Source organism: Octopus bimaculoides, chromosome 14, assembly GCF_046866305.1.
Source record: "Octopus bimaculoides isolate indiv1 chromosome 14, ASM4686630v1, whole genome shotgun sequence".
NCBI lineage: Eukaryota > Metazoa > Mollusca > Cephalopoda > Octopoda > Octopodidae > Octopus > Octopus bimaculoides.
This window is the reverse complement of record NC_142941.1, coordinates 47,246,933-47,319,021: the sequence shown is the minus strand read 5'-3', so window position 1 is coordinate 47,319,021 and position 72,089 is coordinate 47,246,933. Positions and strand designations below refer to the sequence as shown.

The following is a 72,089-nucleotide window of genomic DNA, read 5'->3' as shown; positions in this document are numbered from 1 at the left end:
GCACGTTCTCGCGGTTCCAGGCATGTTACTGCGGCCCCAGGCACGTTCTTGTGGCGGCGTGCACGTTGTTGCCGTGCTGGGCATGTCCTTGGGGAGTCGAGCACGTACCGGCGGCGTTGGGCACGTTCTTGCGGAGCTGAACACGTACTTGCAAAGCTGGGCACGTTCTTGCGGCGTCGGGCATGTTCTTGCGGGGCCTGGCACTTTTTTTCGGCGCCGAGCAAGTACTTGCAGCGACCGACACGTTCTTCCGGCGCCAGGCACGTTCTTGCAGAGCTGGGCACTTTCTACCGGGCCGGGCACGTTCCTGCGGCGCTGGTCACGTTCTTGCGGCGCCAGGCACCTACTTACGGCCCCGGGCTCGTATTTACGCCACAAGCACGTACATACGGCTCCAGGTAGTCACTGCCCCGACCACGTTCTTGCTGCACCAGGCACGTTCTTGCGTCGCCAGGCACCTTCATGCAGCCCCAGGCACGTTCATGTGGGCCTAGGCACGTTGTTTCGGAGCCAGGCACGTTCTAGCGACGCCAGGCACGTTCTTGCGACGCCGGGAACGTTCTTGCGGCACCGGGCACGTACTTATTGCCCCGCACTAATTCTTGCAACCCGAGGCAAATACTTACGGCACCGGACACGTTCTTGCAGTCCCTGGCACTTTCTTGCCGTCCCAGCCACATTCTTGCGGAGCCAAGTACATTTTTGTGGCGCCGGACAGGTTCTTTCGAGCTCGCCATGTCCTTGCGTTGCCAGGAATGTTGCTGCGGTGCCGGGCTCGTTGCTGCGCCGCGGAGCACGTTCTTGCGGCGCCGGGCAGATTCTTGCGGCATCGGGCATCTTCTTGCGGTGCCGGGTACCGGCGCCGCAAGAACGTGCCCGGCTCGGAAGAACCTATCCTGCGCCAAAAGAACGTGCCTGGTGCCGAAATAACGGACCTGGGGCTGCAAGAACGTACCTGGCACCACAAGAACATGCATAGAGCCGCAAGAACGTGCCCGGGACCGCAAGAAGGTGCTTGGCGTCTAAAGAACCTGCCTGATGCCACAACAGCGTATCCGGAGGAGTAACTACGCGCCTTGGGCCGCTAGTACGTGCCCAGGGCCGTAAGTATGTGCTCGGGGCCGTGAGTACGTCCCTGTGGCCACAGGAATGAGCCCGGGCCAATAATTACGTGACCGTCACCGAAAGCACGCGCCGCATCCGCAAGAAAGTGTCCGGCAACGGAAAAACGTGTCGGGTGCAGCAAGAACGAGCTCCACCCCGCAAGAACTTCACTGGCGCGGCAACAACATGATCCCTGACGCAAGAACGTACCCGGCGCCGCAACAACGTATCTGGCGCCGCAACCACGTGTCTAGGGCCGCAATAACATGCCTGAAACCGCAAGAACGTGCCGGGGGACAAAAGAACGTACCTGGCAATAAGTTTGTCTCCGGCAACGCAAGAACGTGTCCGGCGCCTGAAGCATGTTCATGCCCGGAGTCGCCAGAACGAGCTCCCTCCGCAAGAACGTGCCCGGCACCGCAAGAATGTGCCTGGAGACGCAAGAAAGTACCTAGCGCCGAAAATTTCATGCTCCCCACCCGAAAATACTGCCCCGAGCACGTTCTTGCGTCGCCAGACACCTTTCAGCCCCAGGAACGTTCTTGTGGCCCTAGGCACGTTCTTGCAGCGCCAGGCACTTTCTAGCGACGCCATGCACGTTCTTGTGGCTGCAGGCACGTTCTTGCGGCCCCAGGTAATTTCTTGCAACGCTGGGCACATTCTTGCGGCGCCGGGAACGTACTTACGGCCCCGGGCTCGTACATACGGCCCGGGCTCGTACATACAGCCCCAGGAACTTACTTGCAGTTTCACGTCGCTACTGCCCCGAGCATGTTTTTGCGGCGCCAGACACCTTCATGCGGCCCCGGGCGCGCTCTTGTAGATCCAGGCACGTTCTTGCGTTTCCATGCATGTTATTGTGGCCGCAGACACGTTGTTGCGGAGCTGGGCACGCTCTTGCGGAGCCGAACACCTACTTGCGGAGCTGGGCACGCTCTTGCGGGACCTGGCACTTTCTTTCAACGCCGAGCAAGTACTTGCAGCTCCCGACAAGTTCGTACCCGGCGCGCTCCGCTAGAACGTGCCCGGCGCCACAAATACATGTCCGGGGCACAAGAACGTGTACGATTCCACAACAACTTGTGCAGTGCCGCCAGAACGTGCCCGGTGCCGCAAGATCGTGCCCGGTTCCGCAAGGACGTGCCCGGTTCCGCAACAACGAGCACACCTCCACAAGAACTCACCCGGCGCCGCAAGAACGTGCCTGGGGTCACAATAACATGCCTGGCACGCGAGAACGTGCCCGGGGCCAGAAGAACGTACCTGGCTCCACAAGGACGTGCCTGCCGCCGCCAGATCTTCCCTGGCGTCGCTAGTACGTTCATGGAGTTTAAAGAACGTGCCCGGAGTCGCAAGTACGTTCCTGGGGCCGTATGTACGTGTCTGTGGTTGTAAGTACGTGCCCTGGGCTGTAACTACAAGCCTGGGGCCGCAAGAACGTGCCCGGGGCAATAAGTTTGTCCCAGGCAACGCAAAAACGTGCCCGGGCACGTGCTTATTGCCCCGGGCTCGTTCTTGCGACCCCAGGCACGGACTTACGGCCCTGAACACATACGGCACCGGGCACGTACTTGCGGCCCTAGGCACGTAGTTACAACCCCGGGTACGTACTTACGGCCCCAGGAACATACATACATCCCCAGGCACGTTCTTGCGTCGCCAGTCATGTTCTATCAGACTAGCCACGTACTTTCGGCGTTGAACATGTTGCGGCGCCGAGAACGTTCTTGCGGCGTCGGGCAGGTTCTTGCGGCGTCGGGCAGGTTCTTGCGGTGCTGGCCAAGTTCTTGTGGGGCCGGTCATCTTCTTGCGGCGCCGGTACCCGGCACCGCAAGAACGTGCCCGGCTCGGAAGTACATGTCCTGCGCCAAAAGAACGTGCCTGGTGCCGAAATAACGGACCTGGGGCTGCAAGAACGTTCCTGGCACCACAAGAACATGCATAAAGCCGCAAGAACGTGCCCGGGACCGCAAGAAGGTGCTTGGCGTCTAAAGAACCTGCCTGATGCCACAACAGCGTATCCGGAGGAGTAACTACGCGCCTTGGGCCGCTAGTACGTGCCCAGGGCCGTAAGTATGTGCTCGGGGCCGTGAGTACGTCCCTGTGACCACAGGAATGAGCCCGGGGCAATAATTACGTGACCGGCACCGAAAGCACGTGCCGCTTTCGCTAGAACATGCTCGCATCCGCAAGAACGTGTCCGGCGACGGAAAAACGTGCCGAATGCAGCAAGAACGAGCTCCGCGCCGCAAGAACGTACCCGGCGCCGCAAGAACGTATCTGACGCTGCAACCACGTGTCTAGGGCCGCAATAACATGCCTGGCTCTACAAGGACGTGCCTCCGGCAACAATAACTTCCCTGGCGTCCAAAGAACGTGCCCGGAGCAGCAACTACTAGCCTGGAGTTGCAAGTACGTTCCTGACGCCGTATGAACGTGCCCGGGACGTAACTACGTGCCTGGGACCGCAAGTACGTGCTCGGGGCCTTAAGTATATGCCTAGGGCCGCAAGAACGTGCCCGGGGCAATAAGCATGTGCCCGACCACGTGTCGGGAGCGGCAAGTACTTGCTCGTCGCCGAAAGAAAGTGCCAGGCGCCGCAAGAGCGTGCCCAGCTCCGCAAGTAGGTGTTCGGCTCCGCAAGAGCGTCCCCAGCTCCGCAATAACATGCCTGGAAACGCAAGAACGTGCCTGGATCTACAAGAGCGCGCCTGGGGCCGCATGTAGGTGTCTGGCGCCGCAAAAACGTGCTCGGGGCAGTTGCGACGTGAAACTGCAAGTAAGTTCCTGGGGCCGTATGTACGAGCCCGGGCCGTAAGTACGTTCCCGGCGCCGCAAGAATGTGCCCAGCGTTGCAAGAAGTTACCTTGGGCCGCAAGAACGTGCCTGCAGCCACAAGAACGTGCATGGCGTCGCTAGAAAGTGCCTGGCGCTGCAAGAACGTGCCTAGGGCCACAAGAACGTTCCTGGGGCTGAAAGGTGCCTAGCGACGCAAGAACGTGTTCAGGGCAGTATTTTCGGGGGTGGTGGGGGGCATGTATTTGCGGCGTCGGACATTTTGTCGCGGTGCTGGGCACGTTCTTGCGGAGGGAGCACGTTCTTGCGACTCTGGGCACGAACGTGCTTCAGGCGCCGGACACGTTCTTGCGGCGACGGGCACGTTCTTGCGGCCCCAGGCACGTTCTTGCAGCCCCAGGAGCCTACTTGCGACTCCAGACACGTAGTTGCTGCTCCGGGCACGTTCTTTGGACGCCAGGTAAGTTCTTGCGGCCGTTGGCACGTCCTTGTGACGCCAGGTACGTTCTTCTGGCACCGGGCACGTTCTCGCGGTTCCAGGCATGTTACTGCGGCCCCAGGCACGTTCTTGTGGCGGCGTGCACGTTGTTGCCGTGCTGGGCATGTCCTTGGGGAGTCGAGCACGTACCGGCGGCGCTGGGCACGTTCTTGCGGCCCCGGACATTTAGTTGCGGATTCGAGCACGTACTCTCGTCGCCGGGCACGTTCTTGCGGCACCGGTACATTGCTGCGGTGTCGGGCACGTTCTTGCGACGCCGGGCACGAACGGAATAACGTGTTGGGCGCTGCAAATACTTGCTCGGCGCCGAAAGAAAGTGCCAGGCCCCGCAAAAACGTTTTCGGCTCCGAAAGAACGTGCCCGTTGCTGCAAGAACGTATCCGGCGCCAGAAGCACGTGCCCGGCCACGCAAGAACGTGCCCGGTTCCGCAAATACATGCCCGAGCACGTTGTTGCGTCGCCAGGCATTTTCTTGCAGCCCCAGACACTTTCTTGTGGCCCTAGGAACATTTATGCAGCTCCAGGCACGTTCTAGTGGCCTCAGGTAATTTCTTGCGGCCCTGGGTACGTTCTTGCGGAGCCGAGCACGTTTTTGCGGCGCCAGGCGCGCTCTTGTAGATCCAGGCACGTTCTTGCGTTTCCAGGCATGTTATTGCGGCCGCAGACACGTTGTTGCGGAGCTGGGCACGCTCTTGCGGGGCCTGGCACTTTCTTTCGACGCCGAGCAAGTACTTGCAGCTCCCGACACGTTCGTGCCCGGAGCGCTCCGCTAGAACGTACCCGGCGCCGCAAATACATGTCCGGGGCATAAGAACGTGTACGATTCCACAACAACTTGTGCAGTGCTGCCAGAACGTGCACGCCTCCGAAAAAACGTGCCCGGTTCCGCAACTAAGTGTCCGACGCCGCAAGATTGTGCCCGGCTCCGCAAGGATGTGCCCAGCACCGCAAGAACGTGCCCGGGGCCAGAAGAACGTACCTGGCTCCACAAGGACGTGCCTGCCGCCGCCAGATCTTCCCTGGCGTCGCTAGTACGTGCCTGGAGTCTAACGAACGTGCTCGGAGTCGCAAGTACGTTCCCGGGGCCGTATGTACGTGCCTGTGGTTGTAAGTACGTGCCCGGGGCAATAAGTTTGTCCCAGGCAACACTAGAACGTGGTCGGGCACATGCTTATTGCCCCGGACTCGTTCTTGCGACCCGAGGCACGTACTTACGGCCCTAGGCACGTAGTTACAACCCCGGGTACGTACTTACGGCCCCAGGCACGTTCTTGCGTCGCCAGTCATGTTCTATCAGACTAGCCACGTACTTTCGGCGTCGGACATGTTGCGGCGCGAGGCACGTTCTGGCGGCGCCGCGTAAGTACTTGTGGTGCCGAGCACGCTCTTGCGGCATCGGGCACGTTCCTGCTGCCCCAGGCACGTACTTGCGACCCCAGGCACATTCTTGCGGAGCCACGTACATTCTTGTGGCGCCGGGTACGTTGCTGCACCGCCGAGCACGTTCTTGCGATGCCGGTGACTGTGCCCGGCTTGGAAGAACCTGTCCTGCGCCAAAAGAACGTGCCTGGTGCCGAAATAACGGGCCTGGGGCCGCAAGAACGTGCCTGGCCCCACAAGAACGTGCATGGAGCCGCAAGAACGTGCCCGGGACCGCAAGAAGGTGCCTGGCTCTGCAAGTACATAGGCTCAAAACGTAAAAGACTTTTTTCATTTTTCTGACCGTCAAACTAATATACTTGCTTGTTCATACACCTGTCTTCGTATGTATGTATGTATGTAAGTATGTAGATAGATAGATAAAGAACAAATCCGGAACACAATGTTCGCCAAATTCCACTGAGCGAACATGTGGTCAGAAAATGTTTCTAATTTTTCCTTTCCACAAACTACATGACACGAATGAGGTTGGAAGAAAGATAAAAGAAAAATGGTTTATTAAAATGTTCAAACCTGTTCTGAACGGAAACAACAGCAATAATATAACAACCAGTTAATGATGTGGATAAATAAATATAAACAAGTTACAGAATATCGGTACGCTTGGCAAATCTTGATGCTTAAGAGTATGCGGATTGGTCAAAAAGGTATCCTAAAAATTCAAAGATGCCGTTGCCAGTACCGCCTGACTGGCCTTCGTAGGATTTTCGAGCGAGATCGTTGCCAGTGCCCCTGGACTGGCTTGTGTGGGTGGCACATAAATGACACCATTTCGAGCGTGGCCGTTGCCAGTATCGCCTGATTGGCCTTCATGCAGGTGACACGTAAAAGCACCTACTACACTCTCGCAGTGGTTGGCGTTAGGAAGGGCATCCAACTGTAGAAACTCTGCCAAATTTAGATTGGAGCCTGGTGTTGCCATCCGGTTTCACCAGTCCTCAGTCAAATCGTCCAACCCATGCTAGCATGGAAAGCGGACGTTAAACGATGATGATGATGATGATAGTAAAGTTGTCAAGAACACAGTTGAAATTTGATGAGTACACTATGTATGAAAATACTAATTTAACTTTATGAGAATTACAAAATAAAATTTTTTAATGTTAAAATACTGTAATAAAAAAACGTGAAAACCAGACCATGTTATAACTTTATTTAACTGGCATAGATAGAGTGAGAGTGAGAGGGGGTGTGAGAAGAGAGGGAGAGAGCGAGAGAGCGAGCTTGACTGTAGTAGCACTGATTTTGAATACATTTTAATATAGGAGTCAAAGACGAGGAAAACATTTGATGGTGTAGATTTAGCAATTAGTGCAATTAGAGTTTGATGAAAATTGCGCAATTCAATCAGAGAGTATTTGAATTAATCAATTCTTTGAAGAAAGTATTTAAGGTAGGCATTGAAATAATTTGGGTTTGAGGGAACATTTTGGTTTTAACAACGAAAGGATCACAATGTCGATCTACTTAAGTTTCAGCAGCAACTTCTGAGAAGCAAATATGTTGTCTCAGTGAAATTTAATGAGAGGAGGAAATGAGTGAGTGAGGAAAGGAAGTTGAGTGTTGTAGATGCAGAGAAGTGAAGGCAGTTAATGGATTCCTATTGATTTCTGATTGGAGCACAAGGCTGCAGAAAATATCAGAAGACAAAGTGGGATGTTATAGCGTCCCTATCATTTCTCAGACGAATTAGGAGCAGAAGTGAAATTGCTTTAATTGGGAATGGAAACCAGGTTGTTGGCTCACCTGCCAAAATAACACTTGTTTAGTATAATCAAACAGACCTATGGTTGAAAGTATTTCAAACGTGATCAATATTCAGTGTTCTTCACTTTTTTAAGACGGCAGGCTGTGATTCGAAGGTGATTTGGCAGCTATTTTTTGAAACAGATTTAACAAATCGAGCCGCCAATTACAAGATTAAATTACGTATACGCAGACAAGCAGGGATTCGATTGCCAATAGTTGTTGGAATGGTACAATTGTTCCAAGAGCTCCGAATTACACGGCCATCTCACAGCATTAATTTCCACAATACGGTTTCAGAAAGGATTTCCAAGGAATATGGATCACTTCTTCATTTCAATGAAGGCATTGAGCGTCACATACTGATGATATTGTGCTGGGTTATCAAAGGAGTAAGGTGTCAACCTCTCAGTTGAATAATACTTGTCTCTTTGCTGGGCTGTCCCAGGTGTAAAGTATAACAAAATCCCTTCCTGGTAGCAAAGGAAAGTGCTAAGAACAGAGAATAACTCGCAGAACTGAAAATTGATGACCTGCGTCTCAATCAAATCGTTCATCTTTACCTCGTTATAAAGAGACATCGAACGGTGTCAATACAATGAATATAATAAAATAACAACGATCAGAGAAGAGAATAGGCCATAAAACTTATGTCATGAGGAAAACAAATCAATTTTGTCAAGTATGAATTTGTAACAAACCTTCCAGTACATCCTTTAGTTGTGAAACAATTTGTATGTGTTACACTCACCTTATTACTTGGCACAAACGGATGCAGAAAGGTTAAGTGCACACATTTACCTAGATTTTTCTACCTGTTCGTTATGACTAACCAATCAATTTATTGAAACACATATAAACATAGAAAAGCAATCAGAAACACTGAGGTATTGATTTTCATTTAGCTTCGACGTTGATTTTTCATTCCCTGTATACATTTTCATAAAACACAGTCGTATACACACTGTATATATATGTATGTATAAATATATATATATATACACACACACACACATATATATATAAATATATAAATATATATATATATATATATATATATATACACACACACACACATATATATAAATATATATATATATATATATAAACGACACTGATGGAGATTGAAAAAAGGCTGCAACAATCCTATGTGAAGGAGAGAGCAGACAAAGAAGCCTGGGTTATAAAAAACATTAAGTCAAACCCAAAGGCCTTCTTTCATTACGCAAAAGAAACAGCCTCAGTACGCTGCAAGATTGGACCCCTCTTCAAAAAGGATGGCTCCCTCACAGACAGTCCAACTAGGATCAGTGAGGTACTGAATGAGCAATTCAAAAGTGTCTTCACCACTCCATTGGAGCACAGACAAGTGAACAAACCAGTGGACTTCTTTGCTACCTCCCCTATAACCAGTGAGGCAGTTACGATGGAATACATCAACATTAGCGAAGAAGATGTACTACTAGCTATACATGAAGTGGACACAAACTCAACTGCTGGCCCTGATGGTTTCCCAGCAATCCTCCTTAAATCGTGTAAGCATGCCCTGGCAAAACCCCTCCAGATCCTCTTCCAGAGCTTTCTCGCAAACGGAAGACTGCCAAGCAAGCTGAAGGAGGGAATAATATGCCCAATCCATAAAGGGGGAAGCAGAGCAGATGCCAAAAACTATAGGCCTATCTCTCTGACTTCACACATCAGCAAAGTCATGGAAAGGATAATCAGAGGAAAACTAATCGCATTCCTTGAAGAAAATAAATTGCTGAGTGATACCCAACATGGCTTTCGACCAGGTAGGAGCTGCCTGACCCAGCTCTTACAACATTACGACTGGGTGTTGAGGCAGTTACTCAACAACTCAAATGTGGACGTAATATACCTTGATTTTGCAAAAGCTTTTGACAAAGTGGATCATGGTGTGATATGCCACAAATTGCGTGATCTTGGCATAGCTGGAAAACTTGGAGAGTGGTTACATGACTTTCTGAAAGATAGAAGTCAGGCAGTAGTGGCTAATGGAGCCACCTCTATGAGAACGCAAATAATGAGCGGTGTTCCACAGGGCACTGTCTTTGGACCATTGCTTTTTATAATCGCTCTCTCGGATATGCCTTCAAGTGCCCGGATAGCCACTCTTGCAAGCTACGCAGACGATACAAAAGTCTCGCAGAAAATACAGAACTCCAGTGATGTTGCACACCTGCAGCAGGAATTGGACTCAGTTTACAGATGGGCTGAGGACAATAATATGCAGTTTAATGCTGAAAAATTCCAAGCCCTGCGCTACCAATGTCCAAAACTGAATATGAAACTTACAGAGTACACTGGTCCACAGGGAATTTCAATCCCAGAGCCTAAATCAGTGAGAGACCTGGGTATCGACATAAGTGATGATACCTCTGTCCAAGTGCACATTACCAGAATGGCAACAAAGTGCAGATGATTGGCTGGATGGATCCTGAGAACATTCAGAACCAGAGATAAGGAAACCATGATGATCCTCTGGAGGACATTCATCCTCAGCCGCCTGGATTACTGCTCACAGCTGTGGTCACCCACCAGTCTGAAATTAACAGCAGACCTTGAAGCAATCCAGAGGAGATTCACAAAGAAGATTGTCTCTTTGCAACTGCTCAGCTACTGGGAAAGGCTGAAACAGCTAAGACTCTACTCCCTGGAGAGAAAGTGGGAGAGGTATGCAGTAATATACATCTGGAAGATCCTGGAAGGAATTGTGCCAAATTTTGGCATTGAAAGCTACACCAATGCCAGAACGGGACGACACTGCATAGTGCCAAAGATCCCAGCAATGCCATCGCACTTCAGGACCAGTTACTGCAACAGCTTGGGATTCAGGGGCCCACAGCTTTTTAATATTCTCCCAAAGAGCCTGAGGAATCTGCACAAAGTAGATGTAGGAGTTTTTAAATCAAAGCTGGACCTCTTCCTATCGAGAGTCCCAGATGAACCTACCTCGCGGCAGGAGGTGCAAATGAGGGTTGCTAAATCAAACTCCATTCTTCACCAAGTGCCACATATTGTAAGAGGCTCCCTGTAATAACAGTGTAACAACACGGTGGTGCATCAGCATGGCCGCAGCTCTAAGCTGAAACTTAAAAAAAAAAATATATAAAACCTTAAAATGGTTTTGGTGCATTTACAGAGATTATCGAACTGTCTTACATAGGATCTTGTTTTTAGGAATTCCCAATAAGTTATAAATACCCAAATATACCCTTCAGCCTTCATCAGGTGTCTTGGGGAAATTTCGAATCTGGGTTCTCATTCTTAAAGTATTTTTCGATGTTGTTATTATTATTATTATTATTATTCAGGTCACTGCCTGGAATCGAACTCGGTCTGTCGAATATAAATAATGTACATAATTTCTCATCTCTTAAATATAAATCTGAAAAGGGCTTTTGTGCGTTCCCAGAGACTATAACCCTTAGGAGCACTAGTGTTGAAATAGATTTGCAATGAATGCAGAAGCAGACTGACATTTAGTCTTACAGTAGACATACAAATAAATTTGCATATAGATTTTAAAATAAAATAACTTGTAGATTTATCAAGACATTTACAACACTTACAAATATGACAGGTAAATAATAAATACCTGATGATTTGGTGGATCTTATTAAGTTTGCAGAGCTTCTTGATAATCATTTTTGGTCTTTCCTCATGGGACATAAATAAACAAATGATTAGGATTGCCGACTCTTGAGCATCCTACATAAAGTTGGCTCCGCAAAGTTCAGACCTACCACATCTAACGACTGCCCCCCTGGGCCTTGTTAATGCTCATTGCAAAGCGCAGTTTCAACAGGAATTACAGGCGCTTGTACTGGAAAGGCATATCTGAGGGAATAAGTGGAATTCTAGGAATGAATACAGGCTCACCGCTTGCTTTAGCAGTCAAAATTGTGGTCTCCAAGACTGTTGGCATCATCTTTATTATAAGTCGTGTACCACTGCAAAGATTTGATAGATTGAGGTTTCGAAGCAGGATAACTGGTGCCCCAATCTTGAGGTGCAAGTTGTGAGGTAGGAGGCAGGGTGGTAACTATTCAAGAATTCAACTGGATAATTCACAGCTTCATTGAAATTGAGTACAGTGTCAATGGAATTGTAGATGTGACGCTCACCTGGCAACTGTTCCAGAAGTTTGATGTTCAAATCATCAACTGCCACATTCTTTGGAGCTAAAATGACGCAGGTTTTCAGCCAGTTGTGGTCTGTAAACTGATTCCTTGAGTTATGAAACACCTTATTCATTAGTTCCTTTAAATCAGATACCATATGTCCAAAAGGCAAGCTTACCCAGCCACCCTTCTCGCCAACCGAAGTACCATTGCGGACGTCCAACAGTTGCTTTGAAAAGTTGTCTACGTCATCATCACTGAGCTGCACTCTCATGTTGGTTATGAGTCTTAGCTTTTGCACACTGTTCCATAGATAGGATGACTTTATGCTGGCATTTACCTCATCAGCTCTTGTCCCCTTTGGAACCATGGGAAGGGTTTGTCTAGAGTTTCCTGCAAGCAAGACTGTGGCACTTCCCATGAGCCTAGTGTTGTGTCTCAGATCCTGAAGGGACATGTCAAGAGCTTCAAAGAAAACCTTATGGCTCATTGTCACTTTATCCCAGATTATCAACATGTATTCACCCAGAAGTTTGCCTTTTATAGAAACGCGACTGATGTTGCAGTTTGCCTTCTCTTTCTTGGACAGGTCCAAAGGGAGTTTGAAACAGGAATGAGCTGTGCAGCCACCACTTAGCAGAGTTGCAGCTATTCCACTTGACGCCACTGCTATGGCAATGTTTCATTTGACGTAGTTTAGCCAGAAGAAGGTTGATGACAAATGTCTTGCCAATTCTACCTGGAGCATCCAGAAAGAAAAGATCTCCTCTTTCACTTTCAATGCTCGGAATAATGGTCTTATAAACACCCAATTGGTCCTCCATCAGTTTGTGTTCGTTATCAGCTATACAAGCCGTCATTTCCTCAATGTCATGGCTGATTTCTTGCAGGTACTCAATTGCGAGTTTGTTTGCTGCCTGCTCCGGTTGAGGCAGACCAAATATGGCAATGCCTTGATCTCCTATAGCTTGCACTCGGGTGTCCAGGTCAAGTAATACCGCATTATAAATGGCGTTATTAAACGTGGCAATTTCCGCTGAGGTTTGCCTTTGAATCATTTGTAGGAAGTCCTCTGCCATGCTGGTTTTGTGAGTCTCCCAAAGTTTGAGCGGTTCACCCTAGCCATATGTCATCAACATAATAGAAAATAGCTGGCGCAGTTGATTTGGTGCTCTGCTGCCTCCTCTAGTGTCTGGTCCCAGTGAGCATCGTCCTTAAGTAGTCCATGTTTGGCGCAGGCTTCTCTGTAGGTCATGCAGACTTCCCCATTGTGTCCTCCGAAGTCTGGTAGTGTGCAGCAGTAAATGCAGGAAGAAGCACTCCTACTGATTAGGGTGCAAAGTGAACACCCGCCAGATGGCCCCACTTCTGAAGACAGCATATTCTTTCCAGCCCTCAACAAGTGCTCTTTGCTTGCGTCTGTTTCATCTATTGTGTGTCCAAGTATAATACATGGGAACCTCAACATACAACAGTGTCTGGGCAAACAGATCATATTGGCATAATTTGAAGAAAGCTATCAAAGTGGTTTCAGAACTACATTTCAACCCATGCAAGCATGAAGTATGCATGTGTGTGTTCAGAACTGTACTCCAAGAAAGTTGCAAGCTAGAAGAGATGTTATAACTGACAACATGAAATAAGAGACCCCTGCCTTGAAAAACAGGGTTTGGGTTAGAAAAGATATTTAGCTGTAAAACAATACCACAATAACATATATCTCTAACACATTATCATGGAAAAATGGACATAAAACTATCGTTTATTTGTATCATTTAACACCTATCTTCCCATGCTAGCATGGTCTCGATGGATGAAGGTTGAGGCAGGACTTTTACAGCCAGATGCATTTCCTGTTAACACCCCTTACATGTTTTTCAAGTAAGGGATCACTGATTCCAGAGGAATTCTAAAGCACAGAGCTAGTGCTTGATTTGATGAAATGGAAAAAAGGGGTTGCGAGTGACATCACTGTTTGTAACTGAACTGCAAAAGGGTAGGCCACAGTGTGATTTTGTTCACACAGACACAAACTTGAACACACACATAAAACTCAGTGTGTGTGCGTAGAACTGACATAATGGGTTTCTTACAGCTTCCATCAAACAAATTACCTCACAAGGTGCTAATAAGCCATGAACCAAAGCAGAAGGTACTGAGGAAGTGAGAGGAAACCTGAAGAACCACAAAACACTGCAGGTGAGGAGCACATTGCCATATATACACACACAAGTCTGCTTGTGTGTATCCATATTTATATATATACACACACATACAAGTATTTATCCATTCAATGTGTTTTCCTATATTTGCATCACTTGAATGGGGACTTATGTAAAGCAAACTTTTATGTGAATGTTCCTCCTGTTGGCAATATTTAACTGTGTTTTAAGTAAGGAAATTTCCATTCCACAGATCTTCCAAACCGTTCAGCAACCAGTCAGAATATGGACAGCAAATAATATCACTGACAACAAGTAAAAGTGTGAGCTGTTAAGATTCAGGCACAGTCACAAACATACATGTGTACAAATATCTTATGTATAGTCACATGTACATTTATATATAATATATATATACACATGCCAGCATGGGAGGCAGATGTTAAACGATGATGATGATGATATATGTGTGTGTGTGTGTGTGTGTGTGTGTGTGTGTGTGTGTGTGTGTGTGTGTGTGTGTATATATATATACACACACAAACTATACATAAATAGCATTTCCTGCATCAATGGAGAGCATGCCAAAGATATATAAATAACTGCAAAAAAGAAATCCAATATTAATAGAAATACTTGATTTTATGACAGACAGTTGAAAACAAGCTAAATACATGCTACATGCAGCAAACCTCAGTTCCAGAGTTTTCATCTTCAAAATTGCTTGCTTTAGCTTAAGGTAGCAGGAGTTACAGAAATATCTTTTTTTTATATTGTAATAAAATCAATTTAACATCAAACTAAAGAATTAGTCAATACTTTCCATGGAGAACATATTTATTCAACTCCTAGTAAAAGAGGAGTGACAGCAACTTCAAAGTTTTGGCCTGTTAGTCCTTATCGGACAACCAGACAACAAATAGCAGGCTGAAACCTCAAAGACACTGTGACCCTCTTGTAAAAGTTGAACATATATATATATATATATATATATATATATATATATATATACACACACACACACATCTACATGCATGTATATACATACACATATGTGTATGTATATGTAGGCTTATATGTGTAAATATATATATATATGTAAATGTATATGTGTGTGTTGTGTATATAATATATATATATGACACATATACATACACAAACACACATAAATATATTATGCACACACATATACATGCGTGTGTGCACATATACAGGGTGGGCCAAAGGTCACGTACCAAAACACATTCATTTTGTTCCTCATGTACAAGTACATATGTATTCATTATTTTATTTTTTTTATTCAATTTTAGAAAAATTGATGCATGTCTTTGACAATTCTTGAGCGTATTGAACTTACTTCTCTGTTTGGTTGTGAGTGTGCAACAAATAGAACCATTGCTGACACTTTCAACCAAAAACCTCCTGGAAAAGTCACATCAGCACACAACAGTTGATCGACTCCATGCAACAGGCAGTGGTGCACGACAACTACCCAAAGTGGCTGCCGTGTATGTGTATTTGTCATAAACAAGCTTCAAAATAGTGTGGTATTCTTCATACAACAATGCAACATATAATAAAAGCTGCAAACATTTCAAACATTTTCAACACTTGTGATCAAACTGTTGACATTTTCGAATGTTTTTCTGCCTTGAAATGAAAGTGTTGTTTTTTTGGAAATGTGCAATATATATTGCTTTCAAATCCTGGCATAAGGCCAGCAATTTCAGAAGAGTTAAGTCAATTACATCAACCCTAATAGATAACTGGTACTTAATTTATTGACCCCAAAAGAATGGAAGGTCAAGTCGACCTTGGCAGAATTTGAACTAAGAACATAAGGACAGATGAAATGCCACTAAGCATTTCGCCTGGCATGCCAGTTCACTACCGTAAATGTCCAATATATATTAAATGAGTTGATTTTTGGCCCATCCTGTGTATATATATATATGTGTGTGTGTGTGTGTGTGTGTGTGTGTGCATATACATACACACTCACATAATATACCTAAATATACACTCATCTACATATGTAACTGGCACTCTTGTCGGTTACAACAATGAATTGAAATTAACATGCAAGTGGCTGAGCGCTCCACATACATACATATACACATATATATATATACACACACACACACACATTGTTCATCTGTGTTACATTTCTTTCAATCTTAACCTGATCTAGATGAAAATATATTGAGATGTTATTGTCACTGTCCAATGCCCTTCTGGCCACAATCCCTAAGCTGTTTTTCAAGTTATGAATTTATCTTTCTACTCATTTTGTGAAATACAGATCCTTGAAATGATTTGTACAAATGAAATTCCAACAAATATTACCAAATTTCATGCAAGGAGTCAGAATGTGAAAACATGTGAGTGTTTATGTCATGTGTGTGTGTGTGTGTGTGTGTGTGTGCGCAAGTGAGTGAATTAATGAAAGGAAGTGGCACTCAATACATTTGGTAAGGGTTACCTAAATGCAGGAATGTGAGCTTCCTGCATATTCAAGGCATTAGTCTGCCAGCAGCTTTCGAAGAGAGAGACATGTACCCAATGTGCCACTCATGTAGACCAAGCCTGAAATATTGTGATTGTGAATTAATCTCCCTACTCATGCAAGCATTACTGCACTTATTTGTATCTATGTGTATATACAGAGAAACATACACAGATATGGGTAAATACAAATTTGGATAAATATCCTTACGTACAAATATAGATGTGCATGTCTTCATATGTGCATATATATACATACATATATGCACAACAATCAGATTTGGAATTCATGCCATCACAAATTCCTCTTGTATTTGCCTGATTTCTTACCATCACTAATTTTTGAAGTGTTTTTTTTTAAAGAAAATCCCTTACTTGAGAAACAAGTATGGGTAGGCTATGTAACTTTCTAGGTAACCCATTCAAACATAGATGCCTACATGTATATTACCTACATGTATATACCTACATGTATATTACCTATACACACCCACAAAATCCTACCTAAACTAACTCTTCATCCAAACCCTTGCTAACATGGAAAAACAAATGTTAAACAAATGGCCAAATATACACACACAACACAAACACACTGAATGTATATCTATATATATATATATACATACACAGACTCATAGGCTCAGGCTCACACACACACACACACTGACATGTTTTGGCTTTACAGGTCAATGTGAAAAAGTTTTGCTTACAAGTTTGAACAAAAAATATTAAAATGTTAAATATGAAATGGTAAATGATGAGATGCACTGAGGTGTGAGGTGAAAGTTAGCAAATGTGGTTATGGTGATGGTTGTGGTGGTGGTGGTAGTAGTAGTAGTAGTATTGTCCATTTGTCCCTTTGACACACCCTTGCCTCCTCTCACACTGTCAGAAAATATAAGTTGTTCTTCAGCCACGTGTTGCATCATCCTCTACAAAGTTGTGTGCCTCTTCACGTGTGACACAATCAACATGGCTAACCTGAAATTTTACAGAATGAAATATGAGTGAGAAGGGAGAAAGAGAAAGAAGCATAGAAAGTGAATAAAAAGGAAAACCTCATTTAACATCCACAGAATTTGTAGAAGCAGACTGTTTAGGGTTGCATGCCCCATATCTTCTTTTGCTGCCAAGCAAAGTAATATTTCCCCAGGGTACTTGTTTACAACCAGCACACACACACATATGACAGGCTTCTTTCTATCTCCATCTATTAAATCCACTCTCAAAGCTTTGGTCATTTTCTAGTTACAGAAGACTCTTGTCCAAAGCACTGCAAAATAGGACTGAAACCAAATCTAAATCATTGGGTAGCAATCTTCTCAACCACACAGCCATGTTTATGCCTGTATGCTTCTGTGTGTGTGTGTGTGTGTGTGTGTGTGTGTGTGTGTGTGTGTGATTATAAGAAGATTTAAGTATTGATTTAACTCTTTTTAACACCAACCTGCCTGAGTTCACTCTTGCTTCTATGAAAGAAACTTCTTGTTTAAAAAAGATCTGACCTTCCACCAAGACCTCGTGTTAATTTATCTTCCAAACACCAGCTGACAAAGTTATTTTACTAAATTCATTATTTTTCAAAATCAATTGAAACAAAGGTACCATTTTATCGACCTTGAAAAGGTGAAAGCCAATGTCAACCTCGGAGGAATTTGTACTCAGAATGTAAAGTCAGAAAAAATGTAACTAAGGACATGAAAAGTAGAGAGGGATAAGTTATGAGAGAAAAGAGCCAGAGCAGAACAGGTTTCCTGTTGTAGAGGAGACACACATTAGGTTAAAATACATTCTTATGAAGTCAACCTTGATAAGAGTGGTGACAAAATCAATTGAAACGAAGTCAGTGTGAACACCTATCATAGGTCTATATCAGGACTGAATATTGCAAGCTAATGAAACGGTGGTTTTGCAATTAGTGACTGGAGCACTTGGTATTGATTTACGTGTATGCAAATCTGAGAAAGAGAAGACGTGATGTAATGATTTAGACCCTCAATCAAATGGCACATAGACTAACTTTCTACCAACTAAAACTTATCAGTTTCACAATAATTGAAATAAAAAAAAGAGAGAGAAACTGAGAGAGTGAGGTATTGTGTCTTACCTTGTTTCGGAATTTAACTCCGTAGAATTTGTCTGAGTGTTCCAGCAATTCAGGTCGGAATGTGGTGGTGATGAATTGGGCGTTTGATGATAATTCATGGATCATGTCTGAGAAAAGATGGAAGAAAAACTGACCGATTCAAATGCAATTGAAGAAGTGATAAAGAATACAGTAGAAGTGGGTGGATCTAAGAATAGACTAATGTACAGCAAAAGCTCACATTCAAGACAATAATGAGAAAAGACTAAAAGCAAGATTTCAGAATATCAAAACTAATCTCTTTCTCTCTGCCACCAGTTAATTGCTCTACTAATTAGCCTCCAAAAATGACAACCTACTCAATCTATTCAATGATCAAAAGGACAGCAAGTATTTGTATAGTGTTATGTTTATAGTGGTGTAATCTGAGTAGAACTGCAGTGGGACAGAAGATTAATAAAAAAAAAAAAAAACCTATTATTTAGTTTAAAATGTTAAGTTTTTTATCTCGTGTTTTTTTTTTTTGGGGGGGGGGGGGTTAGGTGAGTAGGAGTAAATAGAAAAGGTGTTTGTCCCCAGGCTAACAGGCACACAATAACAAAAGGACCCACCAAAATTATTTGCAGGCACACATTAACAAAAGAACCCACCAAAATTATTTGCATTCACAAAATAACCCACAAAAGATAAAAAAAAAGTAAAACTTACAGAAAAGACACTTCACATAAACAAACAGCAGTGAGAGAGAGGAACATCTTTCACAGACATCACAAGATACATGTACAAAGAAAACCACACAATGGAATCTCTTCAAAAACTCAAACACAAGGAAAATAACAATTCCCAGTTTCATTTTCTCATGTAAAATAAATTTCCAATAGAAAATAAAAATGAACTCTTTTTAAAGCAAAACAAAAAAAAAAAACCCTAAACCAAATACATCAAAGACAGAAGAGAGAGGCAATAGAGTATTGGCTCCATTGAGGAGAGAAACGGTATTGCTTACCTGCGACAGCTTTACGATGCTGGGCATCTAAAGCTTGGTCAATTTCATCAAAAAGATAAAAGGGGGCAGGGTCACACTTTTGGATGGCAAAAATCAGTGTGAGGGCCACCAGTGATTTCTGGCCCCCTGATAACTGCTGCATATCACGCATTTCAGCTTTGTTGCCCGTAAAAGACACCTGCAAGGAGAAAGTGAATTAGTAGAAAGGGTTTTGTCCTTTGTGAATGTGTGTGTGTTAGGAAGGGCAGCATCCAGCTGTAGAAACCCTGCCAAAACAGACTGGAACCTGGTGCAGCTCTCCAGCTTACCAGTTTTCAATCAAACCATCCAACCCATGCCAGCATGGAAAGTGGACATTAAATGATGATAATGTGTTTGCTTGTTACAATAGATAAGTGGATAACTTCAACATTTGATTCTTCACAGCAAAGTTGAAGAAAGAGATACAATAAATAGAATCAGTACAACTATAATAGAGCTGCTCCTTATTTCATTGTACCATTCCTTGGAAGGATGAAAGCCAGAGTGAGATTGGAACATTAAAAGGACATCAAGAAATACAATAAAACAGTAGAATATAAGGAAACTAGCAATGTTCCACATCAACAAAAACTAATCCAATATAGTTCAAACATTGGGGATATTTTTGATACCAGTCATGGGCAACTTATGGCCCATGGAACTTTCTGAGTGTCATGTCTAATGAGCAATTATCATTTTTACTAGTGCAGTCTACCTGATGATGAAGAGTGTCTCGTGTGGCCTGTTTTTCAAAGAGTGTTGCCCATAGCTGTTTTACACCATGACGAAACCACACCCAGTTATCCCTAACACAGTTTGAAAATTAACCATTTCCCGAAACCCAAGTATCCAAAATAAAAATGAATTAATTTATGTTGTGCTACACATGACATACAAAGAATACCACTCGATAAACAATCTTCCCAGAAGATCTCCTAATACTGGGATGTAACAGTAACAAACAGAATTATAATAAAACATGAGCACTGACAAAATCTGGGACTCAAATGCTTTATCTTATCCAGTTTCCTTTAAAACCTACAGTCTAGAAACATCTAAAGCTCACCTCCTCTCACAAACTAATTCAATTAGTAACAAGCTGAGATATGCTATGTGTACTGTAAACTAAAAACTGTATTTACCTTGATACCAACACCTGTAAACTGTTCCACCAGAGGTACATCAGCACCAGACTGCTGGCTGTCTTCATTCTGAGATGTACAGAAAATGAAAATAAAAGAAAATACAGAGAAATTGTTTTAGTTTGTAACCAATGTTGTTGTTGTCATTTCAAATACATTAATTTCAACAATTTAGGCACAGAACCCATTTTTTAAGGCCATTCAACCCAAATACCTTCACGACTTGCACTTACCATATCCATTCCAAAAAGATTACAAATAAAGAAAAATAGCAGAAAATCTTACTAAAAATACATAATGAATAATTCCATCTTTGCACTCTGTATTCAAAACTGTCTCCTCGTAGACTAAGTAGACTCAGGACAAACAATGTATTTGACCTGAGTCTACCCTCACAGACAACAGATTTTACTTCTTCATCATAGTCAAAAGATTAAGGATAAATGTAAAACATTTGCAAGGTGCTAACAAAACTTCCTCACACATGCTGGAAATATGGATGTAAAACTGAAATAAATGAATAAAGTTAGACAAATGGCCCACTATATTGTGGTGATTTAGTTTGAGAGTAATGGTAAGGAAGTATTCAGCTCCAGTACAAAATGGATTTGCATATAAAACAGCCACCAAGCAGCTTGTTATAGCTAATGCTATTATAAACTACTAGCTGGACCTGTGAAAAATTTACAGAAAACATAAAAAGATATGTATTGTGTGTATTGGTGCCATGAGAAATGTTTCTATATTGTGACACAGAATCTAGAAAGAAGTGTAAAACCGATAACTATTATAATCCCACTAAAATATCTCAGTTACGCAAACGTAAACAGAATTACTATTTAGCCTTAAAATACATCGGACATATTCAAAGAATCTCCTTGGTTTAGTGGCACGGAACGGTTTTCTGGTATTCTTTTATTCTTTTACTTGTTTCAGTCATTTGACGATGGCCATGCTGGAGCACCGCCTTGTAGTTGAAGGAATCAACCCCTGGACTTATTCCTTGTAAGCATCGGTTGTCAAGCAATGGAGTGGGGGGGGGGACAAACACAGACACAAACACACACTCATACACATATATATATATATATGACAGGCTTCTTTCAGTTTCCGTCTACCAAATTCACTCACAAGGCTTTGGTCAGCCTGAGGCTATAGTAAAAAAACACTCTTTAAAGTATAGAATTGAATTTCGTGGAGCCACCTATTGGCAACTTTTCTCCCCACCCATTTTGTAGGGGGTGTTACCCATTTTTCTGGGCTCTTTTCACAGTTATACCCAGATTGAAATTTCAATTAGTTTTTGTACGGAAAAAAATTAAAAAAAGGGAGTGGGACTTGTTTGTAGTTTGTAGAGAAAATGTTAAACATGTCTGAAAAAAAAAACATGGTCTTTCACCCCTGAGAGAAGGCGAATAAGTACCAGGGGTGGGGGAAAGAAGAGAGAACTAACACTCAATCATTTTAGAACTCCCAGAATAAAAACCTAAAAGACTTTCCCTCTTCTTCATTGTTAAAAGTAAAGAAGCAAGGAACGATCGATCGTATTTCAGTCTAATTGTCATTGTAAATGGCCGATGCTTTCCTTTCTCTGTCTCTATCGCTTCACTCCTTTTCTCTACGGTTAAGAGAGTGAAGGTGCGTGGCTCAGTGGTTAGGGGTATTCAGCCCACAATCGTAAAGTCATGAGTACGATTCTCTGTAGTACGCTGTGTTCTTAAGCAAGGTACTCTACTTCTCCTTGCTGCAGTCCACTCAGCTGGCAAAAATGAGTTATAGCTGTAATTCAAAAGGGCCAGTGAGGCTGAATCTCCCTGAGAACTATGTTAATGATATGCATGTCTGTGGAGTACTCAGCTATTTGCAAGTTAATTTTATCCTTATGTGGTAATGAAAAGTGAAAGTGACATCCAATATTTACTGTAGTGGTCTTTGATTTAACAATGTGTCTATCAACTTTTCTTTTCTTCTCTCTATCTACTGTCTCTCTCACTTCCTCTCTCCTGCGTTTGATTGAACAATGTGTGTATGTAAAACACAAAACGAATTGTCACCACTCACTCTTTCTCATTCTCTCTCACTTCCTCTCTGTCCTCCTTTCTCCTGCTTTGCCACTCACTTCTTCCTTTGAGGTAAGTGTGACACACACCACAGGTACAGATGTACAAAAACAAGTTGGCGTATCAATATTATTAATGCTTTGCGCTTGTATTCTTTCATTTGCTCCAATTCCAACTCAAAGTAAGCCACATCATAACTGCAGAGGTAAGTCTCAGTGCTACGGTAAAAATTAAAGGATCAGCGATTGAATATTAAGATGAAGAAAATAAGAAAGTAAAGTAATTTTTAAAAAAGATAGAAATAAGTTGCATAAGTAATGACAGATTGCGATGCAACAGACTTACTTCATGATGTTCTTGATCTCCTTTTCTCATAACCAACACAGCATGCCCTTGAGGCACAAGCTTCTTGAAGATTTCTGTAAAATATTTGGATACCTGAAAACAAAAAATACAAAATTAGAAGTAATTACAAGCTGCACTCTGTAAGAATTGAGTGTCAGACTAGCAACTAAAATAGCAAAAGTTCATATCACATTACTCATATTGCACTATCTTTTCAGCAAAGGAACTTCAAATGATCTAGCTAACTTTGCTGATGGTAATGTGGAGTAAAATTTGCAGCTGTTTACAGTACGTTTTGCGGGTGTAGCCCTTCATGCAAACTCCAATACAAAGAATGTAGAGATTTTTGATGAGTCCCATTATGAACGACTTTAAATAGTGTATAGGTACATGTATGGGGAGAGGGTAATAGTGTAGAGAAAATTTATAAGTTTGTAGCTTAGATGCCATTGGAAATCTTTTAAAGAAAATACAGCTGAAATGATTTCTTTTTATCCATTCTAAGTTTTCAAGTGTTGTTCAACTCAATATTATAAAGTGCTTGTTATTCATACAATGTTCCCACAGTTTACATAACTGATCTGTATCTCCATATGGTGCATAGTTACAACCAAGCAGACAGTATGTCTGTGTCTGTGTGTGTGTATGTATGTGTGTGTGTGAGGGAGAGAAAGCATCTCAGTCTTGGACACAAAATAACACTTATGAAGAGGACATGAATTCTCAACTCTTGAACCAACACTCCAACAGCATTATAATTGACTCATACCTGGCTTCAGATGGACTGAGTCATATCATATGAAAGAAATAATGGTGTATCAGCCAATATGAAAACATAGGAATAGGATTGAAGGAGCTTTAAGCTGGAATTCTGGGAGACAAAATATTTAAAAATAATAAAGGCTGAGAGCCACTGCAGTGTCTCTTAAATGTCACAATGCTCCGGGATGATCGAGGAACACAACTTGCAAGGACACCAAAAAACCTAAGAAGATATTTCAGGAATGGTTGATAATCTATTATGAATGAGAGAGAGACAGACAGACAGACAGACCAACATACAGAGGCAGGCAGAGAGAATATAGGTGAAACAAAACAAAAACCAACCTGTTTGAAAGTAAGTTGGATGGCCTCATACTTGCGGTGATCCAAAGCATTCATCAAATCAAGGATTGACTGCAATAAACAAGCGAAATTGTGTGACAGATACACACATACACTTATATAACACCCAATGGAAAACAAAATCATCTGAAGACACTCTTATATAAATGCAACCACCTACAGTGCACAATTACAACTTAGATACACAGAACATTTATTTGTATACAAAAATTTATTAACACACACACCAGCACACTGCATCAGTCAAAGACTAATATCCATTCTCCCCACAAATACAGCACATTAGTAAGTAAGAAACCAATTCTTTAAAAGTTCTCACCATTACCAAAACATTACATAAAGCCTACCTTGTGCGCACTATCTAGTTCATCTTTCCTCTTCATCAGTTTCTCTTTCTGGTCAGAGAAGTTGATAAACTGGTCCAAGGCTTTTTTGTTGACATGACTGTATTTCTTTAGTTCCTGGTTACATTGTTCCAGCTTTTTAAACAACTGTAATGAGAGAAAAAAGAAAGGCAAAAAGTAGTGAATGTAAACAAGTAACCAAGATACTTGGCATTTGTTGACCGGAGAAAACCTTTGACAGAATCCCTCACTCAGTAATATTGTGGTGTGTGAGGAAGCGAGGGACAAATGAATTGCTTGTGAAAGCTATGTACGTGGCTGCTGCCAGTAAGGTGAGATAGTGATGAATTTCGTTTACAGGTAAGCATTCACCAGGAATTGGTTGTTAGTCAGCCACCCTGTCCATCCCTGTCCTCCAGGCCATAACAGAAGAATTTAAAACCAGCTGCCCCTGCTGAGTAGGAGGATTTCATTCTCAGAACTGAGTCTGTAACAGAATTAGTAAAGAAATCCCAGATAGGGAAGCAAACCCTGGAATCAAAAGACCTTCAAGTTAACTTAGCAGAGACTAAAGTAGGAAAACAAACAAGACGCTACTCACTTCAGGTAAATGACCTTACATGATTATGTAAGAAAGGTGTAGGCTAGAAAACTTAACAGTGTATTCAGTGCAAGCTGTATTCAGAAGGCTTTGTAGCAGAAAAGAAACAGCTCTTATCTAATAATGAATCTCACAGAGTTCAAGAAGAATATAAAGTGTTGGACTACTGAACACATGGTCATAAGTTCAAGCTTTACTAAAGCTATTGTGGTCCTGAACAATACACATAACTCTTTTTACTCTTCGCTTCCTGGCTGAACATGTCTCACGCCTACTTCTTAAATGATTGAAAAACAATAGCTCCAACAAATAAACAATCTCTTTTGTATATAGAAAAACTAGTTTTAAAAAATTCAGGACTGAAAAAACAAAAAACATTAAAAATGTTTCTTCTCTTGTGTTTTGTCTTCCATTTTCTTTGTGTATTTTTCTTTTATTCTGAACACTTTTCAGCTGCTGACCATATTTGATCTTAGCAAATGATTTCAACTTAATGTCCATCCACCATCAATTACAGACGTCCTCTATGATTTAGTCATAGAAGTGGTCCGTAGTAAAAGCCTAAGCAGCTCACACTAATTGAGAAAGTCTGGAGGAGGAGGAGGAAAAGAGGAGTACAAATTAGAAAGTGGGAAAGAGTTACTCACCTGCTTTAAACTAAGATCTTGATATTTATCAAACGCGTCACTGGGGAGGGAGCCCAACTCCCGGATTTTCCTCATACACTCGTCTTTCTGTGATAAGAAATAGTGATTCGTTAATTAGCTTGCACAAAAACATAAATTAAAGCCTAAATTAAATAGCATAATTGTGTTCACTTTACTCAAGTAGGACATTTATATAAGGCAGGTGGAAGTCTTAAATGACACAAAAGTAAAAGCTGTAAGGTTTTTGTAGAACTGAAGAACTTGAGTAGATAGAAAGATATTTACAGATTGTGAAGAGACTTAACAGAGATATCGAGAATAGATATGGAGATATATACAGAATAGATATAAGAGATAAATCCATGCCAGCATAGAAAACAGATCATCATCGTTTAACGTCCGCTTTCCATGCTAGCATGGGTTGGACGATTTGACTGAGGACTGGTGAAACCGGATGGCAACACCAGGCTCCAGTCTGATTTGGCAGAGTTTCTACAGCTGGATGCCCTTCCTAACGCCAACCACTCAGAGAGTGTAGTGGGTGCTTTTACGTGTCACCCGCACGAAAACGGCCACGCTCGAAATGGTGTCTTTTATGTGCCACCCGCACAAGCCAGTCCAGGGGCACTGGCAACGATCTCGCTCGAAAATCCTACGGGAGCCAGTCAGGCGGTACTGGCAACGGCCAAATAATAATAATGGGGGTGATGATGATGGTAACAGCGACGACAATGAGAGAATGTGAAGAGACTTACTAGAGACACAAAGATTATGTAAAATGTTTGTCAATGGTTCCCAAACAATGTCTGTGAATTTTTAAAAATATAATTTAAGATTTTAGAAAATCCAAACTTAGTGTCTTGAAAAGAGTGTTATGCATAGTCAGATTATTTTAAAAAGCAATATTTTCCATATTTCTTTGTAATTTTTAATTTTATAATACAGTTTTCTCTGACTAGCTTGTGAAATGCTCCAGTAAATTTTTACTTAATTTCCAGTGCACCATAAGTCAAAAAGATAGAAAATATATGGAAATACAGATCTTATAATAAAAGACAAAGAGTTTGTGAAGAAAACTACCTCCTTACAAAGCCAAAAGTATAACATCAAGAAATAGGAGTAGAGCATACTCAAACATTGGGAGAAAAAGGGCGTAAGGAAATTTAGGTTTCCATAGAGATGTAGATCTTAGAAGTAAAATCAAAAGAAGAGAACTCTCAAGAAAATTGGTAGTTTTGGATTGCAGAAGAGAAACTACTCCGAATTGAAGTGATTTGTGAAGAGATGGTGAAGTTTGTGATAAGCTTCTGAAGGTGTGTAAAGAAAAGGCACAAGAAAAATGAAAGAGAAACATGTGGAGAAATTAGATGAATAGCTTTTAAAAACAAATGTGAAGTTTGGTAAGTGTGCTGGGCATACAAAACCATGTTTAGGAGAAATGTAAAACAGTATAAATTGGGGAAGATGATGATGAGATAGAAACCAAAAATAAAGAATATGTGAAAGAGACACTGTTGCCTCATTACTCAGTGAGATAACCAAACATAAAACACAATAGCAGCCCACCTTTTTCAGCAATAAACTCTGTTTGTTGGTCATCTTTTCCAACTCTTTTGCATCTTCATTGATTCTTTCTTGTTGTTCTCGTTCCTGGCCCTGAAACATCAAATTGCAGACACAACTATAACAGAAGCATACAACACTATTACTGTTTACTTGGCATAGAAAACTTTAAATGATTTATTTGCTGCACACTACCTCCTTCATCTCACACATTTCTTATGCGGACCTACTACCCTCTCAGATGGATGGCAGGGTCACATCTCATTTGTTCTGTTTTTGGCATCATTTTTTTTACAGTCGTGTTCCCTTCCTAACACCAAACACCAGCTCAAGACTCCTCTAAACCTTATGCCCCTGCTCACACATGCACCCACAACCAGCTCTCCTATGTACTGTACCTATTCTATACCCGCTCTCCTATGCACTGCACCTATTCTATACCCGCTCTCCTATGCACTGCGCCTATTCTATACCCGCTCTCCTATGTACTGTACCTATTCTATACCCACTCTCCTATGCACTGTACCTATTCTATACCCGCTCTCCTATGCACTGTACCTATTCTATACCCGCTCTCCTATGTACTGTACCTATTCTATACCCGCTCTCCTATGCACTGTACCTATTCTATACCCGCTCTCCTATGTACTGTACCTATTCTATACCCGCTCTCCTATGCACTGCGCCTATTCTATACCCTTTCATCTCTTCTAATCACACCAAGCCATCTGGAATTGGTAAGAAAACATTCAACCTATGCCACACTCTCTACACCGATCACATACTCTTCCATCTCCCTAGCATCTCTTCTATTCACTGCTTCATATTACCCTACCCCTGCATTCTGAATCCCATCACCTCTACCATTTATATGCCCGTACTCCACATTCCTCAGCCCTTCCAAATCATCATGTTTGAATAGGAAGGGAGAGAAACTGCACTCTTCAACTTGCATTCACCCTCCCTCAGTCTTCTGTCACCACACTCTCTTCTATTCACCTTCTAGATATGTTACTTAGAGAATATGCTTCAGAACATTCTCCTTCTCCCATTACTCTCTCCACAAACACCTTCTCACATCAATAAATCCATTTCTCCCAACTATTTCTAACTCCTCCCATCACTCACTCCCCTTTCAGTCAGATGCAAGGGAACTTCACTAGCGCTAGTAACATGGAAAAATGCACCCACACTCTAAAATGGTTGGTGAACTGAATAGAGAGCACACAGGGCTTGAGGAAACTTTATTTTTGCTGAAGGCAAAAACATCTTATATTACTGGTACCATAAAGAAATTGTTTTGTAAAGTGGTTGGTGTAAGGAAGAGTCTGCAGCCTTAAGAAACCAAGCCAAAACTGAGACACTGGAACGTGATGTGGTCCTCTAGCTTGTCACACCATTTAACTGAAGCCAGCATGGAAAGCAGACATAAAATTATCATGTTTATACACATACAGCAATAAGACATAAGTATTCCACAGTGGGGATGGGGACGGGGGTGCAAAAACTATCCATATTAGGAAGAAAATAATATTACCCTACGGTATTCATTCTGAGTTCCCAAAACAATCCCATGGCATTGTTACTGTGAAAAAAGCAGTGGATCTGTAAGTAGCTCCTTAGAAACCTGTAACCAACACTGCTATTGTTCAAAAAATACATGATTGTAAATAAAGACCTGATATATAAAATAACCTGTGAAATTACTCCCAGTCACAGAAATAGGGCATAAACTATGTAGCAGTAACCCTAACAATAACTTATATTATACAATTACTACTCTACTTGTTTTACTACACTACATTATACTCTACTAATTTTAAAGAGTTCACCAGGATAAAATGTAAAGTGAAGTCTGAGAGAAGAAATCAAATATATGCACAAGAATATTTTAAGTTTTGCATTGCACACCTTCTGCCAATTGAAAACATCATCATTGCTTTCATTATAAACAAAACTCAATGAACAATAGCATCATCCTCACAGACATAGAATTAATTACCTTCCAGTATTCCAGTTTGTTCTGCAATTCTTTTTGTTCTTTGTTCATTTTCTCCAATTGGTCATCAAGCTCTGTAATTAGAAGCCAACACAAACATCTCGGATTTATGAGCAACAGGGAAGAAGAAGAGAAGACCCTCATACCTTAGAACCAAGTCTATTACTCTTAGTTCACCTTCAGACACATTCTGTTTGATTTATTGTTTAGCTCTATATAAGAATATTTACCTTCCACTTCAACTAATTAGAGTTAGATGAGATAGAGTTCAATTTTGAGCCAGGGAAAAGTATAGCAGATGCTTTCTTCCTGGTGAGAGAAATGGAAGAGAGTTACCGAGCCGAAAGTCACAGTGATCAGTGTGGAGAAAACGTTTGACAGAGTTCCTGGCTTTCTGTGAGAGTCGTGTAAAAGCCATGTACGGTAATGCAATCACTGAGATGAGAGTAATGGGCACAATGATGAGCTTAGTGCACAGGTAGAAATTCATCAGCGCTCAATTCTTTGTCCCCTATTCATCAAAGTTCTCCAAGCCATAACTAAGGAATTTAAGAACTTTATGTTGCTTACTTTGTTATTAAGCGATGGGCCTGTAATAAAATTAAAAAAGAAATTCCAGATGTGGAAGCAAAAGTCTGGAATTAAAGTTAACTTAGCAAAGACCAAAGTTTTAGTAAATAGGAAAACAGTCATGACTGCTTCCATCAAGCAAATGACCTTCTTTGATATGTTCAAAAAAAATAGGCAGAAATTTCATACTTTGCACCCATGCAGACTAGGGAAACACAAGAGATGCAGTGATATCATAGGTGGCAGACGCTTTGGAATAATAAACACTAATAGTACACAGGAAATAGATTTTCTCAAATACCCAGGAGGCTCCTTGTAGATAGTTTGTTATCAGGGTGATCTAATTAACAGTGGAAGAGGACATTCTGAAAGTATAGTTGCTAGAATAAGAATAGGATGGGGAAAGTTGAGAAAGTTATTACTTGTGTTGGCAACAAATGATGTCTCCCTGCCTCTCAATATGAAAGGTAGATTGATGTATGATGCTTGAGTACAAACAGCAATGCTACATAGTACTGAACATTAGAAAGCAATTAAGCTGACAGGCTCTGTTGGATGAGCAACATTATACATAAATGACAAAGTAGAAATGTGATGAGAGAGAAATTGGGCAGAAGAGTTATTCTAAGAGTAGTGTTCAAGAAAGAAGACTAATATATGTAGCATTGACCATCTATCCAGCCTTGACCACCATTCACTATATCCACTCCTCGTTCTCTAAAGTCATCACCTACTCTCCTCTACCTTCCCCTCTAACATATATTTACCACTGACCACCCCTCAACCCTTGTTCTTCCCACTCAACATCTCCAACAATAATATCTCGCCCATTCTTCATCTTTAACTATACCTCACCCATTCCGCCATACATTCTTGCAAATTCTACCTACCCATACACCGTTTTTCTGTCCCCACTCACTTCTGCCATCCTCATACCCCAAGGGTCCACTCTGACACTTCATCCCACTATTTCATTTCTCTTTTCACTTCCACCTCATTCCTACTCACTCTGCTATGGTGTCAATTACCATGTAGCTCTTCAACAGGAAGACACCTGTTCTGTTCTGGACCCTTTATTCATTCTTTAACCGCTCATCTCCTCACATAAAGCTTTCTCCCTTTTTATGGTAAACTCACGCAGTCAAAGGGGATCTTACAAGCTACATAACAATCATCCTAGTACTAGTGCCATGAAAAAGCACTCTGTACATGCTGTAAAGCAGTTGATTTTAGGAAGGATACCAACCATAGAGCTAAGCCAAAACAGACAGTGGAGCAAAATGCAGTCCTCAGACAAGTCAGATCATCCAACCCATGCCAGTGTAGAAGATGGACACGATGATGATTATCAATTTAGAGATTTGTCAAGTAAAGGATCAAGATTCCACTGCTGTTGGGTCAATTTTGGTGTAATCAGAACCACACACATGTTCTTTTGTATAATCAGTCAATATCTCAAATGCATCTTTCTGTGGGACACCCAGTCTAAATGTGCATTTTCTTATCGTGAACAAACAGGGTATCTTTTACATGGTTCTTGCTCAAGTTATACAGAAATAAAGGAAAATGTGAATGAAAAAAAAAAAAAAAGGATTCAAGGCAGAGAATGGAGGAGAATCGAGCAGTAAAAAAACACGAAAGGATACAAGGCAGAGAATCGAGGAGTCAGAGCAGTAAAAAAAAACGAAAGGATACAAGGCAGAGAATCGAGGAGTCAGAGCAGTAAAAAAAAACGAAAGGATACAAGGCAGAGAATCGAGGAGTCAGAGCAGTAAAAAAAAACGAAAGGATACAAGGCAGAGAATCGAGGAGTCAGAGCAGTAAAAAAAAAACGAAAGGATACAAGGCAGAGAATCGAGGAGTCAGAGCAGTAAAAAAAAACGAAAGGAAACAAGGCCGAGAATCGAGGAGTCAGAGCAGTAAAGAAATACTTGTAATAACTGACCTTTGCCACTCTTCCGGTTGGATGTAACACGAGAGTCAACTCCAAGCTGATCGGAGTTCAAAGACTCCAGTTTCTCCCGTCGATCATTATTTGACTGTTCTTGCATCTCTAATAGAAGACGTTCTCGCTTCTTCTTTAAATTATTGTTTAGCAGATGGTCTTGCCGATTTTTCTCTCCTTCCAACTGAGCAAAGAAAATAAATTGTTTGATATTCTTCTTATTATTGCTGTTGTCCAGAAATGGTAGAAAGTGATGCAAATGTCAAACTAGAGACTTTGCTGTTCTAAATTTCTGCTAAAATTTTATTTATCTTTAATACCTCAATAAAATTAAATAGCAATTGTAAACCAGAGTGAATTCAGTTTGTGACCTCAAATGACTGCAAGAAATCATCATCATCATCATCATCATCAGATCTCACAGCTTAGAGATGCAATGCTTTCCCCAACACATGAGTTGCTCGAAGTATTGCTTCCATCTGAATACTTCCTAAAACATTGTTATTTGCAACTTTTGATGCAAATTTTGTGATGGTACCAAATGCACCAATCACAACAGGTACCACACTCGCTTTTGAGGCTCTTCCAGTCCTAAATCATGGTACTTCATGACTTTCTTGTCCTTTGTCTCAACAATACTTTGGTCTGCAGGTCCTTTCTTTGCACCCCTTCAGTAGGAGGGTGATATCTGGTCGGTGGTTATGTTGCAAATTTTGGTTGGTAATTAAATAAGTACCAGTTGAGCAGTGGGGGTCAATTCATTCAACTAACACCTACCCCCAAATTTCAAGTCTTGTACCTATAGTAGAAAGGACTACTACAACTACTACTACACATTTATTTGAGTAGGAATGTGTAAGTTGAATAGGTATTGGACTGACAACCAAGACATTGCCCACTCATGGCTTGTCACTGAGTTTATATTCACAAAACATATAACACAATATAGAGAGGACAGGTTGGTATAGTCAGTATACTCACAAACTGAGTGAACAAAAAAGGGGGGGGGGGATAATATGATGGAGTACAAACCCTGATTCTCTCTTGGAAGGCCTCTTTATTCTGAGTGGTCAATGTCTTGATCTGGTCATTGAGATAGTCTACTTCTCTTTGGTCCTCAACACTAAGTTGGGAAAGCAGATCAGAGCCAAGTTCTTCATTTAGTGACTGAGCTGACCCCTTCATAGCCTCCAGGTTTGTGTGCAAACTGGCAATACTTTTTTCCTACAAAATAAAAAATAATAACCAATTAATCAATGGAGTTGAATATTTGTACCAATCATTAAGGCAATTTTATCTCTACCAGATGAACATTTATGAACCAACAAGAAGACTGTTTTACTTTATACGACACTAACAATCTAGCTGCCATGCTACCCAATCAACTACATTTCACATTAAGATTTCAATCCACAGAAACAAGTGAATTTAGAAACAGCCTTTACTCCAATAATGTACACATTTTGATCCAACAATTGAAAAGCATATTGAAGAAAATTAATGAGGTAAGAGAATGATGGAGAAGAAAGAGGAAAAATACAGAATAAAGTTTTACTCACTTTTGGTCCTCGAGATTTTTCAATCGCTTGCAATTCTTCTTTCATAAGCCGTACATCTGCACGCATCTTATCAAATGTATCTCTGCAAAAGAGAGAAAGCAGAGATTAATGAAGACAGTGAAATAGAAAGACAGATTAGCTGTGAAGAAATAGGGATGAGATAATTCTCTGTTCTTTTTTTCACTTTTGACTGCAACTATGAGTATTAATTAAAAATTTGTTGTTATTGTATTTTGCCAAAGAAATCTTGATTATTTAGAACACACTTTATCTATTTCTTTTATTCCATTTTAACTCCATAAAGACAACAACCACTTTTACAAGAAACAAAGGAGCTATTAATTACAACTTCTGGAAGGCTGTAAGGAGGCAAAATCATTAGGAGAAAATCCCTTGTAGTATTTGGTCTGGCTCATTACATTCTGAATTCAAGATCAGCTTTGCTTTGTTATCCTAATGGGAGTGCTTTGTATCAAGGCAAAGGATTAAATCCATTAAAACCCAAATAACTAAAACTACTGGCACATCTGCTGATCAAAAACATTCCCATGGTTTGAAGTGAACACACCTGCTTAGAAAGTTCTACATGCATGAATGAATTCAAAATGATAACATAACCCTAAATTTAATCAATAAAAAATTCTCCAAAACACTCCACCATTACAACCCACCCCACAACCTAATTATCATTCCACTCAAACTCATACACAAGGAAGATTTTTTTAACTTAACAGAGACAATATAAAAGCCAAGATAAACTTCCTTGCACAACAGTCCAATGATGGCTTACCAAGCTGAAACTTCAAAGCCACTGTCAATATTCTTTATACACATACACAAGTGTGTGTGAGTTTGTATATATATATATATATATATATATAAATGTATACGCACACACACACACACAAACACTCCACAATCTATAGAGTAAATCGTGAGCTGAATACAGAGCATAATATTAAGGATGATGAACAAACACTCAGTTCTGGGTGCACTGCATCTTATAGCAGAAACAGTATAAGCTAATGAAGGCGATTAAATGACTCCTGTTCTGTTGTCATTCATGAATTAATATGTACTCATTTCATGCTTCCTCTAAAGCTTATGTATATTTTGTTCGAACTATTCATTATTGCTCAGTGTGTGCATGCTTGACTAAATCACGTTTTTCATTTTTCTAATACTAAAGGAATCTTCTAAGGATCAAAAAGATACTCGTGTTTGGTCATTTACAGGAGGTCAAAAATGGTGCACATTTCCTAAGTGATTTGCCAAATAATTCTCACAAGTCCATACTATGTCTTTACTTTGCAATTGTTATACAAAAATTTGTTTTCCAATAGGCCGTTTTCGTGCGGGTGACACGTAAAAGCACCCACTACACTCTCTGAGTGGTTGGCGTTAGGAAGGGCATCCAGCTGTAGAAACTCTGCCAAATCAGACTGGAGCCTGGTGTTGCCATCCGGTTTCACCAGTCCTCAGTCAAATCGTCCAACCCATGCTAGCATGGAAAGCGGACGTTAAACGATGATGATGATGATGATGATGAATAGCATTGGTAAGATTAATAAAAGGCAGAGCACCTACTTGTTTTTGCTGTTTTTGGTCTCATTCTTCTGCATTTCACTGACAAGGCTGTTAATTTGACTTTCAATCTGTAAATCAAATTAAGGAAAAACACACTGACTTTTATTTGCAATTACTGATTCTATAATATACTTCTGTTGTCATCCTTAGTTACTGATCAGCTTGTTTTCCACTACAGAGAATTCAATCTCTAAAATGAAAACAACTCTTGTTGACTTTCAGTTTTATAGTCAGTTTGACAATCTGATATGGAGTCACACTTCTCCTGGCAGCTCACTATGCAAATGAAAGATTTCAAAGTTACAACACAATGGTTGCAATAAAGTACAAACTCACATTTCAAGCATTGTAACATCCAGATCGTATATTACTTACCATCAGGCTGCAATTGTAGTTATTGCTGTTGTTAATAAAAGTGTTGGTAGATGGTTGGCAATCTGCAAATCCAACACTCCAAATATACTATGCCTTCACACATTTCACACATGCCGTTTACCCGAACATTTTTCCGAAATCAATTTATACTTAAAACCTCCCCAGACACATAAGCAATGTGCGTAAGGATGTAGGATGTTGCAGTGTTAGGGTATTTGGGGAGTGATTGTATACATAGTGGCAGCAATTATATGGGTGTGAGAGCTTGCTGACCCTTGCAAAGCCATCTAGTCGGTCATTTTTGGTCATTGTGTAGATAGTCACTAGAAAATAGCCAGCAATTATACTGAGTTGATTATTTTGTCTTCTTTACAGTTTGTTGTAGAAAGATTAGTTGATTGGTTTGAATAAAGGTTATGAAACAAGTTATAAGTTGTCTGTTAGTCTTCAGTAAAATATTTGCAGCAATTCCTCTGGCATATTACTAAAAACAATGTTTCCTGGTTGGAAAAGAGATCACTGGCTAAAAACTAGCCAGGTAAATGACTAACCCAATGAGAAAATCAGTCTGACATCAAAACAACCATAAATGCAGCTGACAAGAAGAGGAATCATATTTACAAAGATGGGCTGTGACTACTGAGGATATATGCAAAGGCTTGAAAGAAATGAAGCCAACCTGCTCCACTGGGTGAGTGATGTCAGTGTGCATATATATGACAGGGTGTAAGGGATTTGAGGGAAAAACTGGAAGACTGCACTGGTAAAATCATGTGATGTGTATGGATGAGGACAGTTGCATCAAGAAGTGTTGATCTCTAATTGTGGAGGGAACATGTGAAAGGGATAGACCCAGGAAGACATGGGATGAAGAGGTGAGAAAGAATTTTCAGATGTTGGGCCTCAAATAGGAGATGACAAGAGACCGAGGCTTCTAGTGGTTTGCTGTGCTTGAGAAGACATCAAGCTAAGTAAAATTGTGCTTCTCCTTGCATACAGACATGTCCCCTGAATCCCTCTTCAGCTGAGGAATCCTAATCTAGTGGGCTTGTGAGTGCTGGTGCCATGTAAAAAGCACCTGTGCCATTTAAAGAGCACCCATGCGAGTGCAGTGTAAAAAGCATCCAGTACACTCTGTAAATTGGTTGGTGTTATCCAGCCATAGAAACCATGCCAAAACAGACAACTGGGGCCCAGGCAGTAGCTGTTCAGCTGACCCAACTCCTGTCAAACTGTCCAAGAATAGAAAACAGACACTAAATAATGATGATGATGAAGATATAAGGAAAAATTTCATTAAAGCCCATATTACAAAAGACAAATCTAAAAGAGTACATGAGCAACACCATTTTAAGAATATAATCATCAAAAGGATATGTTCAAGTTTCTTCTTATGTTCTTTATATTCTTCATTCTGTGTTTCTACCTTGTTTAGTAACTCACACTTGCTCTTTTGCAGATCGAGACGGGATCTACGGGTGTCGTAGAACCCTCCGGTTAGAGCTCCCCGCCTACTCACTTGGTCACCTTTAAAGGAGAAATTAAATAAAAGACAAAAAAAAAAACTGTAGGAATAAACAGAAACAATTCCTTAATGAGGCAACTTATCTACATTGCAAGACTACATCTTTCAACATCTCAAGTCAGCCTTGAACTATCAGAGCTCTGATCAAAGGCATTCTGGTGGAAACCATCCTGTCTTTATTATTTTTTTCACGAAAAGCAGATTGTCTAGAATTACATTATTAAAACATGTCCCCTTTTTTCAAAATAATAGATATGATTTGAGGAATATTTGGTAGCTATTTCAAGCAGGGTGAGCAACCAGATGGTTTTCTTCATTGGTTCATTGGACAGCAAGTTGGTAGAAATGATAACACACCAAACTAAGTGCCTTTCATTCTGAGTTCAAATCCTACCAGTTCTTTGACTTTTTTGGATGTAATCTTTGTAGTGTGTTGTGGGGGGACCTTGCATTATGATGAAACACCATTCTCATAGGATTCGCCAAAGCAGGCCTTTTTGTTCTTCAAAGCAGCATTCAAACACTCTAATTGTTAGCAGCTCAAAGTGGATGACTCCAATGCAATCCTACCGGAGTCCTATCTAGGTTGTCGTTTAGCCTGTTCTCCACAACTAAAGCACTGCCTGCTTAACTTTTTCATTAGTAGTCACTAAATTGTCCAAAAATACATTCACAAAAGTGAAGAGATGAGCAGTTGGTTTCTGTTGAGTCATGGTGAACCCATTTTCAGACATTGGGCACCTTTCCAAGATGGTGGTGAACAACTGAATGGCTTGAATTGAGCTTGCTTGCCAAATCTTCAACTGACACAGCATTAGCCTTCTCAAAATCTAACAAAAGAAACTCATCATCAAATTCAACAGGGTGTTCCATTCATGGCCTCTCTTTTAGGCTGAAATCACCATTTTTGAACTCTTCCCCATAAACAGAATGGATATTTCAGGTTGCTTCTTCTGCTGCACCGTTTCCCTTTTTGAACTCATGAAGCATTGTGTGCCTTAAATGCTCTATCAATATGTCCGTCTTTGATGGGGTTAGGGTTAGCAATTAATTTAGATTATTCCTATAAAAAGAAATCACATTAAGTTAAAGCTTTCCAAGTTCATATGACCATCAATCAATTCCATGTGACATTTTGGAATGTTGTCAAATTGGATAGAAATTACATATTTCAGACATTATTTATGGGATGACCTGATATTTGGAGCAAAAAGTCAATCATGTCAAAATGTGAACTCAGAAATGGTGGGAAAAGATTGCATGATTGTGTGGGTGTGCCAAATAAACAAAAATGTAATTTTTATACTTGTTTTCAATTGAAATATGTTCAGAATCCACGAAATTGATATCTTAACTCTCTTAGATTATGAAAATAAAGACAAAAGAGCAATAAAATCATTTGAGCATAAATTCATTTGAGATTCTCATATTGTAGCTGTCAAAAAAAAATGTACAAATGGAGGAAAATTGGCACACAATTTCCATCCTGAACTAGTTTAAACATCATTTTCTCCTCTCCTTTCTAGGTCATTATCATCATCATCATCTACCTCATCTGAGGCAATAACACAGGAATTCAAGACAGAATGCTCCTGGGAGCTCCTCTATGCTGATGACCTTGCTCTAATTGCTGAGTCACTATCAGAACTAGAGAAGTTTCAGGTGTGGAAGCAAGGATTAGAATCGAAGGGCCTTAGAGTCATCCTAGCTAAAATCCAAGTCCTAAAAAGTAGGAAGATAGACAAACCACAAACCCCTTCATGTAGATGGCCCTGCTCAATGTGTAGAAAAGGAGTAGGTAGAAACTCTATAAGATGTACCCAGTGCAAGCTATTGACACATAAGAGGTGCAGCAATATCAAAGGAAGGCTAACCAGGAAGATAATTTTTGTATGTGGCAAATGCTCAGGAGCAATAAACACTGAAAATGTGCAGAGAACAACTTCTGCCACATTCCAGGGAGAAAAACTAGTAGCTGATAGCTTCTGTTACCTAGGTGACCAAGTCAGTAGTTGAGGAGGATGCGCTGAAAGTGTAGCTGCTAGAATAAGAATAGCCAGGGCAAAATTCAGAGAGCTCTTACCTCTGCTGGCGACAAAGGGACTCTCACTCAGAGTAAAAGGCAGACTGTATGACGCATGTGTACGAACAGCCATGCTAAAAATGGCAGTGAAACATGGGCTGTGACTGCTGAGGATATGCGTAAGCTTGCAAGAAACGAAGCCGGTATGCACCAATGGATGTGTAATGTCAGTGTGCATACTCAACAGAGTGTAAGTACCTTGAGAGAAAAGTTGGACCTAAGAAGCATCAGTTGTGGTGTGCAAGGGAGATGATTGCGCTGGTACAGTCATTTGGCAAGAATGGATGAGGATAGCTGTGTGAAAAAGTGTCACAGCCTAGCGGTTGAGGGTATCTGTGGAAGAGGTAGCCCCAGAAGACCTGGGATGAGGTGGTGAAGTACAACCTTCGAACTTTAGAAATATGCTGTGCATGAGAAAACCCGGCAAGCCAAGTGAGACAATAACCAGGGGTGTAGCCACTTATGTGTACCTTTCCTTTTTGGGATACTAAACTCTGCTTACGAAGACCTGTTGAGGCAAGTAAAATCGAAACTGAACCAAATTCGATGACTGGCACCTGTACCAGTGGAGCGCTAACAGCACCATCCGAGCAGGATCACTGCCAGAGCAGCTGTCTGGCTTCCGTGGTGCCAGTGGCACGTAAAAAGCACCATTTGAGCGTGATCATTACCAGCGTCGCCTTACTGGCACGTGAACAAAACATTCAAGCGAGGTCGTTGCCAGTGCCGCTGGACTCTTGTGCAGGTGGCACGTAAAAAACACCATTTGAGCACGGCCGTTGCCAGTACCGCCAGATTGGCCTTCGTGCCGGTGGCACGTAAAAGCACCAACTACACTCTCGGAGTGGTTGGCGTTAGGAAGGGCATCCAGCTGTAGAAACTCTGCCAGATCAGATTGGAGCCTGGTGCAGCCATCCGGTTCGTCAGTCCTCAGTCAAATCATCCAACTTAAACGATGATGATGATGATGACAACCAAACTGAAACTAAATGCAACTTGGAATGAAACAGCTGACTGATCACATGATGTTTATGATGTTGCATGAGTAGTTATTAATTGAAGAAAATTAAATTACCAGGACTTACATCTACCATGTGACTGCTCAGCCTAATGCAAACAAATGGAAGAGAAAAAGAAATTTTTGTTCCAGAAATTGAATTGAAAAGAGAGAGACTAAAAGAAGATTGTTTTAAAGCCTAAATTATCAACAACAACATTAAACAATGGTAGTTATTGTAATATAACATGTAGTTTATGTATGCTGCCTCATTCCAATACATCTGTAAAAAGAAATCTATAAACTATATCCATATTTTGATAAACAAAAAATTCAGCTGCTCACATACCATCCAAAGTGATACAATCAAGGTTCTGAGTCCTTGCAATCTGAGTGGCAACTTCTATACTTCGGCATATCATAACCTTCCCAAAGACATGTTTAATGGCACGGTCAAACTTCTTCTCAAACATCATTTTACTGATCATTGGGATGGCATCCTAGAAGAAGACATATAGATGAAAATAAACCAAGTGTGGAGTGATTGTGAATATAACACACACACATTTACTTTTATTTATAGATTAACAAGCATTCTACTTGAGAATGTCGGTAGTCATCTCCATCTAAAATGAAGAAAATTACCAGCATTCCCAAGAGGATTGCTTGAAAATTGTGGCGATATCTTTCCACATGAAACCATTGGTTACCTTGTTAATCTACAAATGAAGAATATTTATCGGATCTTTACCCTCTGAACAGCAAATTGAGAAATTAAATGTTTTGTAACACTTTCAAACTTCGGACACTGGTAGAATGTATCATATAAAACATCTTTTACTCTTATTGTTGTTGAGAAAAGTTTGTATTTTCAAAGTTATTTCGTGCTGAAGTTGTCGTATTTCAGTAATTTCAACCAATCAAATTACTGCTGTTGTTTGTCAACAACAACATCCGGTGGAATTTTGGAACGAATATACATATAGATCAAGGGGAACAAGTCTTAATTGTTATCTCCCTTGCATTAGTTTTGGTCATGTTCAAATTTATAAATATTAAATACTAGGGTGCAACTGCAGAAATAAGTCCCATTGTCCGTTATTAGGAAATTGTTGCACCCGTAACGTAGTGTACAGATGCATTATAAGTACAATAACCGAGAATTATATTTACATAGGATGTAGTATTAATGTGAAACAGAGAATATATAACCATAAGTCTTCTTTTAGATTAAGACATAAGGCAAATAGTACGACATTAAAAGATAATGGTATTAATTTTAACCTTAAATGGGAAATTTCTGCTAGAAATAGCAGCTAAATCACCGTTTTTGGCAAAATCATATTTGGAGAAATTTCTGCTTTTGGCAAAATCATATTTGGCGAAATTTCTGCTAGAAATAGCAGCTAAATCACCGTTTTTGGCAAAATCATAGTTGGAGAAATTCCTGCCTTTGACAAAATCATATTTGGCGAAATTTCTGCTAGAAATAGAAGCTAAATCACCGTTTTTGGCAAAATTGGTGAAATTTCTGCTTTTGGCAAAATCATGTTTTAGCTTTTTCTGCAGGAAGTTACAAAATTTTTTGGCCTAAGACACTACATAGACCCTAAAAGAATTTTGCTCCTGAAAAATGGAGCTCATGGAGCTGAAAAATGTGGGAGTTAAGGCCCCTATTGGTGATGGGTGTATTAATGTCAACCAGAGAAGTTTAATTGTTGGGAATCTTTTTCACTTGTGTGTAATATGTATTGTTTGAATTTCTTTGAAATAGGAAATATATGTATGTTCACTGGGTTTGTAAAAGAGAGCAAAGCTACAGGAAAGCAAAAGACGAATGATCACGATAATCAGTCAGCTACCGTAGCCTAGTCGTTACTACTCCCCAATGTAGGATTCCTCACCATGCAGGTGACAGGTACAGCTTTAAGATGCATTATGGATCTATAGCAATTGGAAGGGCATGACTCAATAGAAACAACAATGTGTGACGTTTGGAGTAAAGGGAAATGAAAGTGTCGCCTCTGGAGTTTGCAAATGACCACTCTACCGATAGGTAACTGGGCAGAAAATATTTACAATCAATAAATGTCTTAGAACAACCAGTCATTCATATGGGAAGGCCTTGAAATCAATGTTACCAACTGGGGACTATATGTGTCGCAGTGGTAATAAAAAGACTCAAAGGAGGTCTGCAACGAAATAATTTTACTCATCACTTTGCAAGTGAATCAGTGGAGGCAAAGATGAGTTTCATTTACTTGACAATTTATGCACCACATTGCAGAAATCACAATGTAAGTATATCTGAAAGGATAGTCTTACACTGTTGTACCGTTGAATTACAAATAATGCTCATCTGTTATGTTCGGGTGACCCTATAGCTACCAATGGTACAACTGTATTCGTCTTTGCTTAGGAAAAATGACTAAATTGTGGGTGTGAAGTCGCCATGAAGGGGTCTTTGTAACTTCTAAGAAGAAAATTTTTTAGAAATATTACTTTATTTGTGTGTAATCTGTATGGTTAAAATTTCATCAACATCAAAAATATATGAATTTTCATGGGGGTTATGGCCATTATGCATAGAATATAATTTCCAAATTTCTTAAAGATCCATTCAATACTTTTGACGTAGTTTTGGATAAGAAAACAAATGACTAATGTGTGTGTTTGTGTGCATATATATGTGTGTGTATGGGTGTATATATGTAGAGATATCTGTATGCATTTATATATGTGTACATATTAGATGTACACCTATATATATACATCTACACATATGTATACATATACATGTATGCATATAGATCTATATCTATATATATATATCTATACATATACGTGTACATATACATGTATACATATACATCTCCCTCTCTCTCTCTCTCTCTCTCTCTCTCTCTCTCTCTCTCTCTATATATATATATATATATATATATATATATATATATATATATATATATATATACACATATATATATATATATACACATATATACACACACACCATTAAAGTGAAAGTATCTGTCATTACAGTATCGAAATGTGATTGTTTCAGTTAGTGGATTTTTAAAGTGAAAGTATTTGACATGAGTGTTTTTGTTTCACTTTTGACACGTAATACTTAAATAGTGGAGGAGATATTATGTTGCCGTGGGCTCGAACTCTGCAAGAAGTTAAACATTTTTTTAAACTAAAACACAACTGGAACCCTAAGTAAGGCATGTGTAAAATTTGAATGAAATCGGTTGCGTAGTTCTCGAGTTTTAGGGATTCACACACACACACACACAGACAGACACACATTCTCATTTTTATATATATAGATGAATACACACACCTGCATTAGGCATTGTATTTGTGTTTGAGTGTATGCATAAATATATGTGTGTATGAAACCAAATGATACAGAAACTTCAATCCCATGGATTCATGCCATGGACCAAGTTTGATGTCAAAATATTTGAAAAATATGCAAAACTCCACAATTATGTACACAAACGTAGTAAAGTGCTAGAAAGTAAGAAATATAAGATGTGGGATTTTAACATTCAGACAGAGTAGAAACTAGAAGGGCAGATTTAGTAGTAGTAGTAGACAAAGAGAATAGAAAGTTTAATATGTTGCATGGATATGAAATAACAAGAATAATAATGATATAAAGGGAAGATCAGGAATGTTACAGAGACATCTTTTAACAATATAAGAGATGTCCCTGTCACTACTTAATCATGGGAATACAGGTAGCAACTAAATACATAAAAGTACTACTCACATTACTCTCAGGGTACTCGGTGTCTCGGCCATCCAATCGGTTCAATGGCATAAATGTTACCTCACCTGGTAACTTTAACCTGTTCATTTCCTGTAGAATTCGAGTACCTGTTCTATCTGTGTCCACTATGTGGTGAAACAATCTGTGGCAGAAAGATGGTTTAGTGTAGTTGTAGTAGACATGTGTGTGAACAACAAACAGACAGACAAAGAGGTAAGAATAAAGTGATAAATATAGAGAGGAGAAACAACAAAAATAGAAGGACAGCTGAACAGAAAGATAAAAGGATGAGAGGCATATCAACAGCCAAAACCTGACCAACAAAAATGGGAAAGGAAAATGCCAGAAGCATTTAACCAATTCTAAAATGGAAACATGTCAAACTGCTCCTGCATCTTGAGAGAAAAGTTGGGCATAAGAGGCATCAGCTGTGGTGTGCAAGAGAGAGAGACAAGTGTGCTGGTATGGTCATGTGATGCATATGGACGAGGACAGCTGTGTAAAATAGTGTCAATCTCTAACTGTGGAGGGAACTTGTGAAAGAGGTAGACCAAGGAAGATATGAGACGAGGTGGTGAAGCATGATCTTCAAACATTGGGCAATGACAAGTGACCGAGACCTTGGCAATATGCCATGCTTGAGAAGACCCATCAATCATAGTCATGGCCAATGCCGGTATCCTGTAACAAGCACCTGTACCAGTGGCATGTAAAAAGCACCCATTACACTCTTGGGGTGGTTGGTTTATCCAGCTGTAGAAACTATGCCAAATCAGACAGAAATCTGGTGCAGCTCACCAGCTGACCAGTTTCAGTCAAACCGTCTAACCCATGCCAGCATGGAAAGCAGACACTAAATGATGATGATGAGCTTATTTACTTCAACTCCTTCGAAATAGTTACCCTGTGCAGCAATGCACCAGCCCCAGCATTCCTGCCACTTTTCGAATCCAGACCAGAAATCGTTTTCTGTAAGCTAGTCGAGGACCTTCTACGATTCGCTCTGGATCTTGACAACAGTGTTAAAATGGCACCTTTGAGAGGAGATGGAAGTCTGCAGCTGCTAAATCTGGCAAATAGGGCAGGTACGGAAACTCGGTAACAGGGTGCATTGTTGTCGTGAAGAATCCAATTCTTAGCACTCCATAGATCCGGTCGCTTTCACCAAATGCCCCCCTTTAAGCACTTCAAAACGTCACAGTAGAACTCTTGATTGATGGCCTGGTTCTGGTCAATGTACAATGCCACAGATGTTGAAAAAAAAAACAATGAGCCTGCTCTTGACTGAGATACATCTCTGTTGTGCCTACTTCGGTCGTGGAGATGAAGGGCTCTTCTATTATGACAACTGCTGCTTCATCTCGTTACCAGTGATGATCCTCGACATGAAGGCTGGGTCACCAGTGGCATGCTGACTGAGATCTTGACAGACTTCAACACGATGTTTCTTCTGCTCAGTAGTCAGCAGGCAGGGGACAAACTTGGATTGCCTGCATGGATCCATATGACAGACCAACATCAACAATGTCATTCATTGTCTTCTGACGATCCTCATGCACAAGCTGAGGAATTTTCTCCCCATTTCCAGGAATGATGCTTGTGGCAGGTCCAGATTGCTCAGCGTCTTCCAGGGATGTTCTTTCATTTGTGCCAGTCGAAACATTGCCTGGTCACTCTAAGCTTGCCAAAGCATGCTCAATGTCTCTGTAGCAGACTTCCCAAGTTTGACACCACATTTCCCGTTGGCTTTTTTGTTTCCACTTCCTACACCTGACAAAATCAGATTACAGCCACCACGTGATCACAAAAACACAAATTTCACAACATGCAAAGCAAACACAACAATGTTACTTAGCACAGTGACTCATGAAGGTCACTGCTAAATCTTACTGTGTATGATGATGCTGATGGTGGTGGTGGTGGTGATGGCGACGGTAGTGGTGATATTATAGCAAAGGTGATGACAGTCATTATGATGATGGTGGTGGTGAGGATAACAATGGTGATGGTGGCGGTGGTGATGAATATAGCAATGGTGATGATGATGGTGGTGACAGTTAGTTGTGAAGCCATTGAAGATAATAAAAGCCAGAAGAACCTACCTGTTACCAGCAGTAACCTCCACACAAGTAAAAAATGTCTTGTCGCAGTCAAAGTTCTCAATGAGCACACCATAGTAACCATTAATCAAGTCACTGTATTTGCCTTGAGCTTTGAAAGCGTCTAGAACTTTCTGGACAGCGTCCATACCATTCAGGATTGCCTGCAAAGAGAAGAGACCGTATTCAGCTGGTGCCTCACTGTGTCTTTATAATGACATGCCCCATCCCGCCCCACCCTCATCCCATGTGACAGTCATTGATTTTATTGAATGAACCAATTCCATACTGTAAATATACTCAAGCAAAACAATATATAATAGTCTTTTTTTTTTTTTAAAGGCAAAAGAAACTCAACGGTTTTTATTGATTGAAACAACCTCATGAGTATATGCTTAAAGATTTGAACTCAAAATGTACAAAGAGAAAAAATACTGTCAAGTGAAAGCATAGCTGTGAAGTTAACCAGTTTATATCATAACTACAAGGGTCCAAGTCAGTTCCCACTGCGCAGCACCATGGGCAAGTGTTTTCTGCTATTTGTATATTCGATGTAGAGTTGCAGTAAGACAGTTTAAATAGTCTTCGTCAGGTATTGTACTGAAATACTAATCTAGGAATTGTGTAATTGATGTAGATTAACTAATGATAATTCCCACTGACAGTATATTCTATTTCTTTTCAGACTACTTTATTGTATTGAAAATAGTGTAAAGTAACCCCCATCCTGATGGCATATAATTCTAAAAGAAAACAAGTTACATGAGTAAGTAGAAAAGCAGACAAATCACAAATCCCTTCAGATAGATGGCCCTGCTCGATCTGTAGAAAAGGTGTAGGTAGAAACTCCATAAGATGTACCCAGTGTAAGCTATGGACACATAAGAGGTGCAGCAACATCAAAGGAAGGTTAACTGGGAAGATAGTTTTTGTGTGTGGCAGATTGCACAGGGGCAATAAACACCAAAGATGTTCAGAAAACAGATTCCATTACATGCTAGGAGAAAAAACTAGATGTAGTGGATAGCTTCCATTACCTAGGAGACCAAGTCAGTAGTGGGGGAGGGTGCGCTGAAAGTGTAGCTGTTAGAATAAGAATAGCCTGGGCAAAATTCTGAGAGTTCCTATCTCTGCTGGCAACAAAGGGCCTCTCGCTCCGAGTGAAAAGCAGAGTGTATGATGTCTGTGTGCGAACAGCCATGCCACATGGTAGTTAAACATGGGCTGTGACTGCTGAGGACATGCGTAGGCTTGAGAGAAATGAGGCTACTATCCTCTGCTAGATGTGTAATGTCAGTGTGGGCCTCATAGAAGCAATGACAAGTAACCGAGATCTTTGGAGAAAAGCTGTGTTTGAGAAGATCCGGCAAGCCAAGTGAGATTGTGGCTGATGCCAGTGTCACATAACTAGCCTGTTTAAAAGTACTCACTGTGTTTAAGACCTGGTGTGCCAAGTGTAATCGTAGTCGTGACTGATGCCAATGCTGCCTGACTGGCTCCCATGCCAATAGCACATAAAAAGTACCATTCGAGTGTGGTCGATGCCAGTGCCATCTGACTGGTTCCCATACCGGTGTCATACAGAAAGATGACATGTTATTTGCCAATTACAGTATTTCATCATAAGACATTGATGTAAAAAGCCATGATGGTCTAGAGGTAACTACAAGTAATTCTTAACTTGGACTTTTTACCTTATTTGATGGTACATAAGACTCCCTTTTTGCTCAAAAAAATATTTCAAAATATTAACCAGGGTCCTACATGTGAAGCTGGGCTTAATGTAAGCTTTAATGCACTAAAATCTTTTTTCCTGCTGAATCTGGTGTATGTCTAATATGGCCATCTTGAGAGTAAGACAAAGAAATGAGCATCAAAGGAATATAGTCTCAAACTAAAGAATAAAACAAAAACAATGCTGTTGTGTAAGGGAGGCTGGAGACTTGCTAACCTTCACCAGAATAATTTGGTCTTTGGCTTAGCTGACATAATTTCTGAGCAGTACACACTCAGCAGTTAGGTGCAAAGTTTACAAGTATAAAAATGGTTTACATATATATATATATATATATATATATATATATATATATACATCAAAGAAAATTCCCATAATGATGTGAACTCCTAAATGACATACTCAGAAATTACCTGCACAGACAACAGACCAACTCAACTCTTTGATACCAACCTGTTTCATAGTACAAAGAAAAAACCCATTTATTTTATGATTTTAAAGTATTTGTGTTTAAATTAAAACTTTCCACCATAATTTTATCTAACGACTAATTTATAAAATAACAACATTAATCTTTCCAAAAATAGCATTAGTCTTTCCAAATTTGTGGTTACTTCAAAAGTAACAAAAGTAATCGGAAGTTATAGACTAAAAATATCATTGTCATTGTCATCACCACCACCACCACCAACGTTGTCACTGTCAGCATTTAACATCCACTTTGGCTAAATCTGAACTAGGTATGGAGACAAAACTTGGAGTTAGGTCAAAGCTCATGATGGAGTTGTAGTTGCAATATATTGTTGAGCATGGGCTCCAACGTGCAACTGAAACCACAAATCAGCTTCTCATAGAACTTTACCAAGAAGTCTTTTATAACTTCAGAGTTGAGACGCTAAGGCTATAACTGCCAATGGAGCCAGACTCTCTATATTTTGAAAGTAACTTTGACCGAGTCAGAAAAGCCAGAACCTTAGTAACACAAGCCTCATGCAAAACTATTAAAAACGAAATTGCAGCTGAGATGAAGACAGGTAAACAGAGTACGAGAGAGAGAAATATGCAAAATATAGAGGGAAAAAAAAATGAAAATAGTTACCTTGCCAGTTATTGACCTCAGAGCTTGCTCTTTCTTGTTAAGGTCTTCTCGTGCAGACTGAAGTTCTTGTTGAAGGATATTCTCTTGGCGCCACAAAGAACTGAGTGAACAAAGCAATGCAAATAGTGTATCCGTATGCATGTGAGTGTACAAAAATACACAAATACATGTAGCAAACTTTGTTTGTTCAAAGTCGATGATTTACTCGATCAATACTCCAAATTTTTACTTAAGTGATGATGATGATGATGATGATCTATAGAACAAATTAAGATTAGGAGCTGAACCCCCACACAATACACTTCTAAAGTATAAGGAAGAGAAAAAAAAAAAGAAATATTACTCACTTGCGTTCATTTTGAGATTGGTCTTTTTTCTTCTTCATATCAAAGAAGGTTTTGTTATTTTGCTCAATAATCTCTTTGTTTTGTTCAATCTTATTTGTGATCTCCTGTGAAGACAAACAGTATGAAAATATATTACCATATTTGGTTTGTCTTTTGTAGTTGTGTATTCAGAGCTGGCTTTACCTTCCCATTCACTGAGATACACAAGTAATAAACTCAGGTTAATGTTAATCTTCTAGATTTTTCAAATTCAAATTGTTTTGCTGATGCCTAATGAAAACTCATTCTCATTAGAAATGCATCCAACAAAATGTTTTGCATTATTTAGTTGTGATACTTTAATTATATTAAATCATATGTTATATTTAATTATCCTTTAATTATATGTAAACAAATCGCACAACAGTTACCAATTAAAAGTTTATAAAGAAAATCAAAAACACATTATTAAATGTATTTAGTTACATCACAAGTTCAAACTGCCAAGAAACATTTTAGTTCTCCTTTTAAGGGCATCAATAAAATAAGCATTGATGTCAATTTAATCAAATATAACCTTTCTTAAAATGTCTTATTGTGGCTGATGTAAGAAATTGCTGTTACTATTATCATAACAAGAGATAGAGCAGTAGAAACGGTAGCACACTGGCTAAATGCTTTTCAGTATTTTGTTTCTCTATAACAGTGGTTGGCAAACTTATTTTGTTGTGAAAACTTATATGGTTTCCTAAAAATTGAGAAGCCATACCTACAAATTCTATTCTACAAATAATCTCAACTCCCCTAATTTTAAAAGACATTAAATGAAATTGGTTTAGAGAGAGACTTTATTCATATACCAAAACACACACAACCTTATTAAAACTTATTAAAAGACCTTATCCTGCAGAACCTCAAAAGTTTTTATGGAACCTACTTTGGGAAATGCTGCTCTATAATTTGAATTAAAATCCCACTAGGGCAGTGGTTCTCAAACTTCTCACTACCAAGGACCCCAAGGGTCCACGGACCACAGGTTGGGAACCACTGCTTTTCATCTCCCCAAATCATTAAAATATATAACAGAGGACAAATATATACACTTCTGAAATTCATTCAGATGTCATTTCCTGTCTTCAACATTTTCAATTGTAATTCTTTGAACTTAAACATTTTTTCAGCCCCTTTCTCCTAGGTTTTTTATATAAGACTCGTGAGAAACATCTATTAATAAAAAGGAACATATTTTTTTTAATTGTTAGCTAGCAGTAATATTTCTATCAATGATGAGATGACGGTTCCAGAGATTATTTCACTACTATGTACATTGTTTACATCAATCAGAATGGTGTCTTCATCTTCACTGTTGTTTTCACTACATTTCAGCTGACACCTGAAGAAGGCTGGAGCATACAAGAGCTAGAAAATAGTGAACGCAACAATCAAGATGAGGAAGACACCAGTCCAACAGTGTGGAAACAGTGTGTACATAATAAATACCTTATCCAGAAATACAGAATTGCACTTCCATCCATTTCTCACTTGTTTGTCTAGTTTGTCAGCTGAAATGTAGTGAAAACAACAGTGAAGATGAAGTTCCTCACAAACTTTCCAAGTCTAATTGCATGTAGAAAGTGAATGCATTCCATTCTTTGCTGTCATCTCTCACAGATGAACCTTTTTTGGATCAAATAATGACTGGTGATGAGAAATGGGTTCTCTATAAAAATGTCAAGTGCCAAAGACAGTGGGTAGGAAAAGGAGAAACACCTGTACCCCAGGCTAAAGAAGTTCTTCACTCACATAAGGTGTTATTATCTGTTTGGTGGGATATGAAAGGTTTAGTCCACTTTGAACTTTTAAACCTCAACCAAACGATAGCAAAGGAGATCTACTGCGAGCAGCTTGAATGGCTTAAGTCAGCACTAGAAGGAAAACAACCATCTTTGGTTTCCAGATGAAAGGTGTTCTTCCGTCAGGATAATGTTTGATTAACATTTCCATATAAAACTGCTTTCATTTGATCATGTCTTTAGAAAAGAAATGAATATGACAACATTCTGCATTCACAAAGCCTCAGATTAACTTAGGAAGATGAATAGATTAAAATAAATGAGAAAACACATAGAGGAGTTTTACACTGAGTAAAACATACCTTAACTTTTACATCGAGCTCCGAAGCTTTTTTCTTGTCACCTTCCAAATCATCTTCCAAACGACGGATCTGAAATAACAACAAAACGCATTCAGCAAAAAAGCAGACATTGAATAAATGAAATACTAGATAACTTGCTTTTATAACTTGAAATCAAATCCACAGTAGTTACTTGATTAATTATTAGTAAATCCTAGCTTTATCTAGAAATTTTGTGGAATAATTTTAACAGCACCACCAGTGTCTACTTTCATGAACACTGATGTTACTTGTCTTAATCCAAGAATTCACATTGCTGTTTCAGTGCTGAAGACATTATCAGAATCTCGGTTGTTATAGTTTGCATCAGCCTTAACTTCATGTACCTTATCAGATGTCTCTCTTATGCTTTGGTAAAAATACTGAAAGGGGTTCTTCTTCATACATAGATTACATGTTTTTTCAAAAACAGAACACCTTCCATCATCATGTGTATAGCCACAAAACTCACAGGTCACTTTTTTTTAAACAATTCTTATCTATTGGGTCATCCCTTAAATAATACGGTTTTTTTATACTTCTTTTATTTTTCAAATAAAGATAAACAAAGTTGTTTTTTAATCTAAAATATACTCTCCCTCATTTTTTACAATGCTCTTTCATCTCACTGGTAGACTTGCAAGGCCCCTCTTGCAAAATTCCCTTGTCCGTGACGAAAAATACTCCTCCACTACTGTTCTGAATTCGTCTGCAGAATTCATATTTTTTCCGTCCAAATCAATTTGAAGATTGCAGAATAAATGATAATCAGATGGGGCAACATCTGGCGAATATGGTGAGTGGAGCATCGTTTCCCATTCAAACTGCTCCAGCTTTCAGAATGTCATCCTGACTGTGTGTATGGCCAAGCATTATCCTGATGGAAGAACACCTTTCATCTGGAAACCAAATATGGTCGTTTTCCTTCTAGTGTTGACTTAAGCCATTCAAGCTGCTTACAGTAGATCTTTGCTATCGTTTGGTTGAGGTTTAAAAGTTCAAAGTGGACTAAACCTTTCATATCCCACCAAACAGATAATAACACCTTACATGTCTGAGGACCTTCTTTAGCCTGGGGTGCCAATGTTTCTCCTTTTCCTACCCACTGTCTTTGGTGCATAACATTTTTATAGAGAACCCATTTCTTGTCACCAGTCACTATTTGATCCAAAAAAAGGTTCATTCCTGAGAGATGACAGCAAAGAAGGGAACGCATTCACTTTCTGCACGCAATTAGACTTGGAAAGTATGTGAGGAACCCATTGATTCAATTTGCTGACTTTTCCAATGGCATGCAGGTGTCGATGAATGGTTGAATGACTAAATCAGAGCTTCTCTGCTAGTTCCTCAACAGTTACAATGGGATTTTGTTCCACCAGGGTTTACTGGACATCCTCGTCGAGCTCTACAGATCTTCCAAGATGAGGCTCATCTTCTAGGCTATGGTTTCCGGCTCGGAATTTCTGGAAGGACTGTTGACACTGGCTTACACTTATTGTCTGATCCCCATATACTGCATTACTATTCCTCGCACTTTCCATTGCATTGCTGTCTTTACTGAACTCTCAAAGCAAAATATGCCAAATATGCTCCTTTGTCATTTCCATTATAACTTTGAAAAAATAACTGTTAAAATCAAACAGCACTCTTCAAAACTTGCACTAAGTATAAGGTAAAATTACTACCTGCTTCTCTAGCATGTTGATGCAGGTAGTTTATCCCGTCCCCCTCCGACTTTTAGTTAATCCAATTGAAAAAAACCGCATTATTTCTGGGATGACCCAATACATAGACAAACAGTCACTTCTTTTACGATAGCATTACCATCACTAGACAGAGCCAAAGTAAAATCATTTATCATCTCAAAATGCTGAATATGAAATTGTATTTTCTCTAATATTTTAGAAAGATGAGGGATTTAACTGTCCATCGATCAGTTGCATTTGTATCAAGTCATCCTCTGCTGACTATACTTGTCAATTCACAAGAGTAGACATCTTCTGTTAACCTTTCATAATATCTTTGTAAAGGTTCTGATGGCATTTGCTTAGAAGCCAAGAACCATGTCTTTGCAACAATAACCAACTTCTTTGGCCTCATCAGTGATATTATTGTTTCCTTTATATCCTCAAATTTCATTTCATTCAATACTTTAGGATATATCATTATTGAAACTCTTTTAACATTCTCAACTCTTACTTTTGATATCAAAAGATTGTTTCCTTGAATCATCATTGTCTTTCATCATTTTCGTTCTAGCATTATGTAACTGATACCTCAACTAAGCTTCAGTCAAATCTGGATGAGGTAAAAATCAATTCTCTGCATCCAATTGGCAATATCTTTGTCATGTCATTCTATTCAAAGCTGAACATGCTTCATCCAATGTTCCTTGTAACTCACATGATGAATGCCAAGAAGACATGGCTGAAAATCAAGCTTCTCATCTCCATAACCATTCTTTCATCTCTTATCTTTACTGAACACCCCATAAAAACAAAACCCTGGTTTCACATTTGCATGGGCAAAATTTCAGCAGTCTCCAATCAGTATATAACAATGATGAAATCTTGTTGTATAGACTTAGTATAGTTGCTAAATAAAAACATTCATACAAAATACGGGTGACAGTAAAAGGAGCCAGTCAGACAACTGAAACGAGACTGAACCAGTTCTATGTCAACATATACACATTTCCATCTAAGAAAAAGATTCTTCCTTCATGACAAAACATGGGAAAAGATAATTACCTGGTCTTCTTTATCCCTAATGGCTTTGTTTAGAGATCTCAGCTCTTTTTTAATCCAAGCATCTCTCTCCTCCCTTGATGTGAACTGGTTACCGCGTCCCTGCTTAGCATATAACTCTTTCCTCCTTTGTTCAGCCAAAAGAAGTCTACAAATAACAAAATCAATCAATAACTGGAAAAAAAAAACCGACACAAAAGCCACAAACCAAAGTGTATGTAGAAGTAGACATTACACACACACACAGGGTGTTCAGGCTAAATTTTTTTCTTTTTTTAAACCCAGGAACTGCTTGATATATTGGTGAACAGTAAATAGCATTGGAGAGCATTTACTGTTCACCAAAGTTGTAGCTGAGAAAAAATGAGTTGACATGAAGAACTGAAATATATTGGAAAAGAGTTACTTGTATTATGCTGATTCACACTGGTGATTCAAATTGCCAACAGCACGACTCCTGTTCAATGCTCCGCAAGAGAGATTATGAAGCTGTAACTAGCAAGAATTCTGACTGCATCTGCACATTAGAATTCATCCCCACATCTTTGAACAGGGTCTCAGGTTCAATTCAGTTGGCTATGTGAAGCTACTGGAGACTGTGGTCAATCTCTGGCTGAAGAGGCCAGAGATTGTGTAGCAGCAGGATTCAGCTCCTTGCCATACCTCCGGAAAGAGCCGTAAGTGGTTGTTGGAGAAGTTCTACAACTTCACCAGCTCCCTAACTATATCTCAGTTGTTCATCATTTGATAGACCTTACTTGGAAACAGATGAAGGTTTGTGACAGGAAGGGTATCCAGCCATAAAAAAATCTGCATTAGCAAATTCTATTTGACCCATGCAAGTATGGAAAGGGAACATTCATTTTCTATAGCCTCAGTTACCTGAGATTCTATGAAAACCCAGCAGATGGATTCAAAGGTTACAGCTTCATCGCACACAGTCACACTGGCGTTGTTTGATATGTTAAGAGATCAGATGTCTGTAGAATGATCATCCATTTGCATAACGAGCCCGTAGTTTACTTTACCAAGCAACTGACTCCATCATAGTTCAAACCAAAAGAGAAAATCCACACACAAACACACACACTGTATAACAACACATCCAAATCATTTGAAAAACATATAAATTGGCAGAAGCACCCAACTTGTTCTAGCAAACTTAAACCAAACTCCATACAAGTATCATAAAAGTGTAAGTAACATAATAGTGTTATGATTGAAATTCGTCAGTTTTAATCAGATGCATAGTGCTAGCTATCAACATCTTTGTGGTATTGTTATCTATTAAAGACTGTCTATATGTAATATGTCTGGATTATCTTTCTTGAAGTTATACTTAACCACAGGAAGAATTAAACTCAGCACTAAAACTGAACACCTGACAATTTGATGTTGCTACGGTTACTACCAATAACAAATGGTGTATCTATTTGGCAGTTAGATGATTTGGGCCATAAACAAGGAAAGTAGCATTTCAGTGCAAGAGACAGTGAGGAAAACCACCAAGGCTCACTGTCCAACATCCCATTGATTTGACATCTGAGATACTCATTGTGACCTTTGTGTGAGACAGAAAAAAGATATGACTTACTGTTGAGCTGCATTTTCCTCACGATTTTTCTGTGCCTCATACATAGGGATGATGTTTTCAAGAGATTCTTCACCACGAATTATTTTCTCATCTATCTTCCGCAGGTCATCTTCAGTCTTTTTCTGTGACAGATAAGGTAAAAATTGGTTTAGCTTGTTAGTGACTGGATAAATATAGAAAGGAGTCAACCAAAGTTCAACTGTAAACAGGCATATAGGCATGATTAAGTCCATGTTGCATCCATATGACTCTAATTCCAATTTCTCTCCGTACAACCTTAGGTATGTCTCTTTTACCAAAGCCTTAGGTTGACCAATGCTTTGGGAGTGGAATTTAATGGAAGAAAATTGTGCAAAAGGAAGCCATCTCTCCCTCTCACTGCTCTCTTTATCACAGATTGCTCAGTCGCACAATTCTATACCACTTGTGTCCCCTGGCTAATGTAGCCAATGCTTGTTACTCTTAATAATCATGTGACCTATCTGAGCCATCAGCCAGCTTATTTATTCAATGAGGATCAGAAATGGAGTGGGGAAACAGCTTCATTCACATAGAAACCTTAATACATCTTCATAGCTATGACAATGATGAAAAGGAGTCTTATCTAAATCACCTTGTCCATCCACTGGTCAGCTAAAAGTATGTCCACACCTTCTACTATTACCTAAAGAAATAAATCAACCAGTGGGATTCAATAGTTTAAAAGTTCAAGCATCTGTTACCTGAGTTAGGACACTTGAACTACATGTCCATTAAACTGTATTGTCACTGAAGTAGCCTCTATATGATCATTTAATCTGAAAGAAATAACAGCCAAGCCTCCTCCAAATCACATCCAACCAACCTTCAGTTTCTTCTCGCCTTCTATGTCTTCCATTATGTCTTTGATGGTCAGCTCAAGCTTGGCCCTTTTCTTCATCAGGTCCTGGTGCTCATGGGACAGTGTTTCCTTCTCCTCCAGGATGCTCTGCATGCGAGACTTCAAGTCACGCAGTTCTTTATTGATGGACTACAAAAGAAGAGTAAAGAGATGGAAATACAGATAAATTATTCAAAAAGGTATGGAACGGCGAGTAAAAATAGGGGAAATAAACTGACTGAAAGAGAAGTGACATACAAACACACACACAATTAACGAGTCAATTACTGGTTCATTGCATTTCTAACAGCAAGAATAAGGGAGGCATCTGAAACTTGGTGTAAAGGACTTTATTTAAAAGGCACCATTTTTTTTGTCAATGTTTACACCCAGAGCTGATAAACAGCAGCGACAGATGCATACACAGACATGTCTAATAGGCTTCTTCACAGTTTCCCTTCAATCAAATTTCACACATAAAGTATTGGTCAAAGCAAGATTATTGTAGAAGAACCTAGTGCAAAGGACAGAGCAATGGGATCAAATCTGTTGCAAAGCAAATGGTTGAGCCATAAGGCTTTGCTGGCACCCATTATGCAAGGACCTGGAAACTTTCCAGACTTGACGAAATTCTGCTACACATCTGCAGAGATAACACACTTATACATTGCCATTCTCATGCAGACAAATTCAACAAGCTAGTCCACCATGTTGTGAGCAGGGGTTATGTCCAGGTAGAGCTCAGTACAAGCAGTAATAAAAAGAATGTCATATAATGCCGTTTCGGTACTTGCAACTGGAAAAGTTGATATTATCACATGAGACACGGTAAAAACAGAACTCCTAAATGTTGCAATTATCATTTACAGAAGCAATACAAAAAGCACCATCCTGTAATCAAACAATTCGTCAGACAATTATGCAAACAATTATGCAAACAATTAAGCAAACAAAGCAGCAGTAAGAGTTTCTGCACTTACTTTCACTTGGTCATTAGCTTGCTGTTGGTTATCACGCAGCTTCTGGCTGACCTTTCCACTGTTTTCCCGCTTTTCTTGCAACTAAGAAAAGGTTAAGAAAATTTATAATAACAATAAGTTTCAAATTTTGGCACAAGGCCAGCAATTTCAAATAAGACAACAAACAACAGCAAAATTTAGAAATTTTCAACCCTCACCTCATCCAACTTCTTCCTAGTATCTCTCAGTTCATGGTCATGGATGGTGTATTCTAGGGACCTGGCCAATCAGATAAACAATCCATTAATGTCTCCAACTCACTCAAGCATATCATTCTACTTGATGCATAAAAACAGCTGCTGATTCACCTTTCTACTTTCAACAGACCCTCCCCAACATTACTAGCAGCCATATACTGGATATAATACTTCTACAAGATGTACAACAACCAATAATACTCCTAGATAATCTTAACCCCTTGAACACTAATCTTCCTCTGCAATTTCCATTAACTAGAAAACTTCTACAAAACTCAAATATGACCTACAATGGAGCACTGTTCCCAGATCTGGGATAGTGCTCATCAACAGACCTAACTCTCCTTTTCTAGGTCGATCCTCTGGAATTCTTTTTCTATACTTGATCTTGCAGCCATCAACTAACAACTGTTCAAGACAAACATCAATCATGTCAATCTCCCGGATCTTGAGAACTTTTGAACGCTAAGTGCTAAGACACTGCAGCTCACTCTTACTTGCTCCAGATCAATCGAATAAGAAAAAAGGCGGCCAGCAACTCTTCCATTACACAGAATAGCCTTCACAATCACCCACTTGAAGCATAGAAGAATTCTCCAGCCTGAAACATGACAGACCACCGAGATAAGACAGTTCAGTCACACGGAACAGCTCAACCACATGTAAATATATACATGTTGGCAATTTAGTTACATGAATGGAAAATATACTGTGAATTTAGTTTCATGAAAAACAAAAAAGAAAATTACACTATTTCAGCCACATGGGTAACAAAAATACATAGTTTGTCAACGACAGGGATATGAAATATGTCAACTGTTCAGTCACATGAAGCCATGAAAATGAAGGTTCAACCACATAGGAAAGTCTGAGGACACAGACTAAAGGAATCCCTTGAAAACAAGAAATGCCAAAGTAGTCAGAACTTGAATTCTTATACTCACCTTCTCATCTTGTCCCACTTTTGATATTCCTTCAACTCTTCCTTCTCCTCCTCCAGTGTCTTCAGTCGTTCTTCTATGTACTTGAGCAGATCATTGATTTTTTCTCGTTTTCCCTCTGTAACAAAGATGTATTGATAGAAAAGTATGCAAAGAAATACACACACACTGCATATGCTAGCATGGCTTGTATGGTTTCATAAGATCTCGTTGGTTAGTCATACTGCAATGTCTGTTTCTGAATGTTTCCTATGGCTGGATGCTCTTCCTAATGCCAACCACATCACAAAGTGTGTTGGGTGCTCTTTCTCATGGCATCAGCATTAGTGAGGTCACCATGTAGTTCACAAGACTAAGATCACCCTCAGCTGAGTAAGAGGGAAGCAGCTTTATGCTAGCTGCTGGGAAATTAACATAGAAAAGAAAGGCAGCAACAGGTTTCTTGCTCTAGAGCAGGTAGATGGCAACCTCACTTTATATAATTGTCAAATTTAGCCCAAACACCCTGGATGCAAACAGTATTTGTTTGCAATTTTCAACTGCTAATTTTACACATATGACTTTTACCTTTGTTGTCCATCTCTTTCTTCTTAAAAACAATAACTATTTTTGTTTTATTCTTTTGCACAATAACTGACTATGGAAAATTTTGAAGTATTTGATTTGTGGAAGAGGTATGGAATCCTGCTTGAAATCCACACTGAAGGAACAGACAATGAGATTTCAAACTTCCACAATGTCAGGAGAAGACAGTGGAAAAGGTCAAAAAGGAGATGGAAGATTCAGAATTTGACTGTGAGGCTACAGCAGAGAGGAAAACCCATGACTGACCATGATCTGATGTCATCAGAATTTGTTGCTGAAATCCAGATCATTAACAATGACCCCAGCAAGTTGAGGCATGCCATTCCATGGGAGGTGTGGATGAAAAGATCATCAGGCTGGTGATGCAGGAGAACATTTGCTACTTTTCATAGAAAATGAGGAAGGGACCATTTCTGCCCAAGACGATGCAGGAAGAGCAACTCAAACACACCAAGAAGCTAATTGTGCCTCCTTCAATCCTGGAGGTGAAGGGCTCTTCCTTTGTGACTACTGCTTATGGGTCCTACCCATAGACCGAACTCTCATCACTGGTGATGATCCTTAACATGAAAGATGGGGAATTAGCAGCATGCTGACGGAGATCTTGACAGACTTCAACATGATGTTCTTTCTGCTCAGTGGTCAACAGGCAAAGGATAAACTTGGCAGAGACAGGCTGCATGTTCAATTCAGATGTTAGGATTACTTGTAGAGACCCCTACGACACACCAACATCAGCAACATCATTGATTATCCTCCGATAATCCTCATGCACAAGCTGATGAATTTTCTCCACATTTCCAGGGCTGATGCTCATAGCAGGTTTTCCAGGGATGTTCTTCTACTTTTGAAGCATCTTCAGGGAGAAAAACTAGAGGTAGTTGATAGCTTCCGCTATCTGGGTGACCAAGTTAGTAGTGGGGGTGGGTGCGCTGAAAGTGTAACTGCTAGAATAAGAATAGCCTGGGCCAAGTTTAGAGAGCTCTTACCTCTGCTGGCGACAACGGGACTCTCACTCAGGGTAAAAGGCAGACTGTATGACATATGTGTACGAACAGCCATGCTACATGGCAGTGAAACATGGGCTGTGACTGCTGAGGACATGCGTAAGCTCGCAAGGAATGAAGCCAGTATGCTCCGCTGGATGTGTAATGTAAATGTGCATACCCGTCAGAGTGTAAGTATCTTGAGAGAAAAGCTGAACATAAGAAGCGTCAGTAGTGGTGTGCAAGAGAGACGATTGCGCTGGTTTGGACATGTGGTGAGAATGAATGAGGATAGCTGCGTGAAAAAGTGCCACTCCCTAACAGTTGAGGGAACCCGTGGAAGAGGTAGGCCCAGGAAGACCTGGGCTGAGGTGGTGAGGCAAGACCTTCGAACATTGGGCCTCACCGAGGCGATGACTACTGACCGAGACCTTTGGAAATGTGTTGTGCGTGAGAAGACCCGGCAAGCCAAGTGAGATCGTTGCCAGTGCCCCTGGATTGGCTCTTGTGCGAGTGGGACATAAAATGTACCATCCTAAGCGTGACCGTTGCCAGTACCGCCTGACTGGCCTTGTAGGGTTTTCGAGCGAGATCGTTGCCAGTGCCCCTGGACTGGCTCTTGTGCGGGTGGCACATAAGATGTACCATCCTAAGCATGACCGTTGCCAGTACCGCCTGACTGGCCTTGTAGGGTTTTCGAGCGAGATCGTTGCCAGTGCCCCTGGACTGGCTCTTGTGCGGGTGGCACATAAAAGACACCATTTCGAGCGTGGCCGTTTTTGTGCGGGTGACACGTAAAAGCACCCACTACACTCTCTGAGTGGTTGGCGTTAGGAAGGGCATCCAGCTGTAGAAACTCTGCCAAATTAGATTGGAGCCTGGTGTAGCCATCCGGTTGCACCAGTCCTCAGTCAAATCGTCGAATCCATGCTAGCATGGAAAGCGGACGTTAAACGATGATGATGATGATGATGATGTGCCGCTCAAAACATTGCATACAACCCATTGCCATATCGTTGTAAGCTTGCCAAAGCATGCTCAAAGTCTCTGTAGTAGACTTCCCAATGTTAACACAAAATTTCACATTGGCTCTTTGTCTCAACTTCCTGTCCATGACAAAATCACACACTACAGCACACATGTCATCACAAACACACAAATTTCACAACTTGTGAAGTAAACACAGAGATGTCACTCGGCACACTGCCTCGTGAAGGTCACTGCTAGCGCTCACTGAGCACACAACCATGTGCTGCCTTTGGTATTTGATTACTTTCTCCATCTTGTTTTGAACCTATGTGCTCACACCTGAGTGCTTGTGTATGTGTGTGTATGTATACACACACACACACACACACATTACAATTTGAGTTATTAAATATTGCAGAATATTGTATCAACTCATTCAATTCATAGAATTAGATAACCTCCATTCTTTGCTACCATGAAAAAATTTAATTAAAAAAATGCAGTAAAATATTTTCCATAAAATAAGTAAACCATTTTCTCACCTGTTTCTCGTAGGATTCCTTTACTTTCTTCCTTGCGCTCATCATACACTCGAGTACCAGCAACTTCTCTCAACAACTTCAGACGATGAGAATCTGGAGCAGTTGCCATCTGATTGATCTAGAAACAAAAAACAAAAAAAACATCATCATAGGTTGTCCATTGCTATTAACACAATAACTAATACACAAGTATTAGTTTCAAGGTATAGTATCAAAAGTTGATCCATCTCTTCCATGGCTTCCTCTCCTGCATTTCATTGATATCCGGTGCTATCAATGTGTTTAACCATTTCTTTGTATCTCAGTCAGGATTCTTCTCCAATTCCTCATGCTACTAGTTAGCTGTGGTCTTTGTAACCAAGATTTCTTCATTGTTTGAACAAGGTCAAACCAATGGAGGCTTCACTACACCAAAATCTCTTCCAAGCTGGAAAGCTTAGTTTTCGCTAGGATGAGGCAGAAACATCCAAGTTGCTTTCCATTCTTCTTTAAGCTTGAAGATAGTGATGGCAATGATGGAAACCTGCTTGGAAAATAAAGTGAGCGTTGCAGTTCACATATTTGCCAATAACATCAAGCTAGAGAAATATTTCTGAAGTGGGAAGTCTGTCTTTGCAATGTTGACAGTATGAGTTTATTAGCAGAGCTACCCATTCACAACATCAGTTAGCACGACTACAATACCAAGCACTTGTCCAAAGTGTCACAGGGTAAAGTCAAGCGAGGATCTAAGTAGCTGCAAAGAGTTTTCTTACCAAATCATACTGGTGCATATAAATCAGATGTAAAACAATTTTCTTAATTTTACTGTACTCAAAGTCAACAACAGAACCAACAGAGATTGACATGTTCAAAGATAATTGAGCAATTTCATAAAAATATTAAATTGTAAACAAGATGAAAAATAAGGGATGTCAATATAAAATAAAAGCTAAAGAAAAGTAAATAAAAAAGCTCACTGGACGAATATATGAGACAGATTGGCTGCAGAGATGCAAAGATACTAACAAAAGAGATAGAGAAACTGTTTGATAGGAGAGGTACACAGATTTCATTGGATAAATACAGTCAAATTAGCTGGAAGACATAGAAAAAGATTAACTGACTGGAATGATACAGTTTTACAGGAAGGATATGGTAACAAAATGTCTTGATACCTAGGTGAGCAGATTGACTGACTGGAGGAGTATTCAGACAGACAGGTTTGTTATACACAAATGGGCAGGCATGAAAGATATATAAAAGGATTCACTATAGGAAATTTCTAAGGTAATGGCAAAATATTATCTCAGCAAAGAAAGTGAAAACACAGATGCATACAGAACCAAGGCAGGGAAATTGCAATACATGAACACATCAAAATGAATTGCTAACAAATAGAATCAATAATGATATAAAGTAAGACACAAACCTTTCCTTGTTTGACAATATAGTATGGGTTACTTCGAGAGAAGCCAGCACTTTCAAGGAGATTCATTACATCGGTTTTGCTGTAGTAATAATATTTTTGTTTTTATTTCCACACAAATAATAAACAAAATTTTCAATCAATACTATGTAAATATAGATAAACTAAAGTATAAATATACAAATGTTTTTAATAAATGAAGGTGTAGCTTTGTTGGTTAAAACAAACTAATATAATGATTTCTAATATAGGTAGAAGCCCATATATTTTGTAGGGGTGAATGTAATTGATTTAACTGATTCTAGCATTTTATCAACCTTGGAATAATGGAAAGCAAACTTCATTCTAATATTAGTCCAACTAACAACACAGAGGTATGTAATGAAATAGAAGAAATTTTGTCCAGTACCCTATCGATCCTGCCAGTTATCATTCTATGATGATGATAATGTCATTGATCTTGTCTGTTATATTATTAATAATTCACATCAAGCATAGCAGCTGTGTGGGTACAGAGTTTGTTTTATAAGCACATGGTTTCAGGACCCATCACATTGTATGGCATGTTAGGCGCCTCCAAGTTTAGCCTCAAGCTGGCCAATGCTTTGTGCGTGAAATTAAGATGGAAACTACAGAAAGCCATCATATGTGTATGTGTGAGCATGTTTACTTTCTGTACGTCTTCACATGACATCATTTAAATAATGGTGACATGTCTGATGCAATACATCTGGTAACTCAGTAGTTTCAACAGGTAAAGATCAATCAATGGAATAATACCTTACTTGATAAATGAGAAGAGCTTCTAGCCATAGCATACTGCTTCAATATGTAACACTCAATGCATGCCACGGAAAAAGCAGACATGATGGTAATACTAAATACATTCATCTCAGTTAACCTTCAGGATAAGTGGATGAAATGAGTTACTTAAGAAGATTATTTCTTAGGCCAACCCCACCTCCCCAGCCTACTTAGAAAATCTCTTTGTAAAATTATATAAAAGGAAGAAACTGGTAGAAGCAAGTACTTACGTGACCATTTTCTTGTCTAAAAAATACTGGTCTTTCTTTGAACCAATAACACGACGTAGAACAACTTCATCCTTATCAATCTATGGAAAAAAAAAAAAACATTTTTCTCAGATCTAGATATTTATGCATAATGTTGTTATGTGTATACATATTCTTCAAAGCTTGAAAGAAATGAAACGAGCATGCTCCGCTGGATGTGCAATGTCAATGTGCATGCGTAACAAAGTGTAAAGGCTTTGAGAGGAAAAAATGGTTATAAGAGGCATTGCTGATATGGTCATGTGATGTGTAAGGATGAGGGCAGCTGCATAAAGCAGTGCTGATCTCTAAGTGAGGAGGAAACCTGTGGAAGAGGTAGACTCAGGAAGACATGGGATGAAGTAATGAAAAATGATATTCAGATGCTGAGCCTCATGAAGACCAACAAAAGACCAGATAATTGACAATTTGCTATGCTTGAGAAGACCAGCTCAGCTAAGTAAAATTGAGGTTATAAAGCATGTCCTTTGTGTCCATGTACCCCCACCCCAGCTGTATTCCCTTCCACTTTCCCTCATGAACCTACTGGCACACATGTCCCCTTTCTTACAGCATATTCTCCTAGTACCCACTCCTTCATTACAATCTCCATCCTCCATCTCCCACTCCCCTTTCACAATTTCATGAACCCACTCACCCTCTCCAATCCCCAACCCATTTCTATATACATACCTCCCTGTAACCTGGGTGTACAACACATACCCCCATCACATCTTGCATCCAGCTGTAGAAACCATGCCAAAGCAGTCAGCAGAGCTTAGGGCAGTCTTCTGATTTGTCAGTACCTGTCTGACTGTCCAACCCATAGCAGCATAGAAAACAGACGTTAAATGATGGTGTTGATGTATTGCATAAACATGAGTAATTTATGTGTAATATCAATACAATGCAAGGACTGTATGAATTGCTATTGCCATTAGAAGTAGAAAAGAAAAATTCCATACACACAATGGATTTCATGGATTGATAATTAGATTGATTGAAAAGAGCTATAAACAAATACAAGAAATCATCATCATCAACATCATCATTTAGCATCTGTTTTCCATGCTGGCATGGGTTAGGCAGTTTGACTGGGGTTGGTAAGCCAGAGATCTGTATCAGGCCCCAGTCTGATTTTGGCTTAGTTTTTTATGGTTGGATGCGTTTCTTAAGAGAGTATAGCAGGTACCTTTTACATCACTGGCAGTGGCCACAACTATGATTTCACTTCACCATATCTTCTCAAGCACAGCAAATTGCCAAAGATCTCAAGCACTATGGGTATTTGTCTAACACAAACTATGATGGAAAAACATGTAAATATGGAACAAATGGACAGAAAAATAATTCCTACACAGACACACAATTAGATTGTTGCAGAGTTAAAAAGACACATAAATTGATTGATAAGTAGATAATTCACCAAACATACATATAAGCTTTATTCTTATACAGGGCTTCAGTTACTCTGGCATAGCCAAGGTAACAACCATATATATATATATATATATATATATATATATATATATATATATATATATATATATATATATATATCATCATCATCATCATCGTTTAACGTTCGCTTTCCATGCTAGCATGGGTTGGACTATTTGACTGAGGACTGGTGAACCAGGTGGCTACACTAGGATCCAATCTGATTTGGCAGTTTCTACAGCTGGATGCCCTTCCTAACGCCAACCACTCCGAGAGTGTAGTGGGTGCTCTTACGTGCCACCGGCACGAAGGCCAGTCAAGTGGTACTGGCAACGGCCACGCTCAAAATGGTGTATTTTACGTGGTGTATATGTATGTGTGTATTATAAAGGCACAGGCATAGCTGTGTGGCAAGAAGTTTGCCTCCTAACAACATAATTTCAAGTATAGTCTCACTGTGTGGCACTTCGAGCAAGTGTTTTACGCTACAGTCCCCAGACTTGTCGAAGTCTTGTGAGTAGATTTGGCAGATTAAAACTGAAAGAAACGCATCACATAAGTCTGTTTCCTTGCCTTGACATCACATGGTAGTCATAAGTGAATATCATCAACATGCAAGCAGTGTTCATTTATCTACTGTGAAAACATGCCTAGTAAAAGAGAAATATAACCTTATTTGGAAACAGGTGAGGCTTGGTGACAGGAAGGACCTTCAGCTGTAGAAAATCCACCTCAACAAATTCCATCCGACTCATGCCAGCATGGAAAAGTGGACATTAAATCATGATGGTTATATTTCACCATCATTTTAGCATCCACTTCGCCATGTCTGTATAGGTCAGTGGGACTGAAACCAGAATCATAAGGCTGAAAAGAAAACTTCTAACCAAACAAATGATGATGATGATGATGGAACAGATACACGTGTGCCTTCTGAAAGATCAATTTACATTATGGTAAACTGTGACTATTATCACAGGTGCATAAAGCAACAGGAACTTACTGGAATCCTATTATCAGAATTGTCAAATATGATTTCCACAAAAGCCGAGATGACTCTTGGCCCAGTGCCTTCATGAAGCAAAGCTTGTCGTTGTTCAGGTCGCAGGTGACTAAATTCATCCGACAGGACAAACTGAATTGCTACAAAAGAGAAAAAACCACATGCTTTGAATTAAACTTCACAATAACCAGCAACCAACTTCCTATAAAAAGAGAAAAACAAATTAACAACAAAAACAACTGCATCATCATCATGGCAATAACACTGAGTGGAGTTGATTTGTATGTAATTTCTACCATTAAGTTAACAATTGTGATTGTATACACACACACACATACACATTATCTTATAAAAACAAAAAAACCTGATTGTCCACTGGCCCTCTCTACTGAACTGTCCTCTTGCCAAATGGATCTGGTAGTAGCTTCTTAGCCCAAAAAACCACAGGAGGAGTAGATCAAATAATAACAGATAAAGAATAACTCCTCAGTGGTGGAAACTAAGGGCATTTTTTTAGTCTAAAAATACAAGACTTAAAACATCCAACATAAAAATAGGCAAACCCACAAATAAAATGGTTTCTACTCCCCAAAACTTACAAATTCTATTCTTTACTAAATTTACCCAATTAACTATCTTTCACCGAGAAGTAGAGAGAGGGACAGGGTTATAGAAGGTAGTAATAAAAACAATGGGATTAAGGGATTAAAATTAAAATGTAGATAAGAAAAAAGGAATGAAGGCGAAAAGTTTAAAACTGTGGGTGGCACAATCATGGGAAAGAGAAGAGTTGGCATGTAAGAAGGCAGGTTACTTACCATAGAAGAAATTGCTTTTTCCAGATCCATTTCTGCCCACTGTAAAGAGAAATATTACAACTAAGTGAGAGTGCACTGTCTATTTTACCAAAACTGGTGCATGAACAAACATATACAAGGGTTTAGTAGCTCAACTATGGAATAACTAAAAAGAATTTTTTATTTAAACAATGTGATACATGAAATTAGTACATACCAATAACATTATGCCTGGAACTAAAGGGTTCCACTACAGTTTGGTCTCGGTAACTCCGGAAACCCTGGATAATTACCTATGGTAGGAAGGAAAAAGAAATTATACTTTAATTCGAATCAAATGGTTACATTTGTACAATCTATTCATTTAGACTTTATTAGAGCAATGCATCTCCACAAACAATAATACTAGACATAAGTAAGGTTCCTCTCCAATGGTTACATATTTGTTAGAACTATTTGACTGAACATTGACCAACAAATTACCAAATTAAAACAAAGGGAAATTTTTTGTATATATCTTGTATTTGGATCCCTGTTTTACAACTATTAAATCCATCAACATCAGAAAGAAATATGAATTTGCATTGTTTTTATATTTAACAACCAGAAAAAAAGAATATGACTTGTAAATGGTATGATGTCTTTTAGTGGTGGTTTACAGTGATAGGAACAAATCTCAAACATACAGATATTACTTAGAATCATCTAAGAATTTAGAATACCTCTCTGCACTATTTCTTACTATAATGTTAACATCAACATCACCACCATTATCTTCATTGTCTCTACAGTCATTAATTATTCCATGGTAATATGGATTAACAGATCATTTTTGCCATTTTATCTCAATCTTACATTTCATGGGACCCACCATCCTCAGATCTGATCTCATCACTTCTTTCCATGCCTTCTTTAGTTTCATTCATCAGGGCTCATATAATTACAGACCACTTATTAGCCTTTGCTTTAAATACCAAACTATTATCAGAGCCCTTACTTTCACTCTTGTAAAATTTATAGTCCTCTTCTTCAACATACACATTAATTTGATTATTTTTTTTTGTCTTGCAAGGTACTTGGTGACCCTGTCAGTGCAGGTGCCACTTAAAAGCACCCATTACACACTGTAAAGTGGTTGGTGTTCGGAAGGGCATCCAGCTGTGGAAACCTTGCCAAAACTGACCTCACCTGTGCTCGTGCCACATAAAAAGCACAAGGTCCACTCTGCTGAGTGGTTGGTGTTAGGAAGGGCATCCAGCTGTAAAAATCCTGCCAAAACAATTACAGAAGTCTGGTGCAGGCTCTTTTCAAACCGTCCCATTCATACCAGCATAGAAGGTGGACGTTAAACGACAATGATGATGATGATGATGTTGTCAATAACAGTAAAAACTCTCAGATAAAATAGAAACAAATCAGTTCATTTGCTGAAGAAAGCAGGGGCAAATAATAGGACATGCTTTCTAAGAGAAAAAAATAATCAGATACAAATACACTGATGACCAGGTAGTGAAGGCGTAGTTGATTGAGTCTGTATCAGTAACGTATTTAGGATATTTATTTTATGAAACCCGAAAGTTTGGATAAAATCAATGCTGAAAACACTGATCATTGTTTTTGATTCAGATATCACATTTAAACAAAACAAAAACAAAAAAAAGGGGGGGTCAGCCAACAATGCTAGAAATAGCAACCAAATACAACCAACGTCTTGAAAAAGCAAGAACACATTGGATGTCCAAAGTATACAAAAAGGTAGATCGGCTGGAACTATTTCTGCTCAATCATACTTTACCTGAGACTAACAACAAAAATATTATTTCTTTTAGATGAACAGAAGGTTCATTTCTCGAGTAATAGATACATCAGCCTATCGGACTGATATGGCGATACAGGTGCATTGAAAAACAAAAATGGCATATTTGCACTGAAAATCGTGAAAGACAACATTCAATATTGTAAAATATTTAGATGATGATGGTTTACAAGTGGAGCTTTTAGTTTCTAAGAGAATGTGGACGACGGCCAAGTCGAGAGAACTGTGGCAAACGCCCAGCCAGGGTACTTAACTCTCAATAGCTGGTGTTGATTAGCACTCGGCCAGTTTTTATCAAACACATCTATTATTATGGGCTTTACATTCGTAACCATCCAACCTTTTTGTTTATTAAGGACTATGTTAACCAATGTCTCGAGTTTTTTTTGTTTTTGAAGTGGGTGGCTGATATCATCCTTAGCCGTAAACAATAGTAAAACTGACCAGTATTTTGTTACCTTCACATACTTGTTGTATGCGGGAAACAAAATACAGATGGTCACGGCAGGAATGCCTTTTGCTCATAGGTCTACATCATCAGAGCTAATCTGGGCTTATCCAGATTTACATAAACTTCTAAATGGTCATGCGATCTATAGATATAGCAGCCGAATCATTTTAAAATGGTATAATGAATAAATGTAGTTCTGAAATGACAAAAAGTTCACAGCTAGAATGCCTCTGAACATAGAGTTGCTTCCCCAGAATTGACCTAGAGTTAAACGACATAAAAACAGACATAAACATTGGCCGTATGGACGGAGCCTTGTGCGTAGCAAAAGTATGCTAGGGGTATCGCCATCCTAATAATAATAATAGTTTCTAAATCAAAATAAAAGTTGCTGATATTTCTCATGGTACAACATAGTTTAGCAAATAGAAAAACACGATTGATCTTTAAACGGATTATAAATCGATAGAATTCTGTATCACAGATTATAAATTTTACTGAAAACAATGCGACGAAAAATAAATTCGATCTTCTGATGGGTTTCGAGGGACAGTTATTCCAAAACTGCGTTATGTGTATTAGATAATGATGCTTTATCTTGAAATTAAGAGTCACTGAAGAGATTCCCTGAATCATACTCTGAAGTTATTTTATAAACTCGGTCGTAGAAAGACCAAAGGCCAAAGCACTATTCAACTTGTTGCCCTATCAACAAAGGTAACAATAGTAATAACAGCTATTTAGTAGTATTATTATTAGAAGCATTCCAGAATTATTAAGAAATACGTGTTTTTGTTGTGATGTGTTCTTAATAGAAGAGAGGGTAAACAACAAATACCTGTTTAATGTACATTCTGCCTGATGATATAGTAATATAATTGCATAATACAGACGGTGTATTTCTTTGATTTGTTACTTTCTTTCTTTGTTTCTGTTTCGCTTGTTTTTTTCAGAAGAAACAAAACAATTCTCGATCGCTGCTTCGCCGTCCAACACAGAAATCGCCTGGGCACAAATGGCGGTAAAAAAAAAACGAAAAAAGGTCGCTTACGTTCTAGAAAAATATGGCGGGAGGGGTAGTGAAACTGAGATTCTACGGTGACTCTATGGAATGTGTACCTTGATAAATAAACACTGCAAGGGGAATAAATTCAACCTGCCAACCGATAGCTTGCATTTCGTTAACGACGCTCCTCTGAACATCCGAAATGTTGGACGTTTTGTTGTTTTAAAGGGTTTTCTTTTGTCTAGTGACAGTTTTGCTGCCTGCAGCGGCTTTGTTGACGCTTTTCTTCATTGTTTGAAAGGGGAAGCGCGGGTTTTACATTGTTCATTTTACTGTCTTCTTGTGTTTTATTCTATGTACTTTCATGGCCTTTCTTTATTTGACTTATTACTATGTTGTCCCCTCTTTTATTCTTTTCCGATGGGTTGTGGAACACCTGAGCTCTGTTTTCAATGAGCTTGTTTTTATTATTATTCTATAAAGCAGGCAAGATGCTTAGTGGCATTTTGTCAGTTTTTATGCTCTGAGTTCAAATTCCACCAGGGTCAACTTTGATTTTTATCCTTTCGAGGTTGATAAAATAAGTACCATTTGAACACTGGGGTCCATGTAGACTTATCCCCTTCTCCGATACTGCTGGCTCTGTATCAAAATTTGAAGTCATTATCATTCTATAAAGCATCCACTGTAGCAACATCAATATTAGAATAAGATCCACTAAATATTTTTATTATATTCCCAGTTTTGACATAAGTTGTTTATACTACATGTGGATGACACCGTGTTGGTTTGGTTAGAAATTGAACTCAAAATCTAGAGGTATGAAACTACATAGAATAATACATTCAGTATGGTGCGCTACTTGTACAAGAAATTGTTTAATAAACTGATTAGCTTATATCTGTAAATTTTACTTGCTTTCACTTTGAAAATCATTCAGTTTACAAGAACTATCTCATGTTGTTATATTAAGTGTTTCAGTCATTCAAATGTAGATACACAAATTTAAAGTTTTGATCATCAACCACCAAACACCAGAAGGGAAGACTTGCCTTCACCTTTCAGACCAATCAACTTCTGTGACTAGTCAGCAGACATGTCTATGCCACTACCATTGGGTCCACTCAGTGACTGAGAAGGATGCTATATTAACAAGTATTATAAAAGAGCTTACTAATTGGAATTATCGGTGGCAGTTGTTGAGTATGTAGCCTAAGCCAAAGTGACAGGGACATGACATGGACCTTAGCCACTGCTTGAGATACAGTACTAGGTCTTAATGCATGGCGAACGTAGAAGTTACATTTCCACCAGTTGTCATGGCAGTGATAGTCACATCAGACAGGGCTGATATAAACAGTCTGGGAATGAAATCATCAATCCCAAAACCAGCAGGTAGAAATCCTGTAATCTAGATACAGCTCTACATAACAATAACCATTCCACTTATCATACTTCCAAGTAGTAGAGCCGCAGTGAAGTCCACACAA

General features: G+C 39.7%; 1 protein-coding gene across 1 annotated transcript; it reads right to left on the bottom strand.

The window, feature by feature from the left end:
- Positions 1-14,515: 14,515 nt before the first annotated feature.
- On the bottom strand, positions 14,516-70,708 carry LOC106880200 (structural maintenance of chromosomes protein 3). The gene is made up of 34 exons (XM_089362805.1): positions 70,432-70,708; positions 67,544-67,619; positions 67,348-67,386; positions 66,530-66,669; positions 64,069-64,148; positions 63,038-63,116; positions 61,627-61,744; positions 58,548-58,662; positions 57,565-57,625; positions 57,368-57,448; positions 56,373-56,537; positions 55,529-55,650; positions 53,938-54,082; positions 51,170-51,238; positions 49,036-49,139; positions 48,689-48,788; positions 45,858-46,018; positions 43,756-43,897; positions 40,327-40,477; positions 36,752-36,899; positions 34,998-35,069; positions 33,411-33,492; positions 32,884-33,075; positions 31,852-32,035; positions 29,340-29,410; positions 27,341-27,430; positions 25,775-25,861; positions 24,530-24,673; positions 24,165-24,233; positions 23,058-23,150; positions 20,653-20,721; positions 19,490-19,667; positions 18,505-18,611; positions 14,516-17,378 (listed from the first exon to the last, which is right to left on the bottom strand). Exons 1-34 carry the CDS (start codon positions 70,444-70,446, stop codon positions 17,307-17,309), a joined length of 3,621 nt encoding a protein of 1,206 aa, XP_089218931.1. The 5' UTR covers positions 70,447-70,708; the 3' UTR covers positions 14,516-17,306.
- Positions 70,709-72,089: the final 1,381 nt, after the last annotated feature.

Coding starts and splice junctions, on each gene's coding strand:
- LOC106880200 (XM_089362805.1), bottom strand. Junction 51,239..53,937: donor TTAGGGATAAAGAAGACCAG/GTAATTATCTTT, acceptor TTGTTATTTCAG/ATCCGTCGTTTGGAAGATGA. Junction 46,019..48,688: donor TGAGGTCAATAACTGGCAAG/GTAACTATTTTC, acceptor TTCTCTTTGCAG/GCAATCCTGAATGGTATGGA.